We start from the raw sequence: 72,089 nt of genomic DNA on the forward strand, positions 1-72,089 counted from the left end.
TGTCCAAAGTACTATGTTCCTTTCTAAAAACCTGCTTGTTCCAGTGGAAGAATTTTGTTGTCCTCGACCCACGAAGTTAAATGCACTAAAATACTTTTTGCAAAAATCTTGCCAGTTGTGTCCAATAGTGCGATTTGGTGATAATTTACGGGCAAGGATTTATCACCCTTTTTATGTAGTGGGACAATAACACTCCCTCTCCAGGAGTCTGGGACTTCACTTTTTAAGTAGCAGGCACGGAAAACTGGATGGAGGATTTTTGCCCAAAGCAGAGGTTCAAGTTTTATTAAAGCCATCGGGACCTCATCAGGGCCCATAGCTCTGGAATTCTTCATTGTCATAATGAACCCCGCAATTTCAGACACAGAGGGGGGTCCCAACAATTCTTGTCTGAGCTATTATTTTTACTTCAATCTATTTCCCAAGGCTCACTCCCCTCGTTTTCTGTGTACAGAGCCAACATATAATTCTTCCAATCCACTATGGGGGTGGGTGCTGGACGATTTACGCCTTCCACAGCCTTTGGCAATACTGCCCCAAGATTTGCTGGAATTTTTTTTAGCACTGCTGCTTGCCTCGCAGCTATCCACTTCTGTTCCTCCTTTTCCCTTTTCATACTTAACTTCACTTGTGCTCTTCTACGTTTTAATAAAGATATTCTCTTCCTCCTATCTGTAGACTCTCGTTCATGCTGTCTCCTACCAATTTATTAATTTCTCTATTTAGTAGTAAAATGAATTGGCTTACTTTCTTTTGTTGTGGCTTTGGACGGTGATATTTAGCACTGCGGGTTATATATTCAATAAATTTAGGAAAATGATTTAGGGGATCGACATTCCATTCCACTCCATCTCTCACTACAGATTCAAGAGCTTTTTTTACAGAGGACATTTTAGCAGGAGTCCAAAAGGTTCTACCTGTTTTCCCGCAAAAGCTAATGGTTTTGCCCAAGGGATTCCAAGAATCTATGGGGGAAAACAGCATTTTTAATGAAAGAATGAGGATTTTATGATCACTAAAGGATGTATTTATTACTCTCATATGCTCTACTGATTGAGCAATATTATAAGGAGCTATCATATAATCAATTATTGAGCTACACTGCGGGGATTTATGTGTTAAGGCTGCTGGATGATCCGAACTAAAACACCCATTTAGAAAATTGCAGCATAGTTCTCGCAAGCCTTTCAGTAGGATATACCCCCTTTTATCAGTCCTTATTTTCAGGGGAAATAGAGTGAGCGGAATATTTAAAGCAGTTTCCCTCTCTAGGCCCTCAAAAGTGGAAAGGGATAAGTTGGAGATTTTACAATTTAAATCTCCCAATATTAGTAACTCATCTACCCTTTCATGTGGATTAGAGCAGATTACTAACATTTGATTGAGCATAGACAATAAAACAGTATCAAATTCCTTACCTGGGGGAATATAAGCATTAACTATTAACAGGGAGGTTTTTCAACCATTGTGTGAAATCGGATACACTCTCACAATCTGAAACCAGTAAAATGGTAGGGGAGATTGTATTTGTCATCAGTGATAAATAACAATTTCTCGGCGATCAGTGTTTATGAGTTATGAATAACTCTTAATATGACTTTCACATAAAAAAAGAGGCAATAATGTGAATATGGCAGGTCTTACCGATGCTGTTAAACTTCAACAAACTTATATTTATGACTCCTGTGTTTGGATGAGGGCTCTAATTTACTGGGTTACTCCTCATAGTGAGATCATTGTATTTTACTTCCATTTCTTAGCTCGCATGGGTTGCGCTTGTTCCCCGACACGGAATGTGGCATGCTAGGACCACCTTTCTGTGAAGTCTTTGTTGTTGCTTCCATTTCATGAAAGAAGCGCACCACTGGTAATACTGTTTTTCCCCTTGGTGAAATAGATAGAAATCTATCTGCTAATGACTTTCTTAACTTTTCGGCTGTTCATCCTACATAGTTTGCTTTTCACTAAACATATATACTTGGACACTCAGAGTAAATTGTTTGTGTCAGTTTATACATTTGCAATCATTTATCTCTGCAATATAGGCACTAGATTAATCTGCTTAATGTTTGACAACAATTAGTAAGGGGTTTACTTACAGTGAAGAAACTTAGCACAAACTGCCTATGCAAGTAACCTCTTTTCTCAGCCCCAGAGAAATCTCTCTGCATGACATGAACATTTTTATCATATGGGTCCTGGTAATGTGCTGCAATTCTGAGATAATTTTTCAGTTTCCACGTTTGGTGGAAGCAACTACCCCACGTTGCATGGACATGGATAAGTTGAAGACTTATAGTTTTTCTCTGAGATGGCTTCTTAAACTATCTAAATGGCAATCAGTTGTCGCCATTGTGGCCTTCTTGAAATTAGGCTGATTTCCCTTCTAACAGTGCGGCAGTACTGGCCCCTCTGCCACACTGGAGTATGGATCATGCATGGAAAATGCTAATGCTGGACCTTATGGTCAGTCTGACTTAAGTTCTGCCTGGCATCGGAATTAGTGTTCTTCCTATGTCAAAATGATAGAAGGAAGTCTGTCCTGTTTAATGTACTCTGTCAGGACAGAGTACTCTGGCAAAATGACTCCATCTTCCACTGAAGGAGTCACTTTCAACATTCAACAAGCTCTGGTGAATTGTGGAATTTGGACCATAAAGCTTGAGTACATTGTCTATGTCCACATAACTTTGGAATGCGAAGTATGGTTCTCCAGTTTTTTTAAAGGCACTTTGTTTTGAAAGTAAGAATCTGATACTTGGTGGACCTTTATGCAGCTACTCTGTAAGACATGCACGGCAAGGGTGGATTAGCCACTTTAGACTCAGTAATTAATCCACCATCTGCTATAGCATAGTGGGATTACCTTAACACTTTAGTAGATTAATTGACACAGCCAATGGTAGAGCCAGAGGAGGTTCTTCCAGAAAGAGATTTGCCAGTAACTGTACTCCCAATTTGGTAAATCCATCAAGACAGGGTAAATTATCATTGCCATCGTCTTCATTATCAGGGCCTTAGCTTCTGTTCAGGATTCAGGAGTCATAGCATCACCAGTGCACAGTGCAACACACTGGATCATATGTCTTGCTTCAATGAGGCCATAGCAAAGTCAAATATGCTGTGTCTTTACCTTTAACCTTCAGAAACAAGAACAAGGTGTTACAATTATTGGTGGCTTTCTCTCAATTACCAGTGCTCCATAACATGTTGCTGGATGCTCCAGACCACTTTCCCTGGCCGGTTCGTCTTCGGTTTGAGTTGCTGAGCTTTCTCTCTCCATCAGAGCCAAAAGACTGAGATTGACCAGGGCTGCAGGGACTGGATTCGGACTAGCACACAATCAAAGTGGAGACCTTGGCAGAGATTTAAACAACATGAACCAGTGCCTCGTGCTGGTGACATCTGCAAAAACAATATCTTCCCTGAATCAATATAGGTGCTTTTCCTTGATAGTCAAATATATCTCGGAGTTGTTAGCTTTTCTCAGCATACCTTTCTACTTCAAAGAGGTATGAATACTACCCATGAAACATTGGAATTGATGTTTCACTTACTTGCATTCCCACAAATCAGCAACAACCATGAGCCGGATTAATATTACCCTTACTGCATACAGACAAGCAAGGAACTGAAACAGCCTCAAAACGGCCAACCTCTGACTCCCTCACTTTTCTTGGGATTCCAGTACATCATGGCACCGAGTGTTACAAGCTCCTGGGGCCTCTTCCAGAAAGCTACTGGACAAGCATCCAAGCAACCAATTGATGCTTAACCAACGGAAGCCAGGCTCAGTCAAGCAGGAGCTCCACTAGAATGGAGAACATATGTTTTTTACTACAGGAATCAGGAACGTCTTCTAGATCTAATGCTGAAATAAAGACTGTGAGTCCTAGCTAGACAGTTTTATATAAACCTTTTCTATTAACTACATCTCCTGAATCTTAGGTGGGAGATCTAGTTGCTTATTAGTAGGACCCACTTTGCCCTTTGACTCCCTACTTTCAATTCAAAGATAAGTCTGATTTTAATGAAGCACTGCGAGAGGTGTTGCTACTAGTCTTTGAAACTATCCTTTTTCTTTCTCCTCACTGTGGACAGTAGGTGAGCACTAAGCTTCATTCCCAACAGATGGTTCTTACTTGGCTGGACCAGGGTGAGGCATTGCACCTGTGCCTTTTCGAGAAAGATTCCTTAGCATAACTATGTAAGCCAAGGTGTCCTCAAGCAATCTCTTGTGTATTGAGCTCAAAGCTGGCTAGATATCAGATATTGTACCTTGTCAGAAACATTTCTGATTTGCCTCAACTTACACATACCATTTAATTTTCATAAAAATAGCCGCTATTTAGGGGAAATAATTAATAATTTAACATTACATGATATCAGGTTTGCACGCATCTGTATCTGAATGTTAAGAAAGCCCATCACAATGACAAGCAAGTCTTCTTCAATTTTAACAGAGTAATGTGCAGGAGCTGGCAGCAGATATGCACCATGAATTTATAAAAGCACAATTTGTCCATATGTCCTATCATGCCGTGGGCTTCACTTCTTTTGCCTATGTTGCTTATAAATCAAGGGGCAATTTTGCCTTTCATTAGACACAGATGAGCATTGGGTCAGTATACTGGTGTAAGATCTCATTGAAGGTCAAAACGGAAGCACACAAAAAGCAGGTTTTGATTTAGCATTCAGAAAAGATCGAATTCTAACTTGTGCGATTTAATGAGTATCAATCCTCATTTTTTTAATTCTGGCCTATATGTATGGGACAATGGGTAGTTGTTTGTCTTTACTTTGACTACCCTCACATTCACATCCTTTTACTTTGTCTATTTTACCTCACCTTTCTTTTACTTCCCCCATTCTTAACTAAAACAATGCATTACCCGATTCTAATACTAATTCTAGCGCAAACCGGAATTACATAAAATTATATAATTTTAAATTATTTTCGAGTTAACACAAAACTCATCCTAACCCTAATTTTTATTAAGTAAAAGTTAACGAAATAAAGACGCAGCCTTACCTTAACCCTAAAGCTAACTCTACTCATATTTAATAATTATTTGTAAAACATTTAAATTATGTTTAATCTCTTTGTTCGTGCCAAATTACGCCAAGTAATCAAATAAATGTATCATTACTTTAATTGTATTCGTTTGTATTAAATCTAATCCTGATCGTTCATGTTTGAGTTACATTAATTATAAGTAAGAGTACTGGAACAAAACTCTTACCGCAGCCCTTAATGACACTTAAATGTTTAACCAAATAACAATTTTATCATTAATCCTGGCCCTGATTTTATCAAACATGGTTTTGTAAACATTTTAAAATAGGCTAGTGATATTTGTATAATCATAGTTCTAGATTACACTTAACTAAATAATTTTTCCTGATAGGCACTGCTTGGTGCTTTGGAACGGAGATGCATTCATCTAGAGTTCCTGGCTGATTGACCTGCTGTCATGGAGTCATGAATGAAGCTGGCTCGAAGATTCACCAGTTGCTGATTGTTGGCGGACATTGTACTAGAGCGTTCACAAACCATGGAAACATTTCTGAATTTGTCACCTGGGGTATTGGTTGCCTAGGATATCGAGCAGAATCTGGTCCTTAACTGTATTTGATTACTGAAAAAAACCCAATGAGACCTATCTCTTCATTTTCATATCGCAGTAGCATCTCTCTTATAAGTGCTTCTGACACTCCCTAATTACATGATTCTAGAGACACATGGGGATTATTTACTGCCACGCCTATTATCTACAAAAGCCTTCATATAACAATTCAGTTGCTACCTGGAACATCAAAGCCAGTGTGAGTGGGTGAATTTTCTAATGTTTATTAATGATTTTCATACTAAAAATGTGAAATGAACCCAACCAATGTGCAAAACGAGTGACTTTTGAAAAATACTTGTTTTTCTGTTCTTGGCTAAGCAAAATAATATTCAGACGCTGTGGTTATTTTCCATGGTTCAAAGGTTTCATAAATGTGTCTTGGAAGTTTGTGTAGATGTGCCCCGCAGCTAACCCCATTGGGTTGCAGCGTTGTCTTAAAAGGCCATGTTCCAACCAAACATTGCATAAGTTGAAATGTCCTATTGTTTGAGAATGTTAATAATATCTGGTCTTTCCTCGAGGATGGAAGTAGATGGAAACTGTAAAAGTTTCTTCCTGAGAACAAGATATTCAAAATGCGACAAAACAATGGAGTTACAGACGAGTCAGAAGAAGTAATGATACACTAGAGGAAAATGTTATAGTTAGTGTAGATTTGTTGTGTTTTAGGTCATCAATTTAGTTGCTGATTGGCTGAAATCAAAACACCCCATAGATTGACCAATCAGGTGCTTATTAGAATTTAGCATAACAACCTGGGTAGAATTCTCAGGGATTATTATTGGGTTGTGTGCTTAGAGCAGATTATAGCAGATGAGGTTCAAGTCTGATGGTTCAAGACTTATTGGCTGTAGCTGTGGATAGGCCCAAATCTTTTGATGACATAACTGATGGTGTCCCCAGGCTGAAGCAAGCCATTTGCTGTTTCTACTTTTGTCCTTGGCAATGTATGCTATTCAAATGTGAATTGTGTCTCTTGCTTTTCAGGTACCAGCTACAATTTACGATTTTATTACTGCACATTAATAACATTTCCCTATTATTAATTGAGTTAGGAGTTTTTCTAAATTTGTGTAACTAAATTCTTTTCACATGAAGCCCAACATGTTGATGCTAATCAGTGGTTAGTGAGGGAACTAATCTTGAAATGCTCATGACTTATTTTGGAATCATTTGATGCTGAACTAATGTATACTTTACCACTATTACCAGTTTTTGTATTATTAATAAGTGTGATACTTTTAGAGATAATTTGTTTGATTGTTTTAATCAAATTGAGATATATACAACGTTTCAATCATCCGCTATTGATCTTATATGCTTATCCTTTGTGTTTGAGAGTTATTTTCATGACAGTAGCATGGTTAATATAGGGAAATAAATCTATGATTTCTTCTTAATAAACTGGTGTAATTATTGACTGAAATTTTTAATATTGGCTGTTATTGATATTGCTGGTCCTCACACCTCCCATTGATGACATCTCCTCAAACCTATGTCGCTTCGATCCATTGTCCTCTAGCTCAGAATCCACTATTCAAGGATGATAATAGCTAGGATTCCGTGGCACCAGTGAGGGGGCTACTGTGATTTTAAGTGATAGCGTTCTGGAGAGAAGGTTGACTCTAGTCTACTGTCACACTGAAACCTGTGTGTTACATCTGACTTGGTTGTGGAGACCTGCCTCTGCTGATGTCTGTTTTGAATTGAAACCTGTCAGACAATTGGTCTTTTCTGAAGCAGCTATCAACAAAATGAAGCAGCAACCCAAAGATACTTCTGCCACAGCACCAATGTCAACTTTCATTATTGATGTCATAATGAAAAAAACTGATCGACATTTTCAGATCTGTCTGTGTTAGGGTGGTCTTCTCCAAACCACTTGACTGTTTCCCTCCATTTTTGTTGAAATTCCTTTCATTAGCCTTAGGACTCTGTGTACATTATAACTTTTAACCAATGCTAAAGTGCTTGTGCTCACTGCCCTAAACACAGTTAAACTGGTAGACACCTTATTGGCATATTTAATTCACTGTAATTCCCTTGTAATGTGGGATACCCTGTTCCCAGGGCCAGTATACTAAATGCTGCTGGTGAGCCTGCACCACATATTGTACAACCCACTGAAGAAGCCCCTTAAAACATCTCCTAGGCCTGCCATTGCAGCATTTGTAGGAAAGTACCATCTTTCTTGGCATGTTACCCCCATTTTTACCTGTATGTCAGTATGTTTTTGCCTGTCTCACTGGGATCCTGATGGTCAGGACCCCAGTGCTCATAGTTTGTGGCCTAATGTGTGTGTTGTCAGTAGTGTTTAATTGTGCCACTGAGGAACTGCTAACCAGAACCTCAGTGCTTATGCTCTCTCTGCTTTTAAATTTGTCACTATAGGCTAGTAACTTCATTTACCAATTTCAACTGGCACACTGGACCCCCACCTTATAGGTCCCTAGTATATGGTACCTAGGTACCCAAGGCATTGGGGTTCCAGGAGACCCTTATGGGCTGCAGAATTTCTTTTGCCACCCATAAGGAGCTCCGACAAACCCTTTCACAGGACTGCCATTGCAGCCTTCATGAAATAGAGCACACAGTATTTCACAGCCATTTTCACTGCACTTAAGTAAGTTATAAGTCACCTATAGGTATAATCTTCATTTACTGAATGCTAGGTGCAAGGTTAATAAGTGTGAGGGCACTCTTGCACTAGCAAATGTGGCCCCACACTGTCCAGGGTCAATTCCCCAGACCTTGTGAATGGGGGTTTGCCATTACACACATGCACTACATATATGTCAATACCGATATGTAGCTTCACAATGGTAACCCCGAATGTGGCCATGTAAGGTGTCCAAGGTCATGGAATTGTCCCCCCATTCCAAATCTTGTATTGGGGAGCTACATCCATACATCCTGTGGGTTCCACCATGGATCCCGGTACTGTCAAACCAGCTCTCTGAGGCGTGCACTGCAGGGTTCTGCCCTCCTGGGGTCTAAGCAGCTCAGTCCCAGGAAGGCAGAACAAAGCATTTCCTTTGGGAGGAGGGTGTTACACCCTCTCCCTTTGGAAATAGGTGTTACAGGCTTGGGAGGGGTAGCCTCCCAGAGCCTCTGGAAATGCTTTGAAGGGCAAAGATGGTGCCCTCCTTTCATAAACCAGTCTACACCAGTTCAGGGACCCCTAGTCCCTGCTCTGGCACAAAACTGGACAAAGGAAAGGGGAGTGACCACTCCCCTGTCCATCAACACCCCAGGGGTGGTGCCCAGAGCTCCTCCAGTGTGTCCCAGACTTCAGCCATCTTGTTTTCAAAGGTGTGGGGACACTCTGGAGGTCTCTGAGTGGCAAGTGCTAGCAGGTGACGTCAGGGACCCCTCTAGATGGGTCCATACCTGATAAGGTAGCCAATCTCCCGCTCAGGGCTATTTAGGGTCTCTCCTGTGGGTTTCTCTTCAGATTATGCTTGCAAGTTTCCATCAGGGATCCTCTGCAACTACTACTTCATCCTCTGACCTCGGATCAACTGCAGACTGCTCCAGGAACCACTGTAACAGCAACAAAGTATCCAGAAGGGCTACTTTTCCTCTGCATCTTCAGCTCCAGCCAGCAACTGCAACAGTTTCCACAGTGTGCACGCTCTGGGGACTCCCTGTCTTCACCCTGCACCAGAAGGACCAAAGAAATCTCCAGTGGAGTGACAGAGTCACTTCCCTGCTCCTGCAGGCACCTTCTAAGATGATGACCGGTTCTCTTGGACTCCTCTCCCAGTGAGGAGCATGCTCCTTGGAAAACAGGTGGTGGACCCCTTCGACACAAACTGTCCTAAGGTCCTGCTGTCCAAATTTGGAGGAGGTAAGAGCTTGCCTTTCCCGTTTGCGACAGTACCCCTGTGCATCATGTCATCTCCACCTCCTGAGGCCTCTGTGCACTATTTGCAAGAATCCTTCAGGCACATCCTGGCCCAGGTCCCCAGCACTATATCCTGTGGAGCTCAACTCGCTGAGTTGTTCTCCAGCTGCTTGGGACCTTCTTTTGTAGTGCTGCAACAACTGCAATTTGCACCTTCTTTGTCCACATGTCCTGGGGCCCCCATGGGAGCTGCATGGTCATCTGTGGGTTCCCTCCAGTGTTGGGAGCCCCCTCTGCCCCCTCAGTCTGAGTTCAGGCCCCCAGCTCCCTCCTGAGTCCAGGTACCACCACTTTGACGCAATCCGTGACATTGCTTGAACCAAGGCTTGTTGTATGAATCCAGCATCGAAACTCGCCTGCATCCAACATTTCCACGTGGGACATCCATTGCATCATGCAGGAACCCGCATCCATCTTCCCTTGGTGCATTTCTGCAGTCTTTTTTCAACCGGGGACTCTTCTTTTGCACCATCTTATTGTGTAGCCATTTTAGTTATAGCTCCATGCACTTTATTTTAACATACTAGGCCTGCCGCTGTGCACTTTAACCTAGATATATTTTATTTGGCTTTGCTTTATTATTATTACAATAGCCACTTTTACGGTCTTGTTTTATTTCCTCTCTATCTAACTGTTTTTGTCTAGGCCAGCACTCTGTTCTCAAACAAGACATTCTTGCTCACCCTATGCTTCTTCCAAGGCTGCAGCAAGATAGGTTGCCAGGTGAACGTGGTATAAGTTTAGTCTCTGACATTCATAGAAAATACACATCCTTACATAGGGACATTTTCTCAGAACATCAGCTTTTTTATTATAAAAACACTTCCCTGTCTCTTACATGTTAGAGGGAGATTCCAGCCAGAAAACCTTGACTATATGCTGATTGTCGAATGCTTTGCTACAGCTGTTTTGCAGACTTCAGGCCTTTGCTAAGGTATGGGGGATGATGTCTTCCCAGGGGAATCTGAAGGGCAGAATTAGAGATTATCAAACTGTGCTCTATCATAGATTAGGTAGGAATTACTCTGTTGACTCTCGTGACAATATGGTAGCATTATTTTTATGTTTTACTCTCCTTGTCACAATTTTAATCTTGTCATGCTGTATCGTCCTGGTTATTGCAGTACACGCTTTGCTATCTAAGATGCAGTCACTTAATAAAGCATTATTGAAATATATACTGCCTCTATTTGTCATTGTGTATGTGAGACTAACATAACTGAGAGAAACGGATGAGACCTGAGTGACCAAAGCTTCCTTGAGAAACCAGTTATGTCAGATGCTCGACTGCCCAATCATCCCTGCCCTTGGGTAGAGATGAGGCACTGCTAGTTAGCCAGATCAGAACCCGGATTGGAGCGTCACGTGTCACCTGTAGTGGGTCAGACTCAGTCTCCCACAACGCAGGCGATTCTGCCGCTCGAAATTCAGTAGTCTCATTAGAATGATGAGAGCCTATGCGACACTCTGCTTGGTTGGCTGGGGCTCCTGTCCTTCCTGGAACCTTCTCCGACTTCTGGACTTGGTATCCTCTCTTTGCAGGTCTTCAGGTCTAGGAATCCACCTTTTGTTGTTTGCAGTCTTGCTTGGCTCTTGCAATAACTCTAATCACGACTTGTAGTTTGTCCTAAGGAAATGTGCAGTACTTTACTCCTACGTTCCTGGGCTCTGGGGTGGGGTATTTTACTCACCTTTGTGGTTTTCTTTCTCTCCCAGCAATTCTCTACACACTACAATTGTCTAGGGGGGAATTTGTGATTCGCAGTACACGTTCTTAGTATATGGTTTGCGTTGCTCCTAGACTTATTTTCTCCTATTGCATTCTATATCATTTCTTATTGTTTGCACTATCCTATGTCTAATTACTTGCCTTATTTTGGTGGCTAGTGTATATATTGTGTATAATACTTACCTCCAGAAGGAGTATTGCCTCTAAGATATTTTTGGCCTTGTGTCACCCAAATAAACTACCTTTATTTTTGGGTAACACTGAGTATTGTCTTTACTTGTGAATAAGTACTGTGTAACTACAGTGGTATTGCAGAAGCTTTGCATGTCTCAGAGTTCAGCCTAATCTGCTCTGCTACAGCTACCTCTACCAGCCTAAGCTGCTAGTACACCACTACATTTCACTAATAAGGGATAACTGGACCTGGTATAAGGTGTAAGTACCCAAAGTACCACCTACAAACCTGGCCAGCCTTGTACAGAATTAAACTGTCAAATCGACTTGGCAGTATAACCCAATTGCTAAGCCTTAACACACAAACTTATTGCATGTCACCCCTAAGGTAGGCCCTAACTATCCCATAGGACAGGGTGCATTATAATTAAAAGGTTGAACATCTAATTTTAAGTGTTACATGTCCTGGTAGTGAAAAGCTTCTAAAGTCATTTTCCACTACTGTCCAATAGGATAACATAGGGTTGCCTTAGTACAAGTAATACTTACTAACTTTTGATCAGGGACAGATAAGCCATTCATGTTTGGTATCAATGAAATTGTACCTAACACCCACTTTAATGGTAAAGCCAGATTTTAAAGTATAATTTTGAATATGTCACTTTTAGAAAGTTGCACTTTTCCTACCCTTAAACTCACACAGAAGATGGCTTATGTGTGGCTGAATGGGCCATATGCTGGCAGGATAGGGGTGCACAGCTGGGCACAGCTCCACTTGCAGCAGAATAGGCTGTGTTCTGCCTTTACACAAAGGGCTTATCACCTCCACATTGTCTCTGCAGCCATCTTGGAGCCAGGACAGGGGAGTCAGGAAATTCTAAGCACTTCAAAAATAAACTAATAGAAAACTTCTAGAAACTTCTCCCAACTTCACAGATGGAACCAGGTATACAACTAGAGCCATCAGACAAACTCTTCAGTTTACTTTCTGAACCTGTAGAAGGACTCTCAGAGGACTGCCTGCTGCTGTGGCCTGCTGTGTACTTCACAAGAATGCATTGGAAGTACTGTTTTGCTACCTGGAGCATGCCCTGAACTCTCAGCGGCAAGTCCTACTGTTGGTGCATCTTCATGTCAACCCAGGACTACCAATATGACTCCAATGGCTAGTTTGCTGGCCTCCTGTTCAGAGCCATGGACATAATCTTGAACCTGCACCTGATTCCAGCCTGAGTGAGTCCTGAACCCTCAAATGGTGTTCCATTAGTCCTTGACCCTTAGTTGTGGTTCTAAAGGTACCCAGATAGCCAAAATCCAAAACTTTGAGACTTAAACAATTTGTGGTTAAAAACTGCTCTGAGAACCGTCAGAAGACTGGGACTAACCTGCTTGTCGATCTGCCTAAGGTGCATCCCTGGTCTGCCATACTACAGCACTTCTTCCACTATCTTGTTCTTCACAGCAACAAATCTTGTTCAGCAGTCCATTGTCAAAGGGGTATCTGAATTCCTGAAACTGACTACATCTTCCTGTCTTGTCCAGCTGGAGATTTTCAACTTCCAAAATAGTGAGTATGGCCTAAATTAGAACTCTTCACCGCACAGTCCTGAAGCTCCCTGATGATGCTGCTCTGTCCTTGGACACTGCCTGCATCCTTGCTCTGCTGAACATTACCTTCTCAGAACTTTTTCACCAGAACTTCTTCTAAGTATAAAGGTAAGTGCTGACAGTGCCCAATCCACTTTTTGTATCCAAATCACCCCCCGAATCACGGTCAGCCATATTTTACTTTGACCCGGTCTTGCACAACTAGATGTCCGTAGTTGGCGCTTTTATCTTTTACAGGCTAGTTTTTCCCAAAAACTTAAAAAAATAAAAAACTCTGGGTCTACTGATTGGATTTGTGTCTTATTGGTGTCAAATAACGTTTTCAAATTTACTCTATTTTTCTAAACTGGTGTAAGAATTTTCATGTGCTCTGTTTTCACTACATTACTGTATATCTGCTGCCTAACTACCATACACTCTAAGTTAAGCCTGACTATTTTCATGCCAAGTTAACCAGGGTTAAGTGCAAGTTAATTTAGTGACTTTTGTGGTTCTCTCTTCCAGGGATTGTGGCTGTTGCTTGACCAGAGTTCATATCCCAGTCAACTAACAACCCAGTTTCTCATTTGTACCAATTCCATTGTTTTCCTTTAGGACTGTTGTCAGGTTCTTGGTGCTTTACCAATGTGCTGAGACTGGTAGTAGCTTACTTGAGGAAGAGAGAAGTATGGTCAATAATTTCTTCTGATGTGGTTATCATGATGTAGACTCTGGAAGAGTTGGTGAGTCAGTTACAGTTAGTGAGACCTCTTCTAGAGAGTTTGAGCTTCATAATTATTGTGAAAAATTAAGCTGTGATTCCTTCCAAAAAGCTTGAATTGCAGAATATTTAAATAGACACCTTTCAAATGAGACATTTCCTACCAAGAAGGAATATGAGTTTCATCAGGAAGAAGATCACTTATGTTCTGATAAAAGGGGATTTGTCTTTGAGGGATTTAGTAGAGATAGTTGTGCCTTTCTTCATCAGGTCATGTAATTTTGCCAGGTTGTATGGAAGCAGGTGCATTAAAACATGGCTCTTGGTATGGGTGCAAAGTATTGTTAATGCTGGAGTTGAGTTCGTTGGTAGAGAATTTGGATGCATGGAATGGCTGTGAAGATTTTAGTTCTGCCCAAGATTTTGTTATAGAGAATTTGTATGGTTGGTATGCCAGTCTGGGGCAGCAAGAGATAGGTGGCAATGTTCAGATTCTGAGACATTCCAGTACATGCATTACTTGGAACTGATAGCAGGCTTATATAGTCTGAGGTGTTTCAAGGAGACATTGAGAAGCTTCATAGTATTGATTTAGATGGGCAATGTGTTGGTGGTGACCTACACAAATCAATGAGGAGAGTGCAGGTCACAGGAGTTATGAGAATTGCCGAAAGACTAAGATATTCTGCCTGTAACACTTGATTTATTTGAGAGCAAATTACTTTCCAGGTAAGGAGACTTTTATAACAAATTGTAATTCTCAGTATCTATTTCTATTTGACTTCAATGGCTCAATATTGGACGAGCAATATTTCCTATTTAATGTGGTCCATTGGAGGTGGAGCTGTTTGCGAGCAAGCTGACATAGCATTTAGACAGTTTTTTCAGTTGGAAGTCTGATCCTGAGGTGGTAGTAGTGGTGCTTTCCAGCAGGTTTTGCTTGATAAGCTTGCTTTCCCTTTCTTCTGAAGGTGAGGAGAGAGAGAGAGGTGTTGGACTGTATTGGTCACACCATTTTGGAAGTCTCAAGCATAGTTAATTGGCATTTTAGAGTTGGTGTGCAAGGTTCTTTTTCTAATTCAAGTAGGAAATGGTTTGTTGGTGAGCAGAAATGGAAAGGTGCATCCTGTAGTGCTGTCTGGTATCTTGAACCTTCTTATTTGGAAAGTCTCACAGGCCTTTCATGAGAGGCAGTTGAGCTCTTCTAGGAATCTTGGCCCCGGATGCTAAGAAGGAATCTGAAATTATGTTTTATCAATTTTAGAAGTTTTTCATAGATCAGAGACAGTTTTGATATGAAGAATAAAGACTATTTTTTTTTATAATAGATTTTAGGACTTTGCTAAATTCTGTATGATAGGATGCATACAAGATTATGAGACTAGGCTGGTGAAGCGTAGCACAAATGGCATGAATACATTTCTTATTTCTATTGTAAAGCCATATAAGACAGGTACAATGGCTGACATTGAAAGGTATTAAGAAGGTCATTGGATGAGGCAGGTATGAGTTAGGCAGAGTTAGTCCAGATTTAAGAAGCTCTAGCACCACATTAGCATCATATTTTTTATGCTAATGTGGCATTAGACCTAAAAAAGCACTGCACCATATTTAGAAAATGGCACAATGCATGCATTGCACCATTTTGTAACTCTTTGCATCACATTATGCATGCGCTATGCAAAATGTATGTAAAGGGGGCATTCCCTCGTTAGGGGGACCGCACAAATGGCGCAGTGGAATCTAAGAGATTCCACTGCACCATTGTTTTGCTTCTACTTTTAACCCCTGTTCAGCACAGGCATTAAAAGGGGGCACACCATTGGTGCACACCATTTTGGCGCTAACCCTGAACAGTATATCAATAGCATCCATTATTTTGACATTATTCCCCGCTACCCTGCATCATGGTGTGCTGTATTTTAAATACGGAGCACACATGGTGGCAATAGGGGACACTAAGGGCCGTAAGGAAAGTGGCGCTGCACTGGATGCAGCTCCACTTTTCTTAAATCTGCCACTTAAAGTGTATTCCATGAGTGGTGTAGGAGGAAGATTGGAATATATCTTGAAAGCAGCTGACTGGTCAGGGGTGGATGTGCTTGGCAGGTATTATTTCACAGCAGTGGAGCAAATGGAAAAAGTAGTTGTAGAAGGCATTGAACACGTACAATGCTAGCTATCTGTCATGTAACAAAGTGATGGTACTCCAGGCTCTATGAAGGGAGAATTTAGATTTCAATAAAGACACAGAGGCTAGCATTATACCTCCCTACACCTCCCACATGTATAGATCACATAAAAAAGAAAAAAATAAGACATTTTTTAAAGTTAGAGTTCCTGTGGGAGGAAAGTTACTTTTATTTTCATACAACACATTTTAGTAAGTGTTTCACAGTGTATGTAGAGTTGGTCAATGTGTTTGAAAATGGTTTTGTCCTGTTTTGCTGTTATTATATCATTTATTTGTAGTTAATCAGCTATAAGAGATTTAGAAGCTGATACATAGCTGGGCAAGAATTGGATTTTAATGGGTCTGGGTGATCACCTCCTTTCAGAATTAAAAGAGGAAGAGGAACCTGAAGAGAGAGGTTTACAAAGAGGCTGTGAGAGTGCTCTAATTTAGATTATGTTCTATGATGTCATATTTGTTCTTTGAAGTATTGCAGGAGTAGCACAAAAGAGCTAATGCATAACATTTGAAGGAATCAGAAGAATTGTGCGAAAATGTCAATTTAGTGAGTGGCTGCCCTCATATTTTGCTAAATTTTAATTGATGGTTTTTAGACTCTGAAGACTGGGGCACCACTGACATGTCCCCTGGTTTGACCCCTGTTCGAAAGTGTATTATTGGTAAGGGCAGGTAAGTACCTACACTTAGTAATAGGCCACTAACCTACACTTAGGTCCAGTTAGGTCTCAGTAAATTAAACCCAGCTCAACCCTTGGTAGCTTGGCATCGAGCGACAAGGCTTAACTTAGGAGACAAATGTGTAAAGCATTTAAAAATCACAGAACAGTAAATAAGTGAAACAAAAAACACAGTAAAAATCCAATTATCCAGTTTATAACAATAGATTATATTTTTGTCTTTAAAATGACACCAAAATGATTAAAATTGATGAGGGGAGCCGGGGATATGAATTTCTAAAGAATTAATGTTTTCTAGTGCATAGAAGCAACTAGCCCTCAAAGCGTTTAAAAGGTCACACTGGAAAGGGACAAAGCCCAGACTTCAGGCCATCCACGAGGTAACACTGTTACACTTACTTTCAGAAGTGTTTCTAAATTCAGGAAAGTGGTCCACAGCACCCACCAATGGTTCAGAAGCTCTGGTTTGCCTCTTGGGGTCTGGGACTACAACTCCCACAATGCACCTCTTCACCTTATGGGGTTGCTCCAAACTTCTGCATTGTGTTTCAGAGTTCCTTTGTGGGTCCTTGGAGTGTCCAGCTGATCTGTTTGCAGGACTTGATGCAGGGGAATTTGGGCAGCTCCTTTGTACCTGTAGCAAACAGGGAGTCCCTTCTTGAAGCAGTAGAAGACATGCAAAGTGGTGAATTCCAAGTGTGCAGCTGGTGCTGTCCTTCAGAGTACAGTGCCCAGGTGCAGGTCAGGGGTCCAGCAGGGCAGTCCGTCTTCTTCTGATGTTCTTCCTTATTGGAATATGGTAGGGATCTGAGGTATGGGTGCAGCTCTGCCATATTTCTCCTTGCTCCTGGGTGAAAATCAAGGGGTTCTTGGTTCTCCAATCAGATACAGGGTCCTTCCTCCTGTGATGACCACTTCCTGGGAAGTGTGGCAAAAATCAATTCCAGGGAGCAACATTCTTCAAAAATCCTTCATGGCTGAAACTGATTTTTGAAGGTTACATCTGGCTGAGCCCACCCACTGGTGTGGCTAAAAATCCTAAAGATACCCTTCTCCTGCCCTCTCCTAATCTAATCCAGAGGGCAACTAATTGTCTGGGGTTGCAGGTTGTGAGGGAGGTGCTGGGTTGCTCCAAGTGTCCTTCCCTGCCTTTGAAGAATAGTTTGGCATCCCCTTCCTGCCTCCCCATCTGCTGATGTAGTTCTACTCCCCCAGGCACATCCTTTGTGTTCAGTCCAAGCCACTTCACACCTCATCAAGGCAGCCTGGCCAGTCTGCCAGAGGCTGGGCAATCAGAGAAGGACACTACAGAGCTGAAGTTGGCAACTTTTCAGGTAGAGTTTGAAACTCTTTAGCTGAACTAGGTATATTAAATCCAACAATTGTAAGTCGTGGGATTTATTATGACAATTCATTTGATACCAAACATGAGGTATCTGACACTTAAGGGGACTTTCACCACAGTGAGGGAAAAACAAATTTGACTATTTTACCTCACCAGGGCTTATAAAACTATTTTTATAAGGTCCCTGCCTATAGTTATATGGCACCCTGCCCTAGGGGCACATAGGGAACACATCAGGGGTGACTTATATATTAAAAATAAGGTAGTTTAAGACTTTGGAAGTACTTTGAATTCCCAAGCCAAATTTGCATATAACTTTAGTTTAAAAGAAGCCAGCAAGGCAGGCCTGCCTTTAAAATGACAATGGGTACCTCAGCAGTGCACCTATGGTGCACCACCTGTACTGGGGTCCCTAAACATACTTGCCCTACCATATACTAGGGACTTATAGGTAGGTTGACCTAGCAAATTATAATTAGCCTAATTTGCATACCTATTTCATACAGAGCACAGGCCCTGGGGCTGGTTAGCAGTACCCAGGGCACCATCAGGGTCAGAAAAACACCAGAAAAAAGTGAAAAATGGCGACAAAAAGTTAGGGGGGCTCTGCAACCAGCCATGTTTTCTCATGACCACTAAAACATGTTGAAATTGACTAATCCATGATTGGCTTATTTAACTTTTCTATAAGCCATAATATATGGTGCGGAAATACACCCATGACCTGGAAAGATAAATGTTTCCTGCTGACTACAACACTTATTGTGCCATCCACTAGAAGGACAAAGGAACACATGGCATCAGGCCCACCATTGTAGACTGGCTTTTGCAGCTTAAAGGCTACAGCCCAGCCTATTAAAAGAACAATTTTGGATACAAGAAAACCTTCCCTTTAAATATTTATGTCACTTTTAAGTAAGGTATGAACCTACAAGAAGGGGTGCATGGTATTTAAAAGTAGAACATGTAGAAATTTTAATTAACACGTGCTTTCGCTGGCCAACAGAGAACAATGGAAAGCAGGATCAAATTATAATTCTGCTACGTCCTGATTGGAATCAACTAGAAATATGATTAAAACACTCCTTTTTTGAATTTCAACAAAGTGTGGGGCCCATCGAAGTCCTACCACGATTTACAGGACACTCAACCCCGCATAGGTGATTGTACTCCTCTTGAATGTTGATGCAGAGAACATCCGTGCTGATAAAAGAAACAACTGAAGCTCTTTCCTTAACCCAAAGGAAAAGTGTTTGCACCACATCAGTAGAATTGGCATCTGTCTGAATGTATTATGTCAATGCTTTTACTGTCACCTGGCCCGATGGGGCTTATTGTTATGGTTACATAAAATGCTAAGAAAAATAGTTAAAAAAAAAAAGAAAACAAAAGAACACTCCTTATGTGATAGAGACTTATAGTTGCAGATTACTTACCTTTTAATTTCCCCCAGGTATCAGACTGGATCTGGACATTTTTGTCGTGCGTTAGGTGGTGTTCCTCGACGCTCTGTCCATCGTCCACATCATCCATGCTAGATCTGACATTGTGGTTCCTATAAAGGTACCACCCTGCATGCTGACGTCAGTTCTTTTCTTTCCACGAAAACAAGCGCTGATCCAAAGAATGCTACCACTCAGACACGTTTTGACTGATTTGTTTTACTTTTTGTTGAAGATTTTTTTAAGTGTTCTACTCCTGGTGTGTTGAGGAATGTCACCAGCTTCAAGCCATGTGGATCCTGTCATTGAGTGTTGGGCCAAGCATCCAAAGGCTTTGAGGGAGCAGTCCCTAAAGCTGATGGTGGCCCGATGTTGGACTTCACACAAGTCGTGATCTCGGTCGAGAGGAATAACCTAGGATCGGTCATGGAACGCTCCATTGTTGTCGTCCCACTTCAAGTCCTTGGGGTGGTTGGGTAAGTCGAGGCATAAGAAGAAGTCAAAGAAGTCAAAGCAGTCTTTGACTTCTCCAAGTCCATCCGCTGACGAGGTGAGGGAGCATTGACGTTCTAGGCCTCACTCTGCATAGCCTGAGCCTAGGCTAACTACGCACCTCCCCGAGTTTCTGGGAGCTGGAGCGACCCTTGCCCAACTCAGAGAGTCTTACGAGGCTATGCTCCTCCTTTTTGCACAGCCCGACACTGCTGGAGTGCCTTCAGGCTCTGCTGAGTTGGAAGGGGCCCCTTGGGTTTTGCACCAGCGGCTTCGGCCTGGGCACCTAGGGTCAGCCAAGAATCCAGTCTTGGATCCGGACCGGCATAGTTCATACCATCCTGACATTCCACAACCCCTGTCACTGACATTCCCGGCACCGTCTGTGCCCATGGGCAGCACCATCCCTATTGTGAGCCCCGACTACAGCACGGAGCCAGATGGGTATAGTATGACACCGATTCACACAGCGGCAAGAGCCTTGCCTCTTAGGTCAGATCCTAAGCCCTTTTCTTATAGGTTAGGTTTCGAAGAAGAATGGGAGGGGTTACTGGACCCTTTATAATACCAGCTCTGCAAAGTACCTATGGACTGGTGTACAGACTTGGGTGAAGCCAGAGGATTGGATACTTCTTCAGATGCTGGCATGCTTTCTCCCCCTACCATGGGTATGGAGGAGGGAAGTTCTTACTCTATGGTGGTGAGAGGGAACGCTGAGGTCCTGGACCTTCAGTTGCTCTTGGTGACCATCAGGACTAATCTTATCACAGAGATGCTACAACCAGGAGCTTCCTGCTCAGAACCCCTGTTCCCATTTAATTAGGCTCACAGGGACATCCTACTGGGTACCTGGTCCAAACCCAGTACAGGAGCTCCTGTGAACAGGACAATTGCCCACCACCATCTCCTCGCACCTGGGGACTCAAGTTTTCTGACATAAGTTCCTACCCCAGAGAGCTTAGTTATCCAAGCCTCTACCTCCCACAATGCATTCTCTTCCGCTCCCCAGGATAGGGAATCCAAGAGGTTGGACTCACTTGGGAAGATGATGATTTCTTCTACCAGCCCTGCATAGTGGTCCATCAACAGTACGTGACTTTTGGGCCATTATTCTCACTCACTGTGGCCAAAGGGTGCCAATGGGTGATATGCAGCGAAGTTCACAATCCTTCATAGACGGGATATGAACGACTCACTAGGCAGAGCAGTTTTATCGACAGTTGCCCTGAGGCACCATGCCTAGCTGAGGATGTCTGGCTTTTCAGAGGGTGTCCAAGCTTCCTTGATGGACATGGCCTTTGATGGCACACACCTCTTTGGAGACAAGGCAGACTTGGCGCTCAAGCGCTTCAAATATTCTGAGTCTAAGGCCAGAGTTTTGGGTTCGTGGCAGCCCCTTGTCTCCCGAGTATGCCTTTCACTCCATTTGTGGCTACAGAAGAGGCCTCCAACCGTGGCCACTCCCGGCCAGCCACCATGCCACACATGCTGCCCAGCCTCTGCATGGCCAAGGGTATGAGATCCACTGGTCTTGTGAATCAGGTGGATAGCGATCTGAACAGTCTGCCACTTCCCTCCCCCCCCCAGCAACCTCTAAACCTTCCTGGTCTGACTCTTCTTCAGCATGGGCCAGCTGACAGCAGAATTCTCGCTCACTTGCTCTGCTGGCAATCCATCATGTCAGACAGGTAGGTTTTGCAGATAGTCTGAAGGGGCTGCTCCTTCCCCAACGAGACTAACCCTCCATCAATGCCACCATCCTATGCTCAGAAGACTGAGGATCACTTAGTCCCTTCTCTGCACAGAAGTTACAGCTCTCTTAGACAAAGGAGTTATAGAGAGGGTTCCCCTACCAGACATAATTTCTGGTTTCTATTCCACTACTTTCTGGTCACCAAAACGGACAAGGGCCTACACCCTATCTTAGACCTTCGATCCCTCAAATGCTTCCTCAAGAAGGAGAAGTTCAAAATGCTCACTTTGGCTCAGGTTCTATCTGCCCTGGACCAAGGAGACTGGATGGTAGGTTAGATTTTCAGGACGCTTATTTTCATATCTCCTTCCTCCCTGCCCACAGATGTTACTTGCGATTCATGGTAGGCCACAAACACTGTCAGTTCACCGTGCTCCCCTTTGGCCTGACAAGCACACCTCAGGTGGTCATCAAGCTGATGACGGTGGTTGCAGTTCATCTGCAGAGATCAGGGGTTTCAGTCTTCCCCTATCTTGACAACTGATTGTTGAAGGCGGCTCACCCCAGGCTGTCTCCCACCTCCAGACTACAGCAGACCTCCTGCAATTGCTGGGGTTCGATATAAATGCGCCAAAAGTACCCCTGACTCCATCTCAGATGCTCCCTTTCATCAGATCTAGTCTGGACACAGTATAGTTTCAGGCATATCCTCCCAAGCGGTGAGTCCACGATATTCAATCTATGATACCGATGTTTCAGGCTCTATCCTGGATTTTGGTGAGAATGACTCTTGGGCTGCTGGGACTCATGGCCTCCTGCATCCTGCGGGTGACAGATCCTGCACCCTACTGCTGGCATATGTCAGGTGGCATATGCGGGCTCTGCTGTGGGACCGGAAGGTCCAATGGGCACAACATCAGGGGAATCTCTCTGACAAGGTCCAGATTTTGTAGGGAACTGCAGAAGATCTGCAGTGGTGGTTGATGAATTGCAATTGTGTCAGAGGCAGATCCCTCTCCCTTCTCCAACCAGATCTGAGAGTAGTGACAGATGCATTACTCCTGGGAACTCCTGGGATGGTGCAGCCATCTGGGAGAGGTGAAGATCTGAGTCATCTGGTCTCTCACAGAATCCGGGCTCCACATTAACCTGTTGGAGATCTGTGTGATCTAACTAGCATTAAAAGCTTTTCTTCCCTCTATCAAGAGAAAGAAGGTGCAAATGTTCACAAACAACACTACCGCTATGTGGTACTGCAACATAGACCCTTTGGCAAGAGGCTTTATGGTTCTGGACATGGCTGTAACAGCAGGGCATATCCCAGGTGATTCAATATTTGGCGGGATCTCTGAACGTCAGAGCAGACAAACTCAGCCAAAAATGTCTAGCGGATCAAGAATGGCATCTCCATCCGAAGGTGGCGCAGGGTCTCTTTCAACAGTGGGGAGAGCCTTGGTGTGATCTGTTCACCTCTGCTGAGAATGCGCAATGTCACTAGTTTTGTGCGTTGGAGTTTGCAAGGCAATCGTTCAGAGACGCTTTTTATCTTGAGTGGAACTCTGGCCTCTTGTATGCCTTTCCGCCCATACCACTTCTGCCCAGATTTCTCAAAAAGATCAAGAACAACCAGGTCAAGGAATCCTTGTGGCTCTGGACTGGACACAGAAAGTCTGGAATCCCAAGCTACTGAGCATGTCCATCGAAACTCTGATCAGATTGCTGGCCCTATTGAAGGATCTTCTGTTGCAGCAGTAGGGGAGGGTTCTGCACCCAAGCTTGTCCACTCTCCGTCATCTTGCATGGAGATTGAGCGGTGACAGTAGCCAGCTTTTAAACTTTTTCCCAAAATCTGTAGAGTAATCTTGACAGCCAGGCATCTCTCCACCAAAACGATATACGCCTGTTGTTGAAAGAAATTTACAGCATGGTGCACAGACATGTCTGTTGACCTCTTTCTGCCCATCTCTTGCATTCCTATTGTTTACCCTTTCCTTGGTCCAGCAGGGTTCTGCTGTGGGCTCTCTTAAAGGATATTTGCTTCTATTTCTGCTTTTCCAAGGTTGCCTGATCAATGGTTTTTGTTTAAGTCCCATCTGACATAGGTTCCTCAAAGGTCTTACACATCTCGTTCCTCCCTCCCCATTCATTATGCCCCAATGGGATCTGAATTTGGTTTTGACATATCTGATGTGCGCTCCTTTCAGGCCTCTCCACAATTACTCTCTCAGGTTTCTCACTTTGAAAACTGCCTTCCTTATGGACATTACATCTGACCGCAGGGTGAGTGAGCTGCAGACATTGTCATCTAAGCCACCCTACCTTTCCACCTATCCTCACAAAGTGGTGCTTCACACTAGAGCCTCCTGTCTGCCAAAAGTGGTTGTGCCCTTTCATGTAGGCCAATTCATCACCTGCCTACTTTTTATGCATCCCCACATCCTTCTGAGGAAGAGTAGAGACTCCACCACCTGAACCCAAAAAGACCATGCCCACAGCAACACCCATTACACGCCCCTTCCATGCACAGTGCTGCATGGGAAGGGGCTGTATTTACAAGGTGGCGTTAAGCCACAAAAATTGGCTTAATGCCACCTTATAAATACAGCGCATTGCTTAGGGCCACAGGAGCATCACAAAAAATGACGCTCCTGTGGTGCTAGTGGCCTATAAATACAGCCCTTGGTTCTCAGACTTAACTTTGGGGATGGTATTAGTTGGGTATGTATTCAAAGATAAGTAATCTGTAACAAAAAGGCTCAATCATATGAACAAGTTACTTACCTTTCATAATGCCGTATTTGGTAGAGACATTATCTAGCTGCACATTCCTTACTGATCCACCCATCCTCCCTGCTCTGCGAAATGATTTCTAGGGGCAGGGATTCTTCTTTCAGGGCCTTAGTTTTGATGCATCAGCAGTCAGTTTCTTTATGGCTCTGCCCTTCTGCCACGGAAATTTGTAAAAAGAAACTGACATCAGCGCACCAGGGAGGCACTTAAATAAGAAGTGTGATGTCATATCCGACAGATGATGCAGACGATGGACACAGAGCCAATTAACACCACCTAATGGTGTGCAGGGGTACTGCTCATAAAAATATCCCAATCCAGTCTGACCCCTGGGGAAACTTCAAAGGTAAGGAGTCTGCAACCAGATATTGTCTCTACCAGATAAGGCGTTATCGAACATAAGTAACTTGTTCTTTAAAATTCTTTAAAAGCTCAACTAAATCATAAAGTCAGATTTGTAATAAATATTAGGGAGAAGTAACTTTTAGAAAGTGTTCTTTTCACCGTCTGATGCTCCTGGAGGGTAATTTGCATTGTCTTTCCAGAATCGCCCAGTAAGTGCTTAGTTCTGCTGAGGAATGAAAACTGATCCCATAGCAGAGACAATGGGTTGGGTGTTGTGAGGTGTATTCCTGTTCCTTGTCACAATGACCAGTTAGGGTTTTAACAAGAATTTAATTTTCATCAAATGGAGCTCCCATGTTATTATCAAATATTAGGTGACATCTGGAAAGGCTCCAGCTTTTGTACTGACAGTCACGCAGACACCATATCCAGTCAGAGGAAAGCTATTTCCATAACTGATTTGAAGTCATCACAGAAAAAGGGACTCCTCTTTAGTCTGGAAAAACAACTCTGAGCGGGCACACAAGTTCTTCATAAAGGGGATAAGAGTTTCCCTACCTGTGTTTTTAAGGGTAAGGGGCAATGTGGGCTTATTTGCAGTAGAGCAAATGGGAACTGCTACAAAAGCGGGTAGGTTTACCATTGGGAAATTTTACACCACAGGTTAGAGAGGAGCCAGAAGCCACCCCCACCAACTAGCTCATCATAGGCATAAATTGGTACCCCCAAGGCACCCTCATCAGAAAATTTTCTGGACCTGTGGATACACAGAAGAGGACTGGACCTACTAGCTAAGACCTGAGAGTAGCCCTGAAAGACCGAACCTGACCTCTCCTGTACACAGGACAGAAAAGTGAACTCTACAGGTCAGTTGGCTAACCTGCATGGTGGCTACAGGTCTTCACAAATCTCCAAAAGTCCTGTTTCCTGATTGCCTGGCTGACTAATACCAATTGACTTGACCTGGACCCTGTGTTTGGTCTCTGCTGGAGTGAGTCTAGACCCCCAAGTGGCATTCCTGTGGTCCTGAATCCCTTGGCTGTGGCTAATTTGATTCTCCTATCACTTCTGAAAACCTGGGTTCCAAATGATTTTTGGGCTTCCAGGCAACTGGAAGACTGGGACCAATCACCTCAGACTGTCTGACCAAGGTGCAATCTTGCTTGGCTGAGAAAACAGGCTCTCCTGCTCTGAGTTCATTAGCAGCAGTATATTTTATTCAGGAGACCATCATAAAGAAGGTATCCTGCCTTGTGGAACTTAGTGTCAGATACAGACGGACCCTTGCCCTGCTGAAGGATTCCAAGCTCCAAAAAATCAACAAAGTCCGAAGGTAAAAATCTTGGCCAGGTGAAAATGCTAATAGTATGTGATGGGCTGGAGGACTTCGATGCTGCCAAACCAAATGCTTAAGCAGGACCTCATCCACTGCCTATCCAACTTTGTGAGGACTTCTTCAGATATGACCAACTGCCTTGCCCCGCTGCAGGATATGACTTCCAGAAAAAAAGTCTAAAGCCCAAGGTAAAGTCTTCGACCAGGCTGGTGTATTTGACCTGTGCTCCTTCATGGCTCACCTCAAAACGCACCCTAAGCTGCTGCGACCATTGACTACTATTGGCATTCTGTAATTTTTTTTTTTTTTTCCATAAATCTTTATGAATGTATATCACCTGTTCTCCTATTGGATTTTAGTCATTGGGTGTCATTTTGTTTATTGAATTATATTCTATTGTTCTATATTGGAGTGAGATGTTAATTGTGACTGTTTTTGACTTTTTAACTGTTTTGATACTTCTAAGGTCTTTATACTTTCTCACTGAGTTAGGATAGTCTGCTATGTGCCATATTTACTCAGGTTTACATTACTGAAGCCTCTGACTGGAACTGACAAGTTGGGGATGTTCTAACTTGAGGTGGGCAATTATTTTCCAACTAATAATTCACTTTTCCAGAATCATTGCTCAGTTCAAATCAACTCTTTCTTAAGTTGGGTAGGGCTCTTAGCAGCAAGAGACTACACATTAAAAATAGAGATTTCAACATTAAGTAAAGAAAATAGGGGTAGGTGAGGTTTTTATTGCACCCATGTCACTGGGCAAAGTCAGGAAGTCTTAACCTTTTACAAAAGTGGCAATGATTTCTATATTCTCTCTAAATTATTGAGGCATAGTGAAAACTCTTGCCTTGCTTCCCTTCTGATGTGTTCCTTGATCTAGAACGTACGATGTGTGGGGCATCCTCTTCCTCTATTAGGAGATCACCACAGCCTGAAATCCTCCACCAGCACTAGGTAAATGGTGCAGGGGATGACTGCAGGGCATATGTAGATTGTGGGTAGACAAGGGGGGGCCCTGAAAATTACTCAATGGAGGGATCACCCCTAATGGGCGGGCTAGTGGGCAGGCTAAAGAACCCTGTGAGATCGGGTGGGATAATCTGGTTCAATAGACTTCCCTGCAGGAAAAACGCTTAGAGTAGGGCAGAAGGGATTGGGGCCAAGTGGCACTAGTCTCCCCATTGCCCTGAGCTGACCCTTATGCGTTTTTTAAATTTTACAAGCTTCATAATTTGAGCACTTAGTCAAATTCAAAAATACGTGTACGAAGTTTGGAGTTGTGTAACTTTGCAAAATCATAGACCAGTGGTGCCTGGTGACATTTGAAAGTAGTGGGGCTTAAAAGTTGGGTATGACTTTTATCTAGTGAGTGAAGCGAGCAAGCTAAATGAACAAACATGGGGTCCTCCTCCCAAGAATTTTTTCAAAAAGGATTGACAAATGGTGCATTTGAAAGCAAATGAATTTAGTGAGAAAGCAAGGTTTATAAAGCAATGGGAACATATAGCCCTCATTGCAAGTCTGGAGTCCTAAGACCACTAGTGTTGTGGTGGCGGTTTTACTGCCAACAGACGGGCAGTAAAGACCACCATATTATGAGTTTGGTGGTTTGGCCTAAGCCAAACTGCAGGAACGCCACCCATACTTCCACTTTTAGGCAGTCCACCTGGCTGGAGGTGTGCACCTCTGGTCCGTCGGCAGCGTACGAGGTGGCCGACCCCCTTCTTTTTCCTGGTGGCACACTGCCATGAAAATGCTGACGGTCCTGCACCTGGTGACAGGAATCTTCATTCCTGTCGCCGGGAGACACACCCCCACACGTCCACACACCCGCACACATGCACCCACACACTTCTACACTTTTACACGAACTTACCCATGCAGTCGCTACATACACCCCCATTTAATTGAGCACACACACTCAAACACACACACAGAAACACTCATTCATGCACATACACGTACTCATTCACACCCATGCAAATGCTCTCACGCACATGAACAACCCCATTCGGTCACACACATGCACACATTTTTTACTTAGTGATGCATTCCTCAAGAGAATTAGCTGTTTCATCATGCTGTGTTTCTGTGCATTGTATTACTCTTGCACAGAGTATACTTTGACTCGTGACAGGTGTTTATGAGGGTCTTCGATTGAGAGTGCGGGTGCTGAGGCTGAAGGCAAAACAAAGTGCCTGACAGGGGGTTGGTCTCTCCAGAGCACACATAACAATGGTCATGTATTCCGGTTGCAAATGAAAATCAGTGTAAATGTGTGTGAAGGGTTGCATAGAGGTCACAATATTTAAAATGCAAAAGCAAAATGAAATAAAGTGCTTAAATGTGACTGATTGTAGTGTACGTTTGGTTAGTAAAATGAGAGAGATGCAAGGATGTTCATTCAGGTGAGAGGGGAAAGAAAGTGCTGAAGAGGAAAGAGAGGAGGTTGAAAATGTGCAGATGGATGAGATGTGAAGAGAAAAAGGGCATACATATCTAACATAAAGCACATATAACTGAAGGCCGTACTCCTTCTATAGGCCTCAATAATATATAATGCACAGTCTCACAATTTCAGAATTGAAACATTTTCAATGTTAATTATTTATCACTAATCATTGTTGTTACTCACTTATCTAAAACAGCCAACATCCATTGACAAAGCCAATAGTACTGACAGGTTTTAGGTGAATGGCAGTTGTTTTATGTTTCTGGATGCAATAACATCTGAGAGAGAAACCAAAATACAGGCTGGGTAGCACACTATGAGAATCACAGAAATGTATTTTACATGTTACCTTTTAGAGAACCCCCACTTTTTCATCCCACTAAAACATCTGTCTGCTCATATTTCTGTATGATTGACTGCAGCCAGCAGCTGTGGGTGCTTCCTGATGCCTGCTTAAAGCATTTTCTTCCAATTTGATGCTGCATGCAGTGCAAGACACTGAGCAAGCACAAACTTTAAAGGGCCTGAAGTTGTTGCACTGTACAATCTGCACATTAAAGTAATTGTTGAACGTATTAATGTAGTAAGATATGGGGCGGTTTTTAATGTGTTTAGTATTTCAAGATTATAAGACTATGGTCCTCATTATAACTTTGGCGGTAATAACAGCCTACCACCGCGGTGACGGCCTCCAACATACCACTGTGGTGGCGACCATTCATCTGCCAGATTATGAGCACTGGCTGACTTCCGCCACAATCAGGGCATAAATCCTGCAGTGTTCATGCTGGCAGATGGTGGTGACCTGGCACTGATAATACCAGCACTGCCCCGCCAGTAGAATGCCGCCAGCCGTATTATGAGCATTAATATGGCCTGGAGTTGTTCTGCGGGCAGGGCTCTTCTGGCGGTAGCAGTGCCCCTTCCCGTTCCCTGCCAGACGACCTTCTTGCCGGACAAGGTAAGTCGGGCGTTCAACAGGGGAGGGGCGGGAGGGGGGGTTGCATTGAGTGTGTGTGTCTGAGTGTGTACCTGTACAGGGAGTGCAGAATTATTAGGCAAGTTGTATTTTTGAGGATTAATTTTATTATTGAACAACAACCATGTTCTCAATGAACCCAAAAAACTCATTAATATCAAAACTGAATATTTTTGGAAGTAGTTTTTAGTTTGTTTTTAGTTTTAGCTATGTTAGGGGGATATCTGTGTGTGCAGGTGACTATCACTGTGCATAATTATTAAGCAACTTAACAAAAAAAAATACATACCCATTTCAATTATTTTTCATTACCAGTGAAACCAATATAACATCTCAACATTCACAAATATACATTTCTGACATTCAAAAACAAAACAAAAACAAATCAGTGACCAATATAGCCACCTTTCTTTGCAAGGACACTCAAAAGCCTGCCATCCATGGATTCTGTCAGTGTTTTGATCTGTTCACCATCAACATTGCGTGCAGCAGCAACCACAGCCTCCCAGACACTGTTCAGAGAGGTGTACTGTTTTCCCTCCTTGTAAATCTCACATTTGATGATGGACCACAGGTTCTCAATGGGGTTCAGATCAGGTGAACAAGGAGGCCATGTCATTAGATTTCCTTCTTTTATACCCTTTCTTGCCAGCCACGCTGTGGAGTACTTGGACGCGTGTGATGGAGCATTGTCCTGCATGAAAATCATGTTTTTCTTGAAGGATGCAGACTTCTTCCTGTACCACTGCTTGAAGAAGGTGTCTTCCAGGAACTGGCAGTAGGACTGGGAGTTGAGCTTGACTCCATCCTCAACCCGAAAAGGCCCCACAAGCTCATCTTTGATGATACCAGCCCAAACCAGTACTCCACCTCCACCTTGCTGGCGTCTGAGTCTGACTGGAGCTCTATGCCCTTTACCAATCCAGCCACGGGCCCATCCATCTGGCCCATCAAGACTCACTCTCATTTCATCAGTCCATAAAACCTTAGAAAAATCAGTCTTGAGATATTTCTTGACCCAGTCTTGACGTTTCAGCTTGTGTGTCTTGTTCAGTGGTGGTCGTCTTTCAGCCTTTCTTACCTTGGCCATGTCTCTGAGTATTGCACACCTTGTGCTTTTGGGCACTCCAGTGATGTTGCAGCTCTGAAATATGGCCAAACTGGTGGCAAGTGGCATCGTGGCAGCTGCACGCTTGACTTTTCTCAGTTCATGGGCAGTTATTTTGCGCCTTGGTTTTTCCACACGCTTCTTGCGACCCTGTTGACTATTTTGAATGAAACGCTTGATTGTTCGATGATCACGCTTCAGAAGCTTTGCAATTTTAAGAGTGCTGCATCCCTCTGCAAGATATCTCACTATTTTTGACTTTTCTGAGCCTGTCAAGTCCTTCTTTTGACCCATTTTGCCAAAGGAAAGGAAGTTGCCTAATAATTATGCACACCTGATATAGGGTGTTGATGTCATTAGACCACACCCCTTCTCATTACAGAGATGCACATCACCTAATATGCTTAATTGGTAGTAGGCTTTCGAGCCTATACAGCTTGGAGTAAGACAACATGCATAAATAGGATGATGTGGTCAAAATACTCATTTGCCTAATAATTCTGCACTCCCTGTATATGTGAATGCATCTGTGTGTGTTGTCTTATTTGCGTGGTTGTATGCATGTGAGTGTGTAGTGTAGCCATTTTTGAATATAGCTTCATGCACGTTAGGGTAACATATTAGGCCTTTGTGCACTTTGCCCTAGATACATTTTATTCAACCTCGCACTGTTATTTTATAATAACCAGTTTTACGGTCTTGTTTTATTTCTTTCTATCACACTGTTTAGCTTAGTTCAGCACTGTGATCTCAAACAATGCATTCTTGCTAACCCTGTGCTTCAGTCAAGGCTACAGTCTGGTACATTCCCGGTACACGTGGTAGAAGTTTAGTCTCTAGCGTTCGTAGAAAAAATGCATTCTTACGTAGGGACATTTTCTTATAACATCTGTATGTTAGTTATAAAAACTCTTTCTAGTCCTAGTACACGTTAGAGGGAGATTCCGACCAGGAACCTGCAACTAGATGCTGACTACCCCGTTGGAGATGCTGATGCAGATTCCTGGCCTTTGCTCAGATATGAGGGTTGATGTCCTCACGGGGGAACCTGAAAGGCAGGCTTAGAGCTTTACTTGCTGTGCTCAGAATATAACTTAGAGAGGACCTAATCTAGTTGCACTATGATAGCCTTATTCTTGTGCTTCACTATCATCGTTACTATTTTAATCCTACTGTGTTGTTTAGTTCTGGTTATTGCAGCTCACGCTTTGCTATCCAAAATGCAGTTGTTTTATTAAACCAATCTTTAAAACTCAAACTGCCTTTGTCATTTATATATGAGACCGCCCTGTGTATGAGAGAACCGGTTGTGACCTGAGTGACCACGGCTTCCCTGGGAAGTACTAAGATGCCATGTGCTCGGTTGCCCAATTGTCTCTTCCCTTTGGGCGAGATGAGGCACTGCTAGTTAGCCGGAGCAAAACCCGGATTTAGAGTGACAAGCGTCCTTCACCGTGGGTCAGACTCAGTCCCCCACTCTGTGAATGATCTTGCCGCTCAAAATCCAGTAGTCTCATTAGGATAATGAGAGCCTACGCGACAAGTGAATGTGTGTAGGAATGGTGAAGTGAGTGCATGTCTGCATATCAGTGTGATTGTGGGTAAGAATGTCTGTGAGTATGTCTGGAAGTATGCATGAGTGAATGCATGTATGCCAGTGTAAATGAATCGATGTATGCGTGGTTCGTGTGGATGTTTGTGTGTGCGCATGCAGGGGAGGTGTGGGGTGAGGGGTGCTGTGACTGTAGTGGGGGTGATGTGTGCATGTGTGGCTGTGGGGGGGCAGTTGTGTGGTATGTGCGTGTCTACAGGTGTTTGCGTTTATGGGGGGTTGGGGAGGTGAGTGTGTTTATGGGGGCTGGGATGAGTGCGTGTGTCAGAGGGAGTGGGGGTGAGTGCATTTATGGGAGTGGAGCGTGAGTGCGTGTATTAGAGGGGGTGCCAGTGAGTGTTTGAATTGGGGGATGAGGTGGGGGGCGAGTTCAGATTGGCGGGTTGGTGGGGGTGTGTGTTTGGAAGGTAGGGGGGTGTCAGGTGAGTGTTGGAGGAAAGGAATTCCCTGTCACCGATAGGGCCTATCACCATGGTTTTCGTGACACTGCTAACGCCATTCAAAAGCAGGCCGGCTCATAATTCCAGCCGCAGTACTCTGTCAGCCGCCGGGTTGGAGATTGACATCTCTGGCCCGCCAGCTCATACCGCCATGGCGATGTGAGTAGAGAAGTGGCGTGTTGGCTGCAGCCAACCCGCCAAACTCATAATGTGGCTGTATGTACCGCCAGCCTGTTGGCGGTAATATCGCCACATTAACCCTGACGGTCAGAAGACCATCAGGGTCATAATGAGGGGCCCATACGTTCCCACTGCTTAACAAACCTTGGTTTCTCACTAAACTCATTTGCTTTCAAATGCACCATTTGTCAATCTTTTGTCATTTGTTTCTTGGGAGGAGGACTCACCATTGACCCCATGTTTGTCCATTTAGCTTGCTCGCTTCAATTGCTACATAAAAGTCACTCCCAACTTTTACGCCCCACCACTTTCAAATGTCACAAGCCACCACTGAAAAAAACGTCATTTGGAAGCATAAGAAGGTCTACCAGTAACAAAGGTCACACAAGAAACTGCGAGACAGACAAATTCTCAAAAGGTCAATTACACACAAAGAACATTCAGCCTATTTCTGATTCCCATTATAGACATGACTTAAATTTCACATAAGGACTGAACTATGTCTTTAAAATATCTCTTTTACAAAAAACACAACACAAGGAAGAAACTGTCCGGCTTTTTCATTTTCCAATTTTAAAAAAGCCTTCAGCTCATTTCATGCCAATTTCTTCTCCTGCCTTCACAGGTAATATATAAAAGAAGCAAAATGAGTCCTAGCTATTTTGAGGGGCTTGTCTGGAAGATGTTCTTGTGCAGCATTAACCTGTGGGTGTCAGAGGTTTCAATCTGCAACCTAGTTTCAAAAACATGAAAGATTGTTACAAGCAGTTATGGCCTCTATTTAGTGTACTAGAAAGAATGGCACACAAATTGAAGAAACAGATGGACTACAACCCTAGTCTGGGTAAGTCAGTTACATACCATAAACCTGCGCTTACCCTTCGGTCCCTTGGTATAGAGCGGGCAGGCTTAACTTAAAGGCAATGTGTTAAGTATTTGTGCAACATTTAAAACAGTAAAACAGTGAAAACACCGTGTGAAAAGACACCACACCTTGCTAGTAAAACAGAGCTTAGTTTAATTAACAAAACAAGAACAAAACAACAAAAATCCAATAAGTAGAAGTCGAGATATGAATTTTTAAGATTAAAATGCAACACAGTGCTTCAAAGCGTAAAGCGCCAACCAGAGCTATCTGGTCGCGCTACATCGGGTGAAATTTGAAAAGTCAGGCTGACTGCATTGAAGCATGTACAAGGACCAAACTTATCTCTCTGAAAAGGTACCTTGCTGCACAGCTGTTGGGCCCCGTTGTGCGGATGAGACGAGGCTTTGCCTTGATCCTGCTGAATATAGTTGATGCACTGATTCTGAGTCACGCAGTCCAAGATGTGATGTCAGTGGTTCCTTAGCATTCCAGGTGATGCATCATCATTGCCCGCACAGCCAATGATGCAATGGCCCTCATTATGACATTGGCGGTAAATCACACTTACGCCACGCTGACTGTTGCCAACTTACCACCGCCGCAGCGGATATCCATTCACCATATTATGACACACACACACCAATCCGTCACGATTCAACCACCGACACAAATCTACCACAGGGAAGTTCAGTGATAAACTAGCGGTATCAAGAACCACACTGTTACGCCAACAGATCTACACCCATCACATTATGAGCCACGAATCACCACGGTGGACATTCAACTGCAGTAAACCATTGGTGGTACATACTGCTGCGCTCAGAATGGACACACACATACAAAACAACTCCCACACACACACCCACACCATTATAAACCAGACAATCACATTTCTGTTCTTCCGGTCCTCTTCTGTTCTTCTGTGTTCTTCCGGTCCTCTGTGTTCTTCTCTTCTGTTCTTCCGGTCCTCTTCTGTTCTTCTGTGTTCTTCTCTTCTGTTCTTCCGGTCTTCTTCTGTTCTTCTGTGTTCTTCTCTTCGGTTCCTCTGTGTTCTTCCGGTCCTCTGTGTTCTTCTCTTCTGTTCTTCCGGTCCTCTTCTGTTCTTCTGTGTTCTTCTCTTCTGTTCTTCCGGTCTTCTTCTGTTCTTCTGTGTGCTTCTCTTCGGTTCCTCTGTGTTCTTCCGGTCTTCTGTGTTCTTCTCTTCTGTTCTTCCGGTCCTTTTCTGTTCTTCTGTGTTCTTCCGGTCCTCTGTGTTCTTCTCTTCTGTTCTTCCGGTCCTCTTCTGTTCTTCTGTGTTCATCTCTTCTGTTCCTCCGGTCTTCTTCTGTTCTTCTGTGTTCTTCTCTTCTGTTCTTCTGTGTTCTTCCGGTCTTCTTCTGTACTTCGGTCCTCTCCGACTCCTGTCTCTTCCCGCCCCTGTCTATGCCCTCCTGCTCCTGCGTCACCCCCCTCTATCTCTCCACCTATCTCTCACTATCACCCACATCTACCCTTTCGCTACCTGCCTCCCTCACTCCTCTACCTATCTCTCCACCTAACTCCCTCACTCATCCCCTCCTCCTATCTACCTATTTTTCTATCTCTCCACCTATCTCTCCATCTATCTATTTCCCTATCTCTCCCCCCCGTCCCGACACCCCCTCTGTTACCTATCTCCCTATCCTCTCACTCTACCTCTCACCCTCACCCACCTCTACCACCCCCCCTCCCCTATCTTTTCAACCCTACTAATCTATCTCCCTATTCTCCTAAAACTCTAACACTCACCCACTCCACCCTTAAACCCCCCTCCCCAGCTCTTGTCACTCTACCTGTCCCCCCCCTCCCTCGCGCTTTCCCGCCGCGACCTCCTGCACGCCCGACCCCCAGCTCCCATTCGCCCACAGCTGACCCCTCCCCCCCCCTCCTCCCTCTTATGGCGGCCGCTGCGCGACAGTGGTAGCGACCCTTGACCCAAGGGTAGGTCGCTCCCCCTGCCGCTGCAGCTCCTCCAGCTCCTCCAGGTTCCTGAGTTCCTGAGACCCACCTCACAGTAAGTACCCCCCAGCCCCTCGCCCTGCCCCGCGCTACTCACCCTCTCTCCTGCTCCTGCTTCTTTTCCGCCTCTCTGTCTCTTCCTCCTCGCTCCTCCTCTGCAATCTTCTTCTGTACTCTTCTTCTCCCCGTCTTCTCTCTTCTTCTGTGTGCTCCTCAGCCTCTCCTCTCGCCTCTCTTCTTCCTCATCTTGCTCTGTGGTCTTCTGCCTTCTGCTCTTCGTCCTCTGTATCTTCTTTGTTGATCTTCTGTTCGTCTGCTCTTCTGCTTCTTCGTCCCCCGCATCTTCCTCTGTGTTTCTTCTGTTCTTCTGTGTTCTCCTCTTCCGTTCTTCTGTGTTCTTCTGTTCTTCTGTGTTCTTCTCTTCAGTTCTTCTGTGTTCTTCCGGTCCTCTGTGTTCTTCTCTTCTGTTCTTCCGGTCCTCTTCTGTTCTTCTGTGTTCTTCTCTTCTGTTCTTCCGGTCTTCTTCTGTTCTTCTGTGTTCTTCTCTTCGGTTCCTCTGTGTTCTTCCGCTCTTCTGTGTTCTTCTCTTCTGTTCTTCCGGTCCTCCTCTGTTCTTCTGTGTTATTCCGGTCCTCTGTGTTCTTCTCTTCTGTCCTTCCGGTCTTCTTCTGTTCTTCTGTGTTCTTCTCTTCGGTCCTCTGTGTTCTTCCGGTCCTCTGTGTTCTTCTCTTCTGTTCTTCCGGTCCTCTTCTGTGTTCTTCTCTTCTGTTCTTCCGGTCTTCTTCTGTTCTTCTGTGTTCTTCTCTTCGGTTCCTCTGTGTTCTTCCGGTCTTCTGAGTTATTCTCTTCTGTTCTTCCAGTCCTCTTCTGTTCTTCTGTGTTCTTCCGGTCCTCTGTGTTCTTCTCTTCTGTTCTTCCGGTCCTCTTCTGTTCTTCTGTGTTCTTCTCTTCTGTTCTTCCGGTCTTCTTCTGTTCTTCTGTGTTCTTCTCTTCTGTTCTTCTGTGTTCTTCCGGTCTTCTTCTGTTCTTCGGTCCTCTCCGACTCCTGTCTCTTCCCGCCCCTGTCTCTGCCCTCCTGCTCCTGCCTCATCCCCCTCTATCTCTCCACCTATCTCTCACTATCACCCACATCTACCCTTTCGCTACCTGCCTCCCTCACTCCTCTACCTATCTCTCCACCTAACTCCCTCACTCATCCCCTCCTCCTATCTACCTATTTTTCTATCTCTCCACCTATCTCTCCATCTATCTATTTCCCTATCTCTCCCCCCGTCCCGACACCCCCTCTGTTACCTATCTCCCTATCCTCTCACTCTACCTCTCACCCTCACCCACCTCTACCACCCCCCCTCCCCTATCTTTTCAACCCTACTAATCTATCTCCCTATTCTCCTAAAACTCTAACACTCACCCCCTCCACCCTTAAACCCCCCTCCCCAGCTCTTCTCACTCTACCTGTCCCCCCCCTCCCTTGTGCTTTCCCTCCGCGACCTCCTGCACGCCCGACCCCCAGCTCCCATTCGCCCACAGCTGACCCCTCCCCCCCCCCCTCCTCCGTCTTATGGCGGCCGCTGCGCGACAGTGGTAGCGACCCTTGACCCAAGCGTAGGTCGCTCCCCCTGCCGCTGCAGCTCCTCCAGCTCCTCCAGGTTCCTGAGTTCCTGAGACCCACCTCACAGTAAGTACCCCCCAGCCCCTCGCCCTGCCCCGCGCTACTCAACCTCTCTCCTGCTCCTGCTTCTTTTCCGCCTCTCTGTCTCTTCCTCCTCGCTCCTCCTCTGCAATCTTCTTCTGTACTCTTCTTCTCCCCGTCTTCTCTCTTCTTCTGTGTGCTCCTCAGCCTCTCCTCTCGCCTCTCTTCTTCCTCATCTTGCTCTGTGGTCTTCTGCCTTCTGCTCTTCGTCCTCTGTATCTTCTTTGTTGATCTTCTGTTCGTCTGCTCTTCTGCTTCTTCGCCCCCGCATCTTCCTCTGTGTTTCTTCTGTTCTTCTGTGTTCTCCTCTTCCGTTCTTCTGTGTTCTTCTGTTCTTCTGTGTTCTTCTCTTCAGTTCTTCTGTGTTCTTCCGGTCCTCTGTGTTCTTCTCTTCTGTTCTTCCGGCCCTCTTCTGTTCTTCTGTGTTCTTCTCTTCGGTTCCTCTGTGTTCTTCCGGTCTTCTGTGTTCTTCTCTTCTGTTCTTCCGGTCCTCCTCTGTTCTTCTGTGTTCTTCCGGTCCTCTGTGTTCTTCTCTTCTGTTCTTCCGGTCTTCTTCTGTTCTTCTGTGTTCTTCTCTTCGGTCCTCTGTGTTCTTCCGGTCCTCTGTGTTCTTCTCTTCTGTTCTTCCGGTCCTCTTCTGTGTTCTTCTCTTCTGTTCTTCCGGTCTTCTTCTGTTCTTCTGTGTTCTTCTCTTCTGTTCCTCTGTGTTCTTCCGGTCTTCTGTGTTATTCTCTTCTGTTCTTCCAGTCCTCTTCTGTTCTTCTGTGTTCTTCCGGTCCTCTGTGTTCTTCTCTTCTGTTCTTCCGGTCCTCTTCTGTTCTTCTGTTTTCTTCTCTTCTGTTCTTCCGGTCTTCTTCTGTTCTTCTGTGTTCTTCTCTTCTGTTCTTCCGTGTTCTTCCTGTCTTCTTCTGTTCTTCGGTCCTCTCCGACTCCTGTCTCTTCCCGCCCCTGTCTCTGCCCTCCTGATCCTGCCTCACCCCCCTCTATCTCTCCACCTATCTCTCACTATCACCCACATCTACCCTTTCGCTACCTGCCTCCCTCACTCCTCTACCTATCTCTCCACCTAACTCCCTCACTCACCCCCTCCTCCTATCTACCTATTTTTCTATCTCTCCACCTATCTCTCCATCTATCTATTTCCCTATCTCTCCCCCGTCCCGACACCCCCTCTGTTACCTATCTCCCTATCCTCTCACTCTACCTCTCACCCTCACCCACCTCTACCACCCCCCCTCCCCTATCTTTTCAACCCTACTACTATCTATCTCCCTATTCTCCTAAAACTCTAACACTCACCCCCTCCACCCTTACACCCCCCTCCCCCAGCTCTTCTCACTCTACCTGTCCCCCCTCCCTCGTGCTTTCCCGCCGCAACCTCCTGCACGCCCCCGCCCCCCAGCTCCCATTCGCCCCCAGCTGACCACTCCCCCCCTCCTCCCTCTTATGGCTGCCGCTGCGCGACAGTGGTAGCGACCCTTGACCCAAGGGTAGGTCGCTCCCCCTGCCGCTGCAGCTCCTCCAGCTCCTCCAGGTTCCTGAGTTCCTGAGACCCACCTCACAGTAAGTACCCCCAGCCCCTCGCCCTGCCCCGCACTATTCACCCTCTCTCCTGCTCCTGCTTCTTTTCCTCCTCTCTGTCTCTTCCTCCTCGCTCCTCCTCTGCAATCTTCTTCTGTACTCTTCTTCTCCCCGTCTTCTCTCTTCTTCTGTGTGCTCCTCAGCCTCTCCTCTCGCCTCTCTTCTTCCTCATCTTGCTCTGTGGTCTTCTGCCTTCTGCTCTTCGTCCTCTGTATCTTCTTTGTTGATCTTCTGTTCGTCTGCTCTTATGCTTCTTCGTCCCCCGCATCTTCCTCTGTGTTTCTTCTGTTCTTCTGTGTTCTCCTCTTCCGTTCTTCTGTGTTTTTCTGTTCTTCTCTTTGGTTCTTCTGTGTTCTTCCGGTCCTCTGTGTTCTCCTCTTCTGTTCTTCCGGTCCTCTTCTGTTCTTCTGTGTTCTTCTCTTCTGTTCTTCCGGTCTTCTTCTGTTCTTCTGTGTTCTTCTCTTCGGTTCCTCTGTGTTCTTCCGGTCCTCTGTGTTCTTCTCTTCTGTTCTTCCGGTCCTCTTCTGTTCTACTGTGTTCTTCTCTTCTGTTCTTCCAGTCTTCTTCTGTTCTTCTGTGTTCTTCTCTTCGGTTCCTCTGTGTTCTTCCGGTCTTCTGTGTTCTTCTCTTCTGTTCTTCCGGTCCTCTTCTGTTCTTCTGTGTTTTTCCGGTCCTCTGTGTTCTTCTCTTCTGTTCTTCCGGTCCTCTTCTGTTCTTCTGTGTTCTTCTCTTCTGTTCTTCCGGTCTTCTTCTGTTCTTCTGTGTTCTTCTCTTCTGTTCTTCTGTGTTCTTCCGGTCTACTTCTGTTCCTCGGTCCTCTCCGACTCCTGTCTCTTCCTGCCCCTGTCACTGCCCTCCTGCTCCTGCCTCACCCCCCTCTATCTCTCCACCTATCTCTCACTATCACCCACATCTACCCTTTCGCTACCTGCCTCCCTCACTCCTCTACCTATCTCTCCACCTAACTCTCTCACTCACCCCCTCCTCCTATCTACCTATTTTTCTATCTCTCCACCTGTCTCTCCATCTATCTATTTCCCTATCTCTCCCCCCGTCCCGACACCCCCTCTGTTACCTATCTCCCTATCCTCTCACTCTACCTCTCACCCTCACCCACCTCTACCTCCCCCCTCCCCTATCTTTTCAACCCTACTACTATCTATCTCCCTATTCTCCTAAAACTCTAACACTCACCCCCCTCCACCCTTAAACCCCCCGCCCCCAGCTCTTCTCACTCTACCTGTCCCCCCCCTCCCTCGCGCTTCCACGCCGCGACCTCCTGCACGCCCCCGCCCCCCAGCTCCCATTCGCCCCCAGCTGACCCCCCCCCCTCCTCCCTCTTATGGCGGCCGCTGCGCGACAGTGGTAGCGACCCTTGACCCAAGGGTAGGTCGCTCCCCCTGCCGCTGCAGCTCCTCCAGCTCCTCCAGGTTCCCGTGTTCCTGAGACCCACCTCACAGTAAGTACCCCCCCACCCCCAGCCCCTCGCCCTGCCCCGCGCTACTCACCCTCTCTCCTGCTCCTGCTTCTTTTCCTCCTCTCTGTCTCTTCCTCCTCGCTCCTCCTCTACAATCTTCTTCTGTACTCTTCTTCTCCCCGTCTTCTCTCTTCTTCTGTGTGCTCCTCAGCCTCTCCTCTCGCCTCTCTTCTTCCTCATCTTGCTCTGTGGTCTTCTGCCTTCTGCTCTTCGTCCTCTGTATCTTCTTTGTTGATCTTCTGTTCGTCTGCTCTTCTGCTTCTTCGTCCCTCGCATCTTCCTCTGTGTTTCTTCTGTTCTTCTGTGTTCTCCTCTTCCGTTCTTCTGTTCTTCTGTGTTCTTCTCTTCAGTTCTTCTGTGTTCTTCCGGTCCTCTGTGTTCTTCTCTCCTGTTCTTCCGGTCCTCTTCTGTTCTTCTGTGTTCTTCTCTTCTGTTCTTTCGGTCTTCTTCTGTTCTTCTCTTCTGTTCTTCCGGTCTTCTTCTGTTCTTCTGTGTTCTTCTCTTCGGTTCCTCTGTGTTCTTCCGGTCTTCTGTGTTCTTCTCTTCTGTTCTTCCGGTCCTCTTCTGTTCTTCTGTGTTCTTCCGGTCCTCTGTGTTCTTCTCTTCTGTTCTTCCGGTCCTCTTCTGTTCTTCTGTGTTCTTCTCTTCTGTTCTTCCGGTCTTCTTCTGTTCTTCTGTGTTCTTCTCTTCGGTTCCTCTGTGTTCTTCCGGTCCTCAGTGTTCTTCTCTTCTGTTCTTCCGGTCCTCTTCTGTTCTTCTGTGTTCTTCTCTTCTGTTCTTCCGGTCTTCTTCTGTTCTTCTGTGTTCTTCTCTTCGGTTCCTCTGTGTTCTTCCGGTCTTCTGTGCTCTTCTCTTCTGTTCTTCCGGTCCTCTTCTGTTCTTCTGTGTTCTTCCTGTCCTCTGTGTTCTTCTCTTCTGTTCTTCCGGTCCTCTTCTGTTCTTCTGTGTTCTTCTCTTCTGTTCTTCCGGTCTTCTTCTGTTCTTCTGAGTTCTTCTCTTCTGTTTTTCTGTGTTCTTCCGGTCTTCTTCTGTTCTTCGGTCCTCTCCGACTCCTGTCTCTTCCCGCCCCTGTCTCTGCCCTCCTGCTCCTGCCTCACCCCCCTCTATCTCTCCACCTATCTCTCACTATCACCCACATCTACCCTTTCGCTACCTGCCTCCCTCACTCCTCTACCTATCTCTCCACCTAACTCCCTCACTCACCCCCTCCTCCTATCTACCTATTTTTCTATCTCTCCACCAATCTCTCCATCTATCTATTTCCCTATCTCTCCCCCCCGTCCCGACACCCCCTCTGTTACCTATCTCCCTATCCTCTCACCCTCACCCACCTCTACCACCCCCTCCCCTATCTTTTCAACCCTACTACTATCTATCTCCCTATTCTCCTAAAACTCTAACACTCACCCCCCTCCACCCTTAAACCCCCCTCCCCCAGCTCTTCTCAATCTACCTGTCCCCCCCCTCACTCGCGCTTTCCCGCCGCGACCTCCTGCATGCCCCCGCCCCCCAGCTCCCATTCGCCCCCAGCTGACCCCTCCCCCCCCTCCTCCCTCTTATGGCGGCCGCTGCGCGACAGTGGTAGCGACCCTTGACCCACGGGGAGGTCGCTCCCCCTGCCGCTGCAGCTCCTCCAGCTCCTCCAGGTTCCTGAGTTCCTGAAACCCACCTCACAGTAAGTACCACCCACCCCCCAGCCCCTCACCCTGCCCCGCGCTACTCACCCTCTCTCCTGCTCCTGCTTCTTTTCCTCCTCTCTGTCTCTTCCTCCTCGCTCCTCCTCTGCAATCTTCTTCTGTACTCTTCTTCTCCCCGTCTTCTCTCTTCTTCTGTGTGCTCCTCAGCCTCTCGTCTCGCCTCTCTTCTTCCTCATCTTGCTCTGTGGTCTTCTGCCTTCTGCTCTTCGTCCTCTGTATCTTCTTTGTTGATCTTCTGTTCGTCTGCTCTTATGCTTCTTCGTCCCCCGCATCTTCCTCTGTGTTTCTTCTGTTCTTCTGTGTTCTCCTCTTCCGTTCTTCTGTGTTCTTCTGTTCTTCTGTGTTCTTCTCTTCGGTTCTTCTGTGTTCTTCCGGTCCTCTGTGTTCTTCTCTTCTGTTCTTCCAGTCCTCTTCTGTTCCTCTGTGTTCTTCTCTTCTGTTCTTCCGGTCTTCTTCTGTTCTTCTGTGTTCTTCTCTTCGGTTCCTCTGTGTTCTTCCGGTCTTCTGTGTTCTTCCGGTCCTCTTCTGTTCTTCTGTGTTCTTCTCTTCTGTTCTTCCGGTCTTCTTCTGTTCTTCTGTGTTCTTCTCTTCGGTTCCTCTGTGTTCTTCCGGTCTTCTGTGTTCTTCTCTTCTGTTCTTCCGGTCCTCTTCTGTTCTTCTGTGTTCTTCTCTTCTGTTCTTCCGGTCTTCTTCTGTTCTTCTGTGTTCTTCTCTTCTGTTCTTCTGTGTTCTTCCGGTCTTCTTCTGTTCTTCGGTCCTCTCCGACTCCTGTCTCTTCCCGCCCCTGTCTCTGCCCTCCTGCTCCTGCCTCACCCCCCTCTATCTCTCCACCTATCTCTCACTATCACCCACATCTACCCTTTTGCTACCTGCCTCCCTCACTCCTCTACCTATCTCTCCACCTAACTCCCTCACTCACCCCCTCCTCCTATCTACCTATTTTTCTATCTCTCCATCTATCTCTCCATCTATCTATTTCCCTATCTCTCCCCCCTGTCCCGACACCCCCTCTGTTACCTATCTCCCTATCCTCTCACTCTACCTCTCACCCTCACCCGCCTCTACCACCCCCCCTCCCCTATCTTTTCAACCCTACTACTATCTATCTCCCTATTCTCCTAAAACTCTAACACTCACCCCCCTCCACCCTTAAACCCCCCTCCCTGGGATCTTCTCACTCTACCTGTCCCCCCTCCCTCGCGCTTTCCCGCCGCGACCTCCTGCACGCCTCCGCCCCCGCCCCCCAGCTCCCATTTGCCCCCAGCTGACCCCTCCCCCCCTCCTCCCTCTTATGGCATCCGCTGCGCGACCGCGCAGCTGGCGCGCTGGAGGAACACCAGAGGCAAGCCTGTCTGCGCCCGTCCGCGCCTGGCCCACGCCCAGCGCCACGACCCCTGGTCCCCAGCCCTCCCCTACCCCGCTGACCCAGTACGACCCCACCACCCTCCACGCCCTCAACCCCGGGCGCTCCAACACCTGCTTCCAAGCCCACCCCAAGCGCACCCACGGACCCTTCGCCAGTAACTCCTGCAAACGCATCTTCCACCACGAAACTACCACGACCACCAGCCCACGCGCCATCAACCACCTCAAGTGCATCCTGGTCAAAGCTTCCTCTGTCCACAAGCACGCCGTTGAACTCTGGGACCTCCTGGACTCCACAGCTCCGGACGTCGCCTTCATCATGGAAACCTGGATGAACGCCTCATCAGCTCCAGACATCGCCACTGCCATCCCCAAAGGCTACAAGATCTCCAGAAAAGACCGCACCAACCAAGTAGGAGGAGGTATCGCCATCGTCTTCAAAGACTCCATCAGCGTCACCACCTCCACCGAAGACACCCCTCTCGCCGCTGAACATCTGCATTTTCAAATTCGCACCGACCCCAGGACCACCCTCAGAGGATCCCTCGTCTACCGTCCCCCCGGACCGCGCGCCCCTTTCAGCGACGCCATTGCCGACTTCATCTCCCCGCATGCCCTCGCCTCGCCGGACTTCATCCTCCTAGGCGACCTCAACTTCCATCTGGAACAGAACAACGACCCCAATACCACTGCCCTACTCGACAACCTCGCCAACCTCGGCCTCAAGCAACTGGTGAACACCGCCACCCACATCACCGGACACACGCTTGACCCTATCTTCTCCGCCAGCAAACACATCTTCTTCAGCCACACCTCCGCTCTACACTGGACCGACCACAGCTGTGTCCACTTCACATTCCGACGCGAGACACGCCATCTCCGCACTCATCCCATCCCTCGTCGACAGTGGAACAAGATCCCCGAAGAACAACTCTTCTCCGCACTCGCCGCCAACCAACCCACCCTCACCACCGACCCCAACGACGCAGCCCTCAGCATCACAAACTGGATCTCCAACTGCGCAGACAAACTTGCTCCGCTCAAACGCACGCATCGACAGACCAACGCCAAGAAACCTCTCTGGTTCTCTGACACCCTCAAAGAATCAAAGAAAACTTGTCGCACCCTCGAGAAGGCCTGGCGCAAGGACCACACCGCTGACAACATGACCGCCCTCAAGAACGCTACCCACGAACACCACCACCTGATCCGCACTGCCAAAAGGAACTTTTTCACCGACAGACTGGACAAAAACAGCCACAACAGCAGAGAACTTTTCAGCATCGTCAAGGAGTTCTCCAACCCCAACGCCAACGCCGTCACGCCCTCACAGGATTTGTGCGAATCCCTCGCCAACTTCTTCCATCGCAAGATCAGCAACCTCCATGACAGCTTCGGACACCAGACCCAACCAAACATCACAAAACCCGCACCCCCGGCCTTCACCCTCAACAACTGGACCCACATCAACACTGAAGAAACCAAATCCATCATGAACTCTATCCACTCCGGCGCCCCTTCGGACCCCTGCCCTCAGTTCATCTTTAATAAAGCCGACGCCATCATCGCCCCGCACCTCCAGGCCGTCATCAACTCTTCTTTTTCTTCTTCTACCTTCCCCGAATGCTGGAAACACGCCGAAGTCAACGCCCTCCTAAAGAAACCTACGGCCGACCCGAGCAACCTGAAAAACTTCCGCCCCATCTCTCTCCTGCCTTTCCCAGCCAAGGTAATAGAGAAGACCGTCAATAAACAGCTGACCACCTTCCTGGAAAACAACAACCTGCTCGACCCTTCACAAACCGGAATCCGAACCAACCACAGCACGGAAACCGCCCTCATCTCAGTCACAGACGACATCAGAACCATGATGGACAACGGTGAAACAGTCGCCCTCATCCTCCTAGACCTCTCGGCTGCCTTCGACACCGTCTGCCACCGCACCCTAATCACCCGCCTCCACTCCACCGGGATCCAAGGCCAGGCCCTGGACTGGATCGCCTCCTTCATCTCAAACCGCTCCCAAAGAGTTTACCTCCCACCGTTCCGCTCAGACCCCACCGAGATCATCTGCGGCGTACCTCAAGGCTCATCGCTCAGCCCGACACTCTTCAATGTCTACATGAGCCCCCTCGCCAACATCGGACCCCGCCAGCGCCAAGACCAACCTACAAGAGGGTATGAAGGACGTCGCAGATTGGATGAGGCTCAGCCGCCTAAAGCTGAACTCTGACAAAACGGAAGTCCTCATCCTCGGCAACACCCCGTCCGCCTGGGACGACTCCTGGTGGCCCACGGCCCTCGGCACCGCACCGACCCCCCCAGACCACGCCCGCAACCTCGGCTTCATCTTTGACCCCCTTCTCACCATGACCAAGCAAGTCAACGCCGTGTCCTCCGCCTGCTTCCTCACCCTCCGCATGCTCCGCAAGATCTTCCGCTGGATCCCCGCCGACACTAGAAAAACCGTGACCCACGCCCTCGTCACGAGCCGCCTGGACTACGGCAACACCCTCTACGCTGGGACTACCGCCAAACTCCAAAATCGCCTGCAACGCATTCAAAACGCCTCGGCCCGCCTCATCCTCGACGTACCCGGCAACAGCCACATCTCCGCACACCTGAGACACCTGCATTGGCTCCCAGTCAGCAAAAGGATCACCTTTCGACTTCTCACCCACGCACACAAAGCGCTCCACAACAAGGGACACCTCAACCGACGCCTCAGCTTCTACGCCTCCTCCGTTCCTCTGGCCTCGCGCTCGCTGCCGTCCCTCGCATCCGCCTCTCCTCGGCGGGTGGGAGGTCTTTCTCCTTCCTGGCAGCCAACACCTGGAACTCCCTCCCCACCAGCCTCAGGACCACCCAGGACCACTCCGCATTTCGGAGACTCCTAAAAACCTGGCTTTTCGAGCAGCAGTAACCCCTCCCCCCTTTTCCCCTAGCGCCTTGAGACCCGCACGGGTGAGTAGCGCGCTTTATAAATGTTAATGATTTGATTTGATTACCCACAACCCTTTACCATTACAAACCATTGCCAGCAGAGAAACACAAAGACCACAGACACAACCAGAGCCACACACTATATACACCTATATACCGCTCACACACCCCACATCACACACCCCAACACATTACCCAACACACCCTCAACTACACACCTCACACAACAACCATGGCACCACAAAGACATCCCTGTTTCACAGAGGAGGAGCAAAGGGTCATGGTGGAGGAAATCATCAGGGTAGAGCCACAGCTGTTTGGAGCACAGGTGCAGCAGATATTGATGGCTAGGAAGATGGAGCTATGGCAGAGAATAGTGGACAGGGTCAACGCCGTGGGACAGTACCCAAGAAATAGGGATAACATCAGGAAGAGGAGGAACAACCTAAGGTGGAAGGTACGTTCCATTGCAGCAAGAAACCAGCTCGCTGTACAGAGGACTGGCGGTGGACCCCCCACATCCTCCCCCACAACTAAAAACATGGGAGGAGCAAGCCTTGGCAATCCTGCATCCTGAGGGCCTGGACGGAGTAAGAGGAGGACTGGACTCTGGTAAGTCAACTCTCTACTACTACTACCCCCCTGCCTGCATGCCATCACATACCCCCACCTTCACCCTCACTCCCATCTCTCCACCACTTTCCACACACCCCACCATCACATCTCACTCATCCCAATGCCAAGCCCTGCATGCTCTACCATTGCATAGACACCCCTCACAGCCCTGCATGGACACTCCTCACTAAAGCATGCACACTATAGAGAACTAATCATCCCACCATACACCAATGTACACAAGTGAAAGCTGCCAGGGCAAATACAACCAAAGAGGGCAAGCCACGGATGCACAAAATGTCAGACACAGAAACCACAACACATCATTTACATCCCCACAGGTACCCCAGCCAATGTCAGTGGAGAGGAGGTGCCAACAATATCCAGTCCCCCAAACAGAAGAGGCCAACAGTGCTGACAGCAACTCTGATCTTCAGGATCTGGATGACCAACCTGACCCATCAGGGACCCCTGGACAGCCGGTTACCCATGCCCAGTCACACACGACCACAGAGCCTCCCCCATCAGGAAACACCACCGCAGCACCCACCCAGTGTACCCACACCTCTGTCCCCAGGACACATCAATCAGCAGTGTGTCCACCTCTACAGGGGACCCCAGGCCACACCTCATACTCAAGACAACCAAGGGACCTGGGGTCAGTGGCAGTGGGCACACGCTTCAGGGGACAGAGGAACAAGCCAATAGGGAAACTGGGAGTACTGCTGTGAGCCAGGGGGAGGACAGGCCCAGGGAACAGACTCTCCAGGAGGCACTTGCAGAGATCCTGGGAGCTTATCAACATTCCCAGGACACGATGGGCCAGATCCTGGAAAATGTGCAGGAGAACAGGCGGCTGCAGAAGGGACAGTACCAGGGGATCAGGGAGGACATGCATGCCATCAACAACACCCTGATCTCCATAGCAGGGGTGCTGGCAGACATGACCAATATTATTAGGGAGGCAGTCACACAACAGCGGGCCCCTGCCACTACCCAGACATTTGAACAATCTTCCACCTCCGCCACCGCTAGTGGACTGGATGCCCCGCAACAGGACACACAGGCCACCAGCACCCCTCCCCCTGCAGGAGAACCACCCGGCAAATGTTTCCAGTGATCCAGACAGAAGCCAGAGACACTTGCCAAGACCCCTGCCAGGTAATGAGACTCTCCTGATTGTCACCCTTGTGTCCCACTCAGTCACTCTGTCCACCTTGAACTGCCATTGCTCCCCTTCCTATGTTCCCTAGGACAATGCACCTGTGCTACAAACAGACTGGAACAATACTCTGGACTTTCCTCCATCGTCACCCCATCCCATTGCACTTGCCCCTCTATAATTTGACACTTGAATAAACACCATTGAAACAAAAAGAACTTTGGAGTCTGTCATGTATATCAATTATGTATTCTTTGAAACAGGTACAAACATTGCAATTCAACTGCACAGAAAATGAGCATAGATCAATGACCTGTAGCTGGCTGCAGTGATCAAACCAGGTGTATATGTGAGGTTACCAATATCTGCAAAAGGAATTGGCAGAGGGAACAGTTACTGGGAATAGAGGTGTGAAATAACAGCATGCCGCTGCAACAGAAATTCAAACAAATGTCTTGAAATGTGAAGTACACTGTCCTACCTGTGTGTCATTGGAAGTATTGTCTGATCACTGATGTTCTGTTGTCCTCATTCTCATCCTCTGCCTCCTCTTCCTCACTGTCCACAGGGTTCACTGCTGGCACACAGGCATCTCCAGCCTCCTCCTCCTGCAGGAATGGGACATTGCGTCTGAGGGCCAGGTTCTGCAACATGCGGCATGCCACCACTATCTGGCAGACCTTCTTGGGTGAGTAGCACAGGGATCCACCTGTCAGATGGAGGCACCGGAACCTGGCCTTCAGGAGGCCAAAGTTCCTTTAAATTATCCTTCTGGTTCACCCATGTGCCTCATTATACTGTTCGTCTGCCCTTGTCCTGGCATTCCTCACAGAGTCACCTGCAAATATTGAGGGACAACATTTAGCCACACTCTACCCCATATGGCTGACACCATAGGCATACACCAGCATACACTGGGTGGGAAGTAGGGTCCATCTATTAGCCACACCCTGTGCCTCTGTAGTTGGCCCATCACATTTGGGATGCTGCTATTCCTCATGACAAAGGCATCATGCACTGACCCAGTATACTTAGCATTGACATGGGAGATGTACTGGTCCGCCAAGCACACCATCTGTACATTCATAGAGTGGAAACTCTTCTGATTCCTGAACACCTGTTCTTTCTGCCGGGGGGGGACACAAATGCAATATGTGTTCCATCATTCGCCCCAATTATGTTGGGGATATGTTCCATTGCATAAAACTCGGCCTTCACAGTGGCCAAATACTCAACCTGGGGGAAAACAATGTGGCTGCACATGTGTTTAATCAGGGCAGACAACACTCTTGTCAGCACTATTGAGAACACTGGCTGTGACATTCCTGCTGCCAAGTCCACTGTCACTTGGAAAGAACCAGTTGCCAGGAAATGGAGCACTGATAGAACATGCACAAGAGGGGGGATCCCAGTGGGGGGACGGATAGCAGATATCAGGTCAGGCTCCAATTAGGCACACAGCTCAGTGATTGTGTCCCTGTCAAGTCTATAGGTGAGTATTATGTGCCTGTCCTCCAGTGTTGCCAAGTACACCAGGAATCTCTACACAGGGGTATGTCTCCATCTTCTATTCATCCGCAAAGGAAGGAATCTATGGGGAAAAAGAGTGAGAAGCCGGTCACAAACTGAACAATGGAGCTACAATAGAACTTTGCATGTTGTTAACTTGTAATGGGTCAGTGTGATTTGTCCAGTACGTCCTAATCTCACCAGTGACGCATATATTTACTAGGACCTCCCCCCCACCAAAATGCCGTCCGCCTGTCCTGTGTGGAGGGACAAGTGGAAGTGAGGTAATTCCGCTGACATTGGGCGCTGTTGCAGGAGGCTGTCTGGAACCGGCGTGCAACTCCTTATTGGTTAACATTCGGCCTTATGGGTTACAGTGGCCAATGGGGATCTACGCCGGCGGTGATGGTATGCATCGCTGTGGATGTGACCGCCATTTTCTAACTGATCCCTCACTTTCTACCTGATCTTCCACAGGAGAGGACCTACACTGCATGTGCTGCTGAGACCTGTGCCTGGAACCTACCATGGCCTGTGTGATCGAGGAAAGGGCCCCAGCCTTCACTTTGGAGGAGTTGGAGAGACTGGTGGATGGGGTCCTACCCGGCAGTACAGACTGCTGTATGAGTCTCCAGAGCAACAGGTGAGTACACTGTGGGCACGATGCATGTGACATGAATGCATGGAGTGGTATGTGTGAAGGCCTCATGTAAGGGGGTGGGTGGATGTTCTCTGGGCGGTATATAGGTTGTGTACTGGGGCATGTGTGTGCCAATGGTGATGTAAATGGGTATGGTGGGGCATATGTGTAACAGGCAGGACTGTATGTGTAATTCAATTTTCCTCTGTGTATTGCTTCTGCAGGTCAGTGCCCATCAAAAGAAGGGTCTATGGCGTGCCAACGCCAAGGAGGTGCGGACCCTGAGGGTCTATGGCAGGTGGAGAACCCACTGTCGGAAACGGTGGGACGACCTGAGACGCTGGGCACAGAAGACGGCGAGGCCCAGCTGGGGATAGCCTCCCAACGAGGAATCAGTGCCCGTCTAACCCTGACCCCCCTGATGGCCTGCATACTGGCTGTGACCTATCCTGAGCTGGATGGGGGCTTGAGGGCATCACAGCGGCCACAAGAGGGTGAGTACAGTGCCCATCATTACAACTTACCCATGGTAGGGTAGTATCCGGGTGAGGGATGTGTGTCAGTGGGTGCCCCTAGGCCAGGCCTGATATTGCAGCATAGGTACCCTGGTGGCTAGGGCTCAGAAGGGATAATCTTGATACCTAGCTTGTAGGCATCCGCAACTGCGTGGTTCCCGGGTGTGCTGCTTTTGGTGGTGTGTGCCCCTCCCCATGCCTTGGCTACTAATTATTTCTCTGCTAGTGCTATGGCATATTGTGTAGGCCTGTTCTCTGTGTGTGAGGGTGCTGTGTACGCCAACAGTGGTGTTGGTGCAGCCGCTGACAAAGTGTATCCTTTGTCTTTTCCCCCCGTTTTTGTTTTGTCATCCTGTCCTTATGTGCATTAGTATCATTTGGCTGAGGAGCAGAGGCACAGGTGACAGAGGGAGCTGCATCCCACAGTACCCAGGAGGCAGTGTCCACCAAGGCTGAGGGCACCAGTGGGATGGAGGGTGAAGGGAGCACTACAGCAGAGAGGGGAGGGGACAGTTCTGACACAGATACATCCTCCGATGGAAACTCCATGGTGGTGGCGGGCACTTCTGTGACCACCCCAGCTACAGGTACAGCCACCACCCCCATACCAGCACCGCCCTCCCAGCAGCCCCTCATCGAGTTTCCTATGCCCGCTCACCCAGGAGGGTGGGCATCTCCTTCGCCCCAGGCACCTCAAGCCCTGCCCCAGTGAGCCCTACTGCCCTGAGTGAGGAGGCTATTGACCTCCTGAGATCCATCTCTGTAGGGCAGTCAACCATTGTGAATGCCATCCAGGGGCTGACAGCCCAGATGCAACAAACTAATGCATTCCTGGAGGGCATTCACATGGGATTGGCAGGCCAACAGAGATTGATCCAGGCTCTGGCCTCCTCTCTGATTGCAGCCATTGTCCCTGTTTCTACCCTCCCCCTCTAACATCCACTGCCCAGTCCTGTTCTCCTCAACGCCCACCCATCCCAAGCACACAGGCAGAGAAGTATGCACACAAGACAACACCCAAGAGTGGTACAGGCAAACACAAGCACCACACTTCATCCCACAGGCACTCACACAAACACCATCCAGAAGCAGACACACACACGTCCACTGTCTCCAGTGTCTCCCCCTCCTTCTCCTCCACCACCTCCCACCCAGTTCCGTCCTCACTCACACCTGAAGGCACTACATCATCATCCACTACCAGCATTACCAAACCAAGCAGAACACACACCTCACTGGCAGACACCTCCACAACAGCCATGCACACGTCCCCTGTGTCCTCTCCCACTGTGTCTCCCCCCCCAAGGTGCACAAACGCAAGCACTCAGACACCCAACAGCCATCCACCTCACAACAGCAACAGGCCATGCACCTGCAGCCAAAAGCAGCAGACACCTCCAACAAGCACTCCCTCTTCCTCCACCCCATTCCTTCTCCCTCTTCCCGCCCCAATGTCCCTAAGAAACTTTTCCTATCCAACATTGACCTCTTCCCTACCCCTACCCCCATCTTGCACGTATGGACAGGGTAGGAATAACCCAGCCAAGCGCTTCAGCCACACAGTCCACTGGCCCAGTTGTCACCACACCCACTTGTGGTGGAAAAGGATCCAGGCCACATGTCCTGAAGGTGAAGGAGCCTGCACCAGGCAGCCTCAAGGGAAAGGAGCCTTTCCCAGCTGCCAGAAAGACCAAGGAGCCTGCACCAGCAGGCAATAAGAGAAAGGAGCCTGCCCCACCTGCCAGGAAGACAAAGGAGCCTGCACCAGCAGGCAAGAAGGGAAAGGAGCCTGCCCCACCTGCCAGGAAGAGCAAGGAGCCTGCACCAGCAGGCAGGAAGACCAAGGGGCCTGGGGCAGGAACTGTGACAGAGCCCCCACCACCAACCATGATTGTGCAGCCGTCCGAGTTTGCAGGGAATGGGCAGGAGCCCCCCCAGCAGCACCACCAACCATGGAGCAGCCGTCCGAGGTTGCAGGAGATGGGCAGGAGTCTCCCCCCACCGGCAGCATCACCACCACTGAGCAGCCATCTGAGGTTGCAGGGGATGGGCAGGAGCCTCCCCACACAAGCAGCACCACCACCACTGAGCAGCCATCCGAGGTTGCAGGGGATGGGCAGGAGTCTACCCCCACCAGCAGCACCACCACTCAGCAGCCATCACCGCCGGCAGACAGTATGCAATCCTGACACCATGGGCTGCTGAGCGGCCTGCCCCCTGCAAAGCCAGTGGGGATGATACCCACCTGGGAGACTGTGACCTTGCACTCACCAGGATCAAGAGCACAGTGCACAATGCCCCTCCAGAACCAGTGGGCAAGACACCCACATGCCCAACACTCCCCAGGATCAAGAAAAGGGCACGATGCCCCCTCCAGAACCAGTGGGCAAGACACCCACATGCCCAACACTTCCCAGGATCAAGAACAGGGCACGATGCCCCCTCCAGAACGAACCAGTGGGCAAGACACCCACATGCCCAACACTCCCCAGGATCAAGAACAGGGAACGATGCCCCATCCAGAACCACTGGGCAAGACACCCACATGCCCAACACTCCCCAGGATCAAGAACACAGGGCACAATGCCCCCTCCGGAACCACTGAGAGGCTGTGACCTTGTACTTGACAGGACCAAGCACAGGGCGTGTTGCCCCCTCCAGAACCAGTGGTCCTGTTCCATCTCCCGGCTGAGGTGACCCTGTCCCCCATCCCCCTGAGGTGCCTGTCTATTTACCAACTAATGCCCCTGCAGTGTTCTCTCTGTGTTGAAGCAGGTGACATGTGGCCTAGGACTTCGGCCTGTGGCCATGTGGACTACGGTAATAGTGGACTGGGCTGTGCCCCTTTTTCTGTACATATGTATATATCTATTATCTTGCCTAATTTATTTTTCATGCTGTGTTGGACTCATTACATTCACTTTAGCTAAATCGTTTTGCATTATTCATCCGAGTTACGTGCATGCAGTAATGTATGTGTTCCCTTGTGTGGCACACTACATGAAGGACTGCCAGTTCATATTGGAAGCCCCAGGCCTTGACAACTGCATGTGTAGATGGAGGAGCCATCCTAGACAGATTTGTGGATTGTAGCATTCCCAATAGCTGGGTGGGACACACACGGGAGGAAGGGAGAACAAAGCTCCGCTGTGCACTTCAAGAGGGCTCTGATTCTGGAAAGGTCACTGGGAGTCTGGGTAAATCTCAGGAAGGAGAAGGGGCTGATACGAGAATCAGAAGCGAATGGGCTTGGGGCCTTTATAACATTGTATTAGTGAGACTGACATCCAGGCGTAGTCCTCTAGTCATTCACATGGACTGTGTTGTGGGTCACTCTTTCTGTGACAGACTGCTTCCTGCACAAAGAGCAGGACATAGGAGTGGGCACTTCAAAGGAGGAAACCCCCATACCATGAACTTTAAAGAAAAAGAAACTTAGTCACATCCGCACCAGACAATGGATTATAAAAATGAGAGCTCAAGCCTCCCACAATTGTCAAACTGGAGCTGTACAGAATTGTGGCGCAGCTCAGCATGACTTCTGGCTATTGTGATCAGGACTGGGGACTATGGTCTGCCAGTCTCCCTGTTCGGTGAGGGAACTTCACCCAGTAGACTCAAGACCATTTGCTCTAGAGCCTGAGGCACCAGAATCTCCCTACCTACAGGACCAAAGGACCCTGTGAGGAAGAGGAGAGTGCTTAGGAGGAGAAAAGTCAAATGGGGATCCTGTCAAGTGGGTACATGGTGAGGCCCATATCACTGATCCAACTGTCCACCCAATTGCTGCTGTCTGCGAACCCCCTATGCTAGGTAGGGGTCATCCTCATGATTAATGACCATTGACAGTCCGCTTGAGTGCTTCTGTCTGCAACACCATATGCCATGTTGGGGCTTTGGTGAAGAAGACCTTTGTACGATCAAGCTGTCCACAAAAGTGCTGCTGTAAGTGACTCTAGGTTGCTAGGTGAGGCTGCGGTGAAGATGAAGTCCACCACCCTGGTGCATTGCTATGACAAGAAGCAGGTCATTGCCAGTGCAGATTTGTGACCCTGATTAACTGTTGTACATTGTGTGCTGGTGATGACCCCTGTATGCCAGATGGGCACTGCAGTGAAGAGTACAGCTGTTGACCTGGTGCAGCTCTGTGTCAACAAGATGGCCATCACTCCTGTGCAGTGCTGTGACTCAAAGGAGCCGTCACCCTTAGTACACTGTTTTTGACTCCAGTATGCCAGGTGAGGGCCTGGTTAAGATAGAGGTCATCCTCCTGGAGCAGTGTATGCCATGGATGCGTAGTGGGCTATGACCAACAGGAGTGCAGCATTGATTCAATCACCTGAACACAGGAGCAACCAAGACTGGTCACCAGAATCAGGAAAGCTTACTGTACAATCTGGGGAGCATCATGATCACCTGCCACCTTGCCCGCAGCAGCTGACTTGTACTCACTGCTGGTCCACTGAACAACTGTGGAACTTCTAAGACTTAAACTTTCTAGCAGGGCCTAACCTGAATGATTGCCTCACAATAAAGGGGAATAACCACTGTCCTTATACAGGTAGGTGGGACTCATAGACTTACCTAGGCAATGCAAAGAGTACCAGCATTATGAATTTGTTGTGTGTTATATTCCATGTTGTATTCATATATACATACTACTTCTTCCATAGAGGTAAGTATCTGGCTAGACCCTCATTTATTTGGGATGCTGAGCCTGATTTGAGTTGTGAATTTGTATTCATGTTGCATCTAACCCCCCTCCCCAGGATGCCTTGGACTACTTGACCTGTGCGACCAGACAGTTCAGTGATGAAGGGGTTCTTGTCTAAGTTGCTCAGGACCCATAATAAGTCAGGACCCAGGATATCAGGAGTAAAAGAACAAACCACTACAATTGGGCCCAGTAGCTCCAACTTGCCCTCTGAAAGGAGTTCTGACAATTGGTGGCAAGTGGAGGGGCACAGGCTATTTCCAATTCATGTAAGTAACACTATAGGCCAAGCTTTTATGCACAAAATCTGCCCATGTAAATAGTGGACTGCACAGGGTTGAAGTGGACCTCAGCAGCATGTCTATTGATATTCTGAAGGGTCTACCTTGCATAGGGGGTTCACAGACAGCAGCAATTGGGCTGACAGTTGGAGGAGGACTCCCAGAATTAGGGGCAGGGAGGTCCTTGCTGGTTTAGTTACTGACCAGTTTAAGAAACTGGGCGCAATGGATAAGGATGGAGTAGATTCTGCCAGGAGGAAAGCAATGTGAAGTCAGACTTTTGAGTTCCCTTAACACTAATCTATCCCAGACACAAGCCAAGTGTGTCCTCTAATCTACTTTCCAGAGTTTCCCTGACACCTCCTCCCCCCCATTAGATACTGGACACCACTTTTAATGTTCATCATAAAACTCTCACCATTCCCAGGAGTAAATCCTTTAGTCTGTTGGGTCTACCCTGAACTTGTAGATGGCTCTCCAGAAAGCTAAAGCTGAGCAGGAAGAGGAGGCCAGGGAGTATGAGAGGGAAAATCTAAAGCCAGCTCACCTAGAAAAAGAGGAGGGGAAATGGGTGAGATGGGAGGAAAGAGTCTTGGGAGGAAAACTGAGAGAAAGGGAAGAAAACCTAAGAGAAAGGGAAGAGATACAATGAGAATGGTAGAAAATGGAAAAATAAAGATAGCAGGACAGGCAAAAGATAGCCACTGAGAGAGAAACTTGGGATGTCAGCTTTGACTGCTCCCTCATGAATAAGTACCTCTACCTCCAGTGCAGGCCTGGTTGTTGTCTAGGTTCCAAGAGAGCTTGCACATATGTGTTGGAAAGTTACCATTTCTGCGGGGTCAACCCCTATTTTCTTTGCCTTTTTGCTGAATCCTGTTTTTGCTGGAGGTTGAATTCTGTGCATGTTACCCCTGATAATCAGAGGTAAGTTACCTGCAATTTCCCCTTCAACATGAGGAAATTGGCACACTTCTACTTGCATAGCTAACTTACCTAAAAATCCCTAATAAATGGTCCCCACATTGTACCCAGTAAGTTAAATGTCACCAGTGCGCTGCAGCACCCATTGAGCCACCCACTGCAGTGACAAGGCAAACATGATTGCAGTCCTGTCATGTGTAGCACAGCTGAGTAGGTTTTAACTGCAAATATGACCAATAAAAATAGCCTCCTTTGACATCCCAAACACCCATTTTCAATATTAATGTCAACCCTAAGTAGGCCTTATTCCCCATAAGGCAGGATGCATGGTATTTATAAGTAGGAGATGTAAATGTTTTATGTTAAACATGTCCTTACAGTGATAAGCTATATCAGGTTTGGCTGCTCCATAGTCAAGAACTGTGATACAATATTAAATTTAATACTGCTATCTCTGCCTAGGAAACTGTTACAGAGTTAATTCTTGGGCTGTTTAAATTATTTAATACAAGCCCTGGTGCATCACTGTGACAAGAAGCGGGCCATCGCCCATGCAGTGTTGTAACCCAGAGGGGCTGTCATCTGTGTGGGCTAGTCCTAACCTCTGTAAATCAAGAGGGGGCATTGTGAAGACAAAGGCTGTTGCAAGAAAAGAGCCATCCCAGCTTGCCACTGCCACAGCTTAATTTGAGCTGGTGGTTGGCAGTGGGTGCCACCTGGGCCTATTTTTAGGATTTTGGGGACATGCCGGATCCAACTGCCTATCGACTGCTCGCTAAGTTAAACATTGGTGTGAAAATCCTGTGTAAGATTATCACACTTTGATTGATTCCAGTAGTGGGCAATTTGGTCCATAACAACCAGTGTGGTTTCATCCCTGGTCGCAACATGGGGATGAACTTAAGGCGTCTCACACATGATGCATGAGGTAGAGGGCAAGAATGAGGAAATGGTTCTGGTCACTGTCGATATAGAAAAAGTGTTTGACATGGTAGACTGGTATTACCTGTTGCAAGTCCCATGGCAAAATGGATTTGGCCAGAAATTTTGCACCTGGATCCACCTGTTACACACGAGCCTGAAGGCATGAATTTAACTGGGGCAACTATGTTTGGAGGCTTAGGAGCTGTGCCAGGGCATGTGGCAGGTCTGCCTGTTGTCACCTTTGCTGCTTCCCATAGCGCTTGTGCCACTGGCGATAAAATCTGAAGATACATGCACAGGTGGGGGATATCAGTGGGAGGGGGGATTCATTTGGTGTTGCTATATATGAATGATGCCTTGTTTTACCTCCGGAGCCCGAGGGAGTCACTGGGTCTACTGCTGCACATCCTTGACGAATTGGGAGCAGTCTCCGCTTTACGTTTGAACCAGAAGAAGTCACTGTTGTTCCATCTTACAGTGTTGGTTGGTGTAACAGCGGCAGTGCTTCTGCCAGATCTGGGCCATCGGTGGGAGCTTGTTAGGTTTCATAAACTGTGAATTATGGTTGCACACTCAAAGAAAGCCCAAATGCAATATAACATGGGCAGAGTCTTGGAATATCTGAAATTATCTATAGCATTTTGGAATACTCTGCCCCTCTCCCTTATGGGTAGGATTGTCATCTCTAAAATGGTGTTACTCCCCTGCTGTCTCTACACTGTCCAACACTCTTTTTGCCCCCTTCCTGCGTGGGTATTTAAAATTTGGATTCGCTCCTGACATCCCTGATATGGGCAGGCGGAAGTAGCAGGGCGGCTAGAAGCACCCTAATGAGGACATATGAGCATGGGGCTGGTGGCCCCATGATTGGAATTATATTACTATACTGCAATGCTGCAGCATTTGGCGCAACGGTTCACAGAGGTTATTAATTAGGGGGGAATGATTTTTGGCTGGTAGATTAGCCATGTAGAACCTGCCGGTGCTGCTGATGGAGGGAGTGAGGTCGCTAGGGACCCTGTGCATGGTTCAGCAAACGGCTGGGTATGTCACAGGATGGTATGAGTGGTTCTCCGCAAGGATCCCTTTCCATAGATAACTGCTGGTGTGGATTCTTGGTCCTCTGCGCTGCTTGGAGGGAAATATGACAGATTAGGCATGGAAGGATGGAGGATGTGATGCCTAGAGTGTCCCTTACCCAAATTAGTTTTTTTCCTTTGAAGAAGCCCAGCAGGAGTTTGGTGTGGGAGGAGGACATTATTTACACTATGCTGGCCTGCTTGAGTTTGCTAGGCAGTCATAGAGGACCTTAGAGGTCCTTAGAGGACCTTCCCGGTGGCCCCACCTGTAACTGGCACACAGGGTGGGGGGATTGCTGACATCCAGGACAGGGAGACATTTGGGGCCAGATTTACAAGGCCCTAGCGCCACCGGAGCATCACTTTCAGTGACGCTCTGGTGGCACTTTTCACTGTACTGTATTTACAAGGAGGCATTAAGCCACTTTTTGTGGCTTAAAGCCTCCTTGTAAATATGGCCCCTCCGGGGTGGCTTTGCATGGCAGAATGAGGAGGAATAAATTTATTCCTCCTTGGTGTTTGCTCTGTCTATGTGTGCTGCATTTTGCAGCATACATAGAAGGAGCAAAAGGACATGAATGATTTTTTATGTGCAGGAAGGTGTCCAAACTGACGCTTTGGTACTTCTATGTGTGCTGCTTTCTGCAGCACACATGGAAGTGCCAAATCACCATTGTAGATTGCTTACATGCAGGAAGGGACACCTTCCTGCTGTAGGAAAGTACCATCTTGCCTGGCATGTTACCCCCAATTTTCACTGTATGTATGTTGTTTTAGCCCTTGTGTCACTGGGATCCTGCTATAGAATGCTCATAGTGCTCATAGAATGTGCTCATAGAATGTGCCTTGTATGTGTTCCCTGTGTGGTGCCTAACTGTATCACTGAGGCTCTGCTAACCAGAACCTCAGTGTTTATGCTTTCTCTGCTTTCTAAATTTGTCACTGCAGGCTAGTGACTAAAGATACCAATTCTCATTGGCACACTGGTACACCCATATAATTCCCTTGTATATGGTACTCAGGTACCCAGGGTATTGGGGTTCCAGGAGATCCCTATGGGCTGCGGCATTTTTTTTGCCACCCATAGGGAGCTCAGGCAATTCTTACACAGGACTGCCACTGCAGCCTGAGTGAAATAACGTCCACGTTATTTCACAGCCATTTTTCACTGCACATAAGTATCTTATAAGTCGCCTCTATGTCTAACCCTCACTTGGTGAAGGTTGGGTGCCAAGTTACTTAGTGTGTGGGCACCCTGGCACTATCCAAGGTGCCCCCACATCGTTCAGGGCAATTTCCCCGGACCTTGTGAGTGCGGGGACACCATTACACGCGTGCACTATACATAGGTCACTACCTATGTATAGCGTCACAATGGTAACTCCGAACATGGCCATGTAACATGTCTAAGATCATGGAATTGTCACCCCAATACCATTCTGGTATTGGGGGGGAAAATTCCATGATCCCCCGGGTCTCCAGCACAGAACCCGAGTACTGCCAAACTGCCTTTCCGGGGTTTCCACTGCAGCTGCTGCTGCTGCCAACCCCTCAGACAGGATTCTGCCCTCCTGGGGTCTGGGCAACCCCAGCCCAGGAAGGCAGAATTAAGGATTTCTTCTTAGAGAGGGTGTTACACCCTCTACCTTTGGAAATAGGTTTGAAGGGCTGGGGAGGAGTAGCCTCCCCCAGCCTCTGGAAATGCTTTGATGGGCACAGATGATGCCCATCTCTGCATAAGCCAGTCTACACCATTTCAGGGATCCCCCAGCCCTGCTCTGGCGCGAAACTGGACAAAGGAAAGGGGAGTTACAACTCCCCTGACCAATACCTTCCAGGGGAGGTGCCCAGAGCTCCTCCAGTGTGTCCCAGACCTCTGCCATCTTGGAAACAGAGGTGTTGGGGGCACACTGGACTGCTCTGAGTGGCCACTGCCAGCAGGTGATGTCAGAGACCCCCTCTGATAGGCTCTTACCTTTCTTGGTAGCCAATCCTCCTTTCTTGGTTGCCAAACCTCCTTTTCTGGGTATTTAGGGTCTCTCCTCTGGGGTATTCTTCGGATAACGAATGCAAGAGCTCACCAGAGTTCCTCTGCACTTCCCTCTTTGACTTCAGCAAAGGATCGACCGCTGACTGCTCCAGGACGCCTGCAAAACCGCAACAAAGTAGCAAGAAGATTACCAGCAACATTGTAGCGTCTCATCCTGCCGGCTTTCTCGACTGTTTCCTGGTGGTGCATGCTCTGGGGGCTGTCTGCCTTCACCCTGCACTGGAAGCCAAGAAGAACTCTCCCGTGGTTCGACGGAATCTTCCCAAGACTGCATTACCGGTCCTCTGGGTCCCCTCTCATCCTGACGAGCTTGGTCCCTGGAACACAGGAACTCTATCCAAGTGACTCCCACAGTCCAGTGATCCTTCAGTCCAAGTTTGGTGGAGGTAAATCCTTGCCTCTCCACGCTAGACTGCAAACCTGTGTACTGCGTGATTTGCAGCTGCTCCGGCTTCTGTCCACTTCTCCAAGGATTCCTTTGTGCACAACCTAGCCTGGGTCCCTAGCACTCCATCCCGCAGTGCTCAACCCTCTGAGCTGGCTCTGACGTTTTGGGACCCTTCTTTGTGACTCTGCATGGACTCCAGTTCACAAATCTTCTAAGTGCCTGTTCCGGTACTTCTGCGGGTGCTCCCTGCTTTTGTGGGGGCTCTCTGAGTTGCTGAGCACCCCCTCTGTCTCCTCCTCCAAGGGGCGACATCCTGGTCCATCCTGGTCCTTCCTGGTCCCCAGTAGCACCCAAAAATCTCTACCACAACCTTTGCAGCTAGCAAGGCTTGTTTGCTGTATTTCTGCGTGGGAACACTTCAGAAACCTTCAGCACAACGTGGGACATCTTCCATCCAAAGGAGAAGTTCCTAGCTCTCTTCGTTGTTGCAGAATCCTAGGTTTCTTCCATCCGGAGGCAACCTTATTGCACCTTCATCTAGGATTTTCTGGGCTCTTGCCCCCCCTGGACACTATTGCGACTCTTGTACTTGGTCCCCTTACCTTGCAGGTCCTCAGGTCCAGGAATCCGTATTCAGTGCTTTGCTGGTGTTTGTTGTTCTTGCAGAATCCCCCTATCACGACTATTGTATCCTATTGGGGTAGTAGGTGTACTTTACTCCTACTTTTCAGGGTCTTGGGGTGGGGTATCTTGGACACCCTGACTGTTTTCTTACAGTCCCAGCGACCCTCTACAAGCTCCCATAGGTCTGGGGTCCATTTGTGATTTTCATTCCACTTTTGGAGTATATGGTTTGTGTTGCCCCTAGACCTATGTTCACCTATTGCATCCTATTGTAATTCTACACAGTTTGCATTACTTTTCTTACTGTTACTTACCTGTTTTGGGTTTGTGTACATATAACTTTTGTATATTACTTACCTCCTAAGTGAGGGTATTCTCTGAGATACTTTTGGTATAGTGTCATAAAAATAAAGTACCTTTATTTTCAGTAACTCTGAGTACTGTGTTTTCTTATGATATTGTGCTATATGATATAAGAGGTATAGTAGGAGCTTTGCATGTCTCCTAGTTCACCCTAAGCTGCTTTGCCATAGCTACCTTCTATCAGCCTAAGCTGCTAGAAACACCTATATTCTACTAATAAGGGATAACTGGACCTGGCACAGGGTGTAAATACCACAAGGTACCCACTATAAGCCAGGCCAGCCTCCTACATTGGTGGTGCAGCGGTGGGATAAGTACTTGCAACTGCTTTACCATTTTGTCATTTAGTGCTTTTCATAAGAGAATCGTATACCAAATAGTTCGATATATGTACACTTAACCAAAAAAGTTTACTTTTCTATTCTAAAACTTTAAACAAAGTTCTGAAAAGTTTTTGAAAACTTCTAAAGGTTTTCCCAAAGTTTGAAAAAGTTTTTTCTGTGCTTTCTAAAGTTCTAAAACTTTTTTTCTTTCTCACTATCCTTAATCCTATACTACCATGTCTGTTGTAGATCCCACTCCCAAAACTTTTAATGCAACATATGAGAGTTTAAACTATAAAAGTTTGAGGGCTCGCTGCCTGAATAGAGGTTTGAGTATAGGAAATAATCCTACAAAAGAGTTTCTCTTTAACATGCTCATTGTAGATGACCAGAACCAGTCTGGCCCATCTCAGGAGAGGTTAGAAAATGGGGAAGCTTCACAGTCTGACTCAGGGAAGTTCCTTGAGAAAGCTGGGGAGTGCTCTTATCAGGTCCTGCCCCCTAGCAGGGCACCTAGTGATGCTGGTAGTGATAGAGGCTCCCACAACAGTAGGGCATCCTTCATCCCTAGAGGCCAGATTACCAGGGTCCAGACAGTTAGGGACAGGTCCCCCTCTGAAACTTCCCACATTTCCTCTGTGTCAAAGCATTCCCAACCCACCTACCCTGAGGATAACTTGTTAGAAAGGGAACTCAAAAAGTTGAGGGTTGAAGAGACCAGACTGAAGCTTAAACAGCAGCAGCTGGCCTTAGATAGGGAATCCCTAGACATAGAGAGGGAAAAACAGAGGTTGGGGTAAGTTCCCCATGGTCGCAGCAGCAGTATTTCTGATAGCAATCCTGTTAAAGAGCAAGCTTCCAGGAATCTGCACAAGATAGTCCCCCTTACAAGGAGGTGGATTACATTAATAAGTGGTTTGCTACACTGGAGAGGGCCTGAATGGCACAGTTGGTCCCTCAAAGTCAGTGGGCTGCTATTTTGTGGCTATCTTTCACTGAAAAGGGTAGGGATAGGCTCCTTACTGTCAGAGCAAGTGAAGCCAATAACTACAAAGTTTTGAAAGATGCACTCTTGGATGGATTTGGCTTAACCACTGAACAATACAAGATTAAGTTCAGAGACACCAGAAAAGAGTCTTCTCAAGACTGGACAGATTTTGTGGACTGTTCAGTGAAGGTTTTGGAAGGGTGGTTGCATGGCAGTAAAGTTTCTGACTATGAAAGCCTGTATAATCTTATTCTGAGAGAGCATATTCTTAACAATTGTGTGTCTGACTTGTTGCACCAATACCTAGTGGACTCTGATCTGACCTCTCCCCAAGAATTGGGAAAGAAGGCAGACAAATGGGTCAGAACAAGGGTGAACAGAAAAGTTAATACAGGGGGTGACAAGGATGGCAAGAAGAAGGATGGTAAGTCTTCTGAGAAGGGTGGGGACAAAAGTAAGCATTCTGAGTCTTCATCAGGCCCACAAAAATCCTCTGGGGGAGGTGGGTCCAAATCCTCTCCTAATAATCAACCTAAAAAGCCTTGGTGTTATTTGTGTAAAGTCAAAGGCCATTGGGAAAGTGATTCCACTTGTCCAAAGAAAAACACCAAACCTCCCACCACCACAACCCCTGCTGCAAATTCTAGTGCCCCTAGTAATAGCAGTGGTGGTGGGAAATCTACTACTAATAGCCAATCCAAGGGTGTAGCTGGGCTCACAATTGGCAATGTAGTTGGGGTTGGTCTTGTAAGGGAGACCACAGAGGCTGTTTTAGTCTCTGATGGTGGCATTGATTTTGCCACCTTGGTTGCTTGTCCCCTTAATATGGATAAGTACAAGCAACTTCCCCTAATCAATGGTGTTGAGGTTGAGGCCTACAGGGACATAGGAGCCAGTGTAACTATGATGATAGAAAAACTGGTCCACCCTGATCAACACCTACTTGGTCAGCAGTACCAAGTGACAGACGCTCATAACAAGACTCTTAGTCACCCCATGGCTGTTGTGAATCTCAACTGGGGGGGTGGTTACTGGTCCAAAGAAAGTTGTGGTAGCCACAGATTGACCTGTAGACTGTCTACTTGGAAATGATTTGGAGACATCATCTTGGGCAGAAGTGGAGTTGGAGGCCCATGCAGCAATGCTGGGCATTCCTGGGCATATTTTTGCTTTGACAAGGGCTCAGGCCAAAAAGCAAAAAGGACAGGGTATCTTGGATCCTGGAACAATGGACCAAGTGCTCCCTAAAGCTAGGGGTAAGAAGGGTAAACCCCTACCCACTATCCCTCCCTCTACAGATGATTCCCCTTCTGAGGAAGATGAATTTCCTCCCTGTGCAGAACCTACACCAGAGGAGCTGGCAGCAGACACTGCTGAGCTTTTGGGTGGAGGGGGGCCTGCCAAGGAAACGCTGAGTGTGGCACAGCAAACCTGTCCCACATTAGAGGGTCTCAGACAGCAAGCTGTCAAGCAGCAAAATGGGGATGTCAGTGACAGTCATAGGGTGTACTGGGAAGACAACCTTTTGTTCACAGGGTCAAGGGACCCAAAACCTGGAGCTGCCAGGAGATTGGCCATTCGCCTGCAGCACAGAGAGTTTCTTCTCACCCTAGCACATGACATTCCTTTGGCTGGGCATTTGGGCCAGACGAAAACTTGGGAAAGACTTGTCCCCTTGTTTCACTGGCCTCATATGTCAGAGGACACCAAAGACTTTTGTAAGTCCTGTGTGACCTGCCAAGCCAGTGGCAAGACTGGTGGCACTCCAAAGGCCCCTCTACTTCCACTTCCAGTGGTTGGGGTGTCCTTTGAAAGAGTAGGGGTTGACACAGTTGCCCCCCTTGACCTTCCTACTGCTTCAGGCAATAGATTTATCTTGGTGGTAGTGGACCATGCCACAAGATATCCTGAAGCCATACCTTTAAGGACCACTACAGCTCCTGCAGTGGCAAAGGCCATCCTGGGAATCTTTTCCAGGGTGGGTTTTCCTAAAGAGGTGGTGTCAGACAAAGGAAGCAACTTCATGTCTGCATACCTAAAAGCAATGTGGAAGGAGTGTGGTTTTACCTGCAAGTTCACCACCCCTTACCATCCACAAACAAATGGTCTGGTTGAGACGTTTAATAAAACTCTCAAAGGTATGATAATGGGACTCCCTGAAAAACTCAGGAGGAGATGGGATGTCCTGTTACCTTGCCTCCTTTTTGCTTACAGGGAGGTACCCCAGAAAGGAGTGGGCTTCAGCCCCTTTGAACTTCTCTTTGGGCACCCGGTAAGAGGTCCACTTACTCTTGTGAAGGAGGGTTGGGAACAACCTTTAAAAGCTCCTAAACAGGACATAGTAGATTATGTACTTGGCCTAAGATCCAGAATGGCTGAGTATATGAAAAAGGCCAGTAAAAACCTTGAGGCCAGCCAAGAGCTACAAAAGCAATGGCATGACCAGAAGGCTGTTCGGATCCAGTACCAACCAGGACAGAAGGTGTGGGTATTGGAGCCTGTGGCCCCAAGAGCACTCCAGGACAAATGGAGTGGACCCCATCTAATTGTTGAGAAGAAGGGCGAGGTTACCTATTTGGTAGACCTGGCCACTGCCAGGAGTCCCCTTAGGGTGATTCATGTCAACCACCTAAAACCCTACTATGACAGGGCTGATCTCACCCTGCTCATGGCAACAGATGAGGGACAGGAAGAAGAGAGTGACCCTCTCCCTGATCTCTTCACCACTACTGAAGCAGATGCCTTAGTGGAGGGAGTAGTTTTAGCAGATTGTCTGACTACAGAACAGAAAGACAACTGCATCAATCTCCTAAGCCAATTTTCAGACCTCATTTCAGTTGTACCAGGTACAACACATTGGTGTGAACACACAATTGACACTGGAGACAGCCTGCCTGTCAAAAGTAAAATATATAGGCAGCCTGACCATGTCAGGGACTGCATTAAACAAGAGGTGCAGAAAATCTTGGATTTAGGGGTGATTGAACCCTCTGAAAGACCCTGGGCTATCTCAGTTGTGCTTGTACCAAAACCTCACTCCAAAGATGGAAAGAGAGAGGTGAGGTTTTGTGTAGATTCCAGAGGGCTCAATCAGGTAACCAAAACCGATGCTCACCCTATACCCAGGGCAGATGAGCTCATTGATACACTGGCTTCTGACAAGTATCTTAGCACTTTTGATCTAACTGCAGAGTATTGGCAGATTAGATTGGCAGAAGATTCTAAACCAAAGACTGTATTTTCTACCATAGGAGGGCACTACCAATTCACAGTAATGCCCTTTGGTTTGAAAAATGCCCCTGCCACTTTTCAGAGGTTGGTGAATACAGTCCTGCAAGGGTTGGAGACTTTCAGTGCAGCATATCTAGATGATATTGCTGTCTTTAGCTCAACCTGGGATGATCACCTGGTCCACCTGTGGAACGTTTTGGAGGCCCTGCAAAAGGCAGGCCTCACTATCAAGGCCTCAAAGTGCCAGATAGGGCAGAGGAAAGTGGTTTATCTGGGCCACCTGGTTGGTGGAGAACAGATTGCACCACTACAGGGGAAAATCCAAACTATAATGGATTGGGTTCCCCCTACAACACAGACCCAGGTGAGAGCCTTTTTAGGCCTCACAGGGTACTATAGGAGATTCATCAAGAATTATGGCTCCATAGCAGCCCCTCTTAATGATCTCACTAGCATGAAAATGCCTAAGAAGGTGTTATGGACAGCTAGCTGTCAGAAAGCGTTTGAGGAGCTCAAACAGGCCATGTGCTCTGCACCTGTCCTAAAAAGCCCATGTTACTCTAAGAAATTCATTGTTCAAACTGATGCATCTGAATTAGGGGTAGAAGCAGTACTATCACAAGTGAATTCTGAGGGCCAGGATCAACGAGTTGCTTTTATCAGCAGAAGGTTTACCCCTAGAGAAAAGCTTTAGTCTGCCATAGAGAGGGAGGCCTTTGCTGTGGTCTTGGCACTTAAAAAGTTGAGACCATACCTGTTTGGTACTCACTTTATTGTTCAAACAGACTACAAACCTCTACTTTGGCTAAAGAAAATGAAAGGTGAAAACCCTAGATTGTTGAGGTGGTCCATATCTCTACAGGGAATGGACTATACAGTGGAACATAGACCTGGGAGTACCCACTCCAATGCAGATTGACTTTCCAGATATTTCCACTTAGACAATGAAGACTCATCTGGGCAAGGTTAGCCTTATTGTCCCTCATTTGGGGTGGGGGGAGGTTGTGTAGGAAAGTGCCATCTTGCCTGGCTTGCTATCCCCATTTTTCACTGTATGTATGTTGTTTTAGCCCTTGTGTCACTGGGATCCTGCTAGGCAGGACCCCAGTGCTCATAGTATGTGCCCTGTATGTGTTCCCTGTGTGGTGCCTAACTGTATCACTGAGGCTCTACTAACCAGAACCTCAGTGTTTATGCTCTCTCTGCTTTCTAAATTTGTCACTGCAGGCTAGTGACTAAAGATACCAATCCTCATTGGCACACTGGTACACCCATATAATTCCCTTGTATATGGTACTCAGGTAACCAGGATATTGGGGTTCCAGGAGATCCCTCTGGGCTGCAGCATTTCTTTTAACACCCATAGGGAGCTCAGGCAATTCTTACACAGGCCTGCCACTGGAGCCTGAGTGAAATAACGTCCACGTTATTTCACAGCCGTTTTTCACTGCACATAAGTAACTTATAAGTCACCTATATGTCTAACCCTCACTTAGTGAAGGTTGGGTGCCATGTTACTTAGAGTGTGGGCACCCTGGCACTAGCCAAGGTGCCCCCACATCGTTCAGGGCAATTTCCCCAGACTTTGTGAGTGCGGGGACACCATTACACGCGTGCACTACACATAGGTCACTACCTATGTGTAGCGTCACAATGGTAACTCTGAACATGGCCATGTAACATGTATAAGATCATGGAATTGTCACCCCAATACCATTCTGGTATTGGGGGGACAATTTCATGATCCCCCAGGTCTCTAGCACAGAACGGGTACTGCCAAACTGCCTTTCCGGGGTTTCCACCGCAGCTGCTGCCAACCCCTCAGACAGGATTCTGCCCTCCTGGGGTCTGGGCAGCCCCAGCCCAGGAAGGCAGAACAAAGGATTTCCTCTGAGAGAGGATGTTACACCCTCTCCCTTTGGAAATAGGTGTGAAGGGCTGGGGAGGATTAGCCTCCCCCAGCCTCTGGAAATGCTTTGATGGGCACAGATGGTGCCCATCTCTGCAGAAGCCAGTCTACACCGGTTCAGGGATCGCCCAGCCCTGCTCTGGCACAGAACTGGACAAAGGAAAGGGGAGTTACAACTCCCCTGACCAGTACCTCCCAGGGGAGCTGCCCAGAGCTCCTCCAGTGTGTCCCAGACCTCTGCCATCCTGGAAACAGAGGTTTTGGTGGCACACTTGACTGCTCTGAGTGGTCAGTGCCAGCAGGTGACGTCAGAGACCCCCTCTGATAGGCTATTACCCTTCTTGGTAGCCAATCCTCCTTTCTTGGTAGCCAAACCTCCTTTTCTGGCTATTTGGATCTCTCCTCTGGGGTATTCTTCAGATAATGAATGCAAGAGCTCACCAGAGTTCCCCTGCACTTCCCTCTTCGACTTCTGCCAAAGGATCGACCGCTGACTGCTCCAGGACGCCTGCAAAACCGCAACAAAGTAGCAAGACGACTACCAGCAACATTGTAGCACCTCATCCTGTCGGCTTTCTTGACTGTTTCCTGGTGGTGCATGCTCTGGGGGCTGTCTGCCTTCACCCTGCACTGGAAGCCAAGAAGAAATCTCCTGTGGGTCGACTGAATCTTCCCCCTGCTAACACAGGCACCAAAAGACTGCATCACCGGTCCTCTGGGTCCCCTCTCATCCTGACAAGCATGGTCCCTAGAACACAGGAACTCTATCCAAGTGACTCCCACAGTCCAGTGATCCTTCAGTCCAAGTTTGGTGGAGGTAAGTCCTTGCCTCCCCACGCTAGACTGCAAACCTGTGTACTGCGTGATTTGCAGCTGCTCCGGCTTCATTGCACTTCTCCAAGGATTCCTTTGTGCACAACCTAGTCTGGGACCCCAGCACTCCGTCCTGCAGTGCTCAACCCTCTGAGCCGGACTCTGATGTCGTGGGACCCTCCTTTGTGACTCTGCGTGGACTCCGGTTCACAAATCTTCTAAGTGCCTGCTCCGGTACTTCTGCGGGTGCTGCCTGCTTCTGCGGGGGCTCTCTGAGTTGCTGAGTGCCCCCTCTGTCTCATTCTCCAAGGGGCGACATCTGGCTCCTTCCTGGTCCCCAGCAGCACCCAAAAATCTTTACCGTAACCCTTGCAGCTATCAAGGCTTGTTTGCAGTATTTCTGCATGGGAACACTTCTGCAACCTTCAGCACGCCGTGGGACATCTTCCTTCCAAAGAAGAAGTTCCTAGCTCTCTTTGTTGTTGCAGAATCCTAGGTTTCTTCCATCTGAAGGCAACCTTCTTGCACCTTCATCCAGGGTTTCCTGGGCTCCTGCCCACCATGGACACTATTGCAACTCTTTGACTTGGTCCCCTTGCCTTGCAGGACCTCAGGTCCAGGAATACGTCTTCAGTGCTTTGCTGGTGTTTGTGGTTCTTGCAGAATCCCCCTATCATGACCATTGTGTCCTATTGGGGTAGTAGGTGTACTTTACTTCTACTTTTCAGGGTCCTGGGGTGGGGTATCTTGGACACCCTGACTGTTTTCTTACAGTCCCAGCGACCCTCTACAAGCTCCCATAGGTCTGGGGTCCATTCGTGATTCGCATTCCCCTTTTGGAGTATATGGTTTGTGTTGCCCCTAGACCTATGTTCACCTATTGCATCCTATTGTAATTCTACACTGTTTGCATTACTTTTCTTACTGTTACTTACCTATTTTGGGTTTGTGTACATATAACTTGTGTATATTACTTACCTCCTAAGTGAGGGCATTCTTTGAGATACTTTTGGCATATTGTCATAAAAATAAAGGCCCATATTTATACTTTTTGACGCTAAACTGCGCTAACACAGTTTAGCGTCAAAAAATTTAGCGCCGTCTAACGCCATTCTGAAGCGCCATGCGGGCGCCGTATTTATGGAATGGCGTTAGCCGGCGCAAGCAGACCGGCGCTGCCTGGTGTGCGTGGAAAAAAACCACGTAGACCAGGCAGCGCCGGCGTTGGGCAAAAATGACGTTAGGGCGTCTTAAAATGGGGCAAGTCAGGTTGAGGCAAAAAAATCGCCTCAACCCGATTTGCGCCATTTTTTTACGACGCCCAGACGCCATTTCATGACTACTGTCTTAGTAAAGACAGGAGTCATGCCCCCTTGCCCAATGGCCATGCCCAGGGGACTTGTGTCCCCTGGGCATGGTCATTGGGCATAGTGGCATGTAGGGGGGCACAAATAAGGCCCCCCTATGCCACCCAAAAAAAATTAAAAAATATAAAAAATTATACTTACCTGAACTTACCTGAATGTCCCTGGGGTGGGTCCCTCCATCCTTGGGTGTCCTCCTGGGGTGGGCAGGGGTGGCAGGGGGGGTCCCTGGGGGCAGGGGAGGGCACCTGTGGGCTCATTTTGGCCCGTATTTATACTCCGTTTGTGCCGAATTAGCGTCGTTTTTTTCGACGCAAATTCGGCGCAAAACTAACGCCATATTTATACTTTGGCGTTAGACGCGTCTAGCGCCAAAGTATTGGCAAACAGCGTCATTTTTTTGCGTGAACGCCTTCCTTGCGTTAAATAGTGGCGCAAATGCGGGGTTTTTTGACCCGCCAACTCCCGGGCGTGATTTTTGCCCGGGAGTATAAATACGACGCATTTGCGTCGCCGTCATTTTTTTAGACGGGAACGCCTTCCTTGCATCTCATTAACGCAAGGAAGGCGTTCACGCAAAAAAATGACGCTGTTTGCCAATACTTTGGCGCTAGACGCGTCTAACGCCAAAGTATAAATATGGCGTTAGTTTTGCGCCGAATTTGCGTCGAAAAAAACGACGCTAATTCGGCGCAAACAGAGTATAAATACGGGCCAAAATGAGCCCACAGGTGCCCTCCCCTGCCCCCAGGGACCCCCCCTGCCACTCCTGCCCACCCCAGGAGGACACCCAAGGATGGAGGGACCCACCCCAGGGACATTCAGGTAAGTTCAGGTAAGTATAATTTTTTTTTTTTTTTAATTTTTTTTGGGTGGCATAGGGGGGCCTTATTTGTGCCCCCCTACATGCCACTATGCCCAATGACCATGCCCAGGGGACACAAGTCCCCTGGGCATGGCCATTGGGCAAGGGGGCATGACTCCTGTCTTTACTAAGACAGGAGTCATGAAATGGCGTCTGGGCGTCGTAAAAAAATGGCGCAAATCGGGTTGAGGCGATTTTTTTGCCTCAACCTGACTTGCCCCATTTTAAGACGCTCTAACGTCATTTTTGCCCAATGCCGGCGCTGCCTGGTCTACGTGGTTTTTTTCCACGCACACCAGGCAGCGCCGGTCTGCTTGCGCCGGCTAACGCCATTCCATAAATACGGCGCCCGCATGGCGCTTCAGAATGGC

Source organism: Pleurodeles waltl, chromosome 11 (assembly GCF_031143425.1).
Source record: "Pleurodeles waltl isolate 20211129_DDA chromosome 11, aPleWal1.hap1.20221129, whole genome shotgun sequence".
Taxonomy (NCBI): domain Eukaryota; kingdom Metazoa; phylum Chordata; class Amphibia; order Caudata; family Salamandridae; genus Pleurodeles; species Pleurodeles waltl.